At 39.6% G+C, this 72089-nt stretch overlaps 1 protein-coding gene across 2 annotated transcripts; it reads right to left on the bottom strand.

Annotated features, from left to right (window-relative positions):
• Positions 1-27348: 27348 nt before the first annotated feature.
• On the bottom strand, positions 27349-53888 carry Ndp (norrin cystine knot growth factor NDP). Of its 2 annotated transcripts, XM_008831074.3 has the most exons (4): positions 53542-53888; positions 37566-37679; positions 36480-36860; positions 27349-28573 (listed from the first exon to the last, which is right to left on the bottom strand). In XM_008831074.3, the coding sequence occupies exons 3-4, from the start codon at positions 36651-36653 to the stop codon at positions 28346-28348; spliced, it is 402 nt and encodes a 133-aa protein (XP_008829296.1). In that variant the 5' UTR covers positions 36654-36860; positions 37566-37679; positions 53542-53888; the 3' UTR covers positions 27349-28345. The 2 variants fall into 2 exon arrangements, with proteins under 2 accessions (XP_008829296.1, XP_008829231.1); XM_008831009.3 differs by lacking the exon at positions 37566-37679.
• Positions 53889-72089: the final 18201 nt, after the last annotated feature.

Genomic DNA, 72089 nt, shown 5'->3' with positions numbered 1-72089 from the left:
TGATATGAAGTAGAAAAAAACATTTTTATTGATCCAATAGTTTTGTTTACAAAACTGCAATAAAATGCTTTGTTGAGCACTGCTTAGGAATTTTATTTACACTATTAAGAAAAGAAACAGGGGCTGGAGAGATGGCTCTTGCAAAAGACTTGGATTTGATTACCAGCACCCACGTGCCAGCTAACAGTCTATTCTTTCAGTCCCAGAAAAATCCATTGCCCTCTTCTGATCTCCACAGGCATTGAATGACACGGGTGCACCTACACACATGCAGTCAATACCCTCATACAATAATAAATAAATAAATAAATAAATAAATAAATAGGTAAATAAATAAATAAAAATTTTAAATAAGCAAAGTTTGCCTTGATTGTTGGTGAACGCATTCTGTCTCTCAATGGCTGCGACAGCCTTAGGCACATCTCAGACTACCCCTCCGCTATCTTACAGTAGAGTTTGACATTTTCATCACACACTTTCTTCCCTGGTTTTCAGAAATTATATTTCTTCCATTTTGGAAAGTGAGAACATTTTTCTAAATGCAACCTAGGTTCATTTTGTTTTATATTTTGTCCCTACAGTGTCTGAGAAAAATTCATTGCCCAAGTAACTTTTATGGTTTGGTTAATTTGGTGTGGAATTCTTCTGTGTCTTTGGACTTGAGTAGATTATATTTAGAATCTTAGTATTCAAATGATCCATTTGCCTAATAATATGATAACTAATATGTATTGCATGCCAAGGAATGGGCTAGGTCCTTTACAAGCATCATTCACTTTAAGTTTTACAAGATAACTTTGAGTTGCTCAATATTCTTGTTTCATTTACCCCTGGATAAATTGAGATTTAGAGATTATGTACATTTTGTTTCATGGTGACCAAAATAATCAGAAAAAGCAATTGACAAAGAGGAAGTAGAGGAGTTACAGAATGAGAAGCAAGAAGTTATCTGGACCCATGGAAGATTCAGTTAGCTTGTTTGTTCTTATTCGCAATCCCTTTCGGACACATTTTTTTTTAGTTCCCCAATTAATCTAGCTCCAAATGACATCTGTTAAATCCTGAACTGGTCATGGAGACACATCTTTAATCCCAGCACTCAGGAAGCAGAGGCAGGGGGATCTCTGAGTTCAAAGCCAGTCTAGTCTACATAATGAGTTCTAGATCAACCAGGGATGCATAGTGAGACCTTGTTTTAAAAAAAAAATTGAGTCCCAGCAGTTGAGCATGCATTCATGAGCATGCATTTGTTATTCTTACATCTTATTTCATTCCACTTATTCAAGAGGCTGAGGTAGGAGGTTTCCTTGTGCCCAAATGTGCAAGGTTAGCTTAGACAACATAGCAAGACTGTATTTTTTTTTTTTTTTGAAGAGGAGAGTTAAGATAGAATCTAATGTATTTCAAGCTGGCCTTGAACATGTTAGGTAACTAAGGATGATCTTTTGTTGTAATCTTTTTTCGCCTACCAAGTGCTGGGGTTACAGACATGGACCACTATGTTCAGCAAGACAATATCTTGAAAAACGATAAAGAACTGAGATGTAGCTCAATTGTAGACTGCTTACCTAGCGTGCACAAGCCCCTGGATTCAATCTCTAGCACTTGCCAAAAAGTAATTAAAGTCACAAAAAAATACACGTTCTGGAACGTGTTATGGGTAAAAATTTTAAAGAAGTAGGAGTTGACCACATGAAGAAAGAACATTAGCAGAAGACTCAGCATCCTGTGAGAAGGGTATAGTGGCTCAACACAGTTCAACATCCAGGATATCACAATGGTCCCAATAGGAAAGGAGCCTGAGAAATGTGATGCATGGCAATATGGAGTGAAACATAATCATAATGAACTATGCACATTAAGATGAAAATATTTAAAATGTATCCTGAGCATCAAGGAAATAATTCTAATATTAGAAATAAATACATATTGATAGTTAATGGCTGCTGAGAAAGAAGGGGTCATTGTCTTCAGTGGTGTAGCTACTGGTAAGTTGCTCATGCTCCAGTAAATAACTCCCCACTCAAGTTCATGCATGCAGCCCTAATTAAAATCATTTTGGTCAAAACAAAGACATGAAAGTAGGAGGGAGACTTTTAAAAGAACAGATTCAGAGAGTGGGAGGTGAAGAAGGTAACGGATCGTGAATATGCACAAAGAAAAATACACAGGTATGTAATTATCAAAGAATAAAGATAAACTATTTAAAAATAAATATAGGAAAATATGTAATCAAGAAAATAATTTAAATATTTGATAATAATTACATTAAATAAGTTTAAGGTATAGAAAGTATTTGTATTTCAGACTGATTGACAAGGAACCAATGAGATCTGAAGGCTCTAGACTATCAAAAGACAGTATATTCCAATCTTAGGACATGCAGCAGAGGGAGTTTGAACTGAGGTACATGTAGTCATGCCATTAGCTTACTAACAAGGGGGAACGTTTTCTTTGTAAGACTTAATAGTTTTTGGAAAATTTTGTATTCACAGCAAAATGGATCAAAAGATGTGGAGATTTCCCCCACACTGCCTCCCTCTGCACAAGCCAGAGCTACCCATCAACTTACCAGATCTCAGCAGAACATGAAGCACTTCTTGCTGACATTCAAATATTGTATGCTAGTTTCAAACAGCCACATGGTTCCATCACTGTTAGATTTTTTTAAAAAACTGAGCCTGAATTATATATTTATCTGTCCTGGTCACATTTTCCTTTCATTTCAATGTGAGAATAATAGCAAAGAATCCCTCTTTTTTTCTTAGACACTCCAGAGAGCCTTGGTTACCCTAAATAATTCCAATTTTAGTTGTTTATTCACTTGAGTTATGATAGCAATAGAGCCACACATAATTACACTGCCCTGTTTGCTTAAGACATAAATACCTTGGATGGTGTTAATTCAAATTGCTACCTTTCATTTGATGGGGGCTATGCCCTGTAAGTCATTCTGAATGTTGTCAGTGTCCAAGGTACTTGGTATCTTGGACCTCTTTATAACAAATATGGTAGGACAGGGCTTGATCAACAACTCTGATAAAAACAGGTGTTCTTTTCCTTCTAAAGGTAGAACAGAGCTTGTTTATTTGGATTTTCAAGGTATTTGCTCAGACTCAGAACCATCCAAAGGAATAACAAAAAAAATTATCTTAAACAAATTTCATTATATTATTTTCCACTTGCTTCAGTAGTAACCATAGAGTATCTAATTCTGATCACAACAACAGCAAATATATTCTAAGTTGGCCAGATGTCTATGCCTGACACAGGCAGCAGAGGGTGTGCATGTATGTGAACATAAAACAAAGGAAGGATTTCATAGATTCAAGTTCTCATATTTTCTTGGCAGTAAGATCAGAAGCTGTGAACTACATGAAATCCTTCCTAGAAGAGAACAATAAGTCTTTTATTTAGTTTGAGTCTCTCAAAACAAAAGACATCTGTAAGCACCAACTTCAAATTCCAAAGGTACTTTAAAGTATGGCTATGAACCATAGATGATTTTATTTATAAAATTATTTTAAAATGTATTTTAACTCATACACACACACACATATATATATATATTTACATATCTTTAATAGACAAGTATTTTTACTATTTTTCATTTTTGAGGAAGGATCTCTCACTGAATGTATCTCAGGATGACCTGTAATTCACTATGTTGCTCAGGCTAACCTCAAATTCATGCCAATTCTCCTGCCTCATACTTCAGAGTGCTGGGATTACAGGCATGAACCACTGAGTCTAGCTTATATATCTTTATTTTTAAAATTTTTTGTTGAATTTTTGTGACTTTTCATACAATATATTGTGATGGTATTTAGGTCCCCTCCCCTATCCATAGCTTACCTCCATTGCCCTGACCCAATTTAATGTATATATATAAAACTGAAGCCTGGTTAACCTACCAAGGGTCTTATCTTTTCCCTCCCCCAACGGCCATTAGTTGTCAAAAGTTCCTTAGATTGGGCTTTCTTACCCACTTCCCCATGTCTATGCTGGGATTTTTTTTTTTCTGGTTTGAGCTTCCATGGGACTTGTGCATGCTGTCACCATTGCTGCGAATTCACATGAGTAACTGAGCACGTGTCTGGAAAACTCTTGTTTCCTTGTGGTCATCCACCACCTCTGGCTCTTACAATCTTTCTGCCCCCTCTTTCACAACGATCCCTGAGTCTTTTGAGGAAGAAGTTTTAAATAGGTGTACTATTCAGAGATAAATGCCATGTAGCTTCTTGTTCTCTGAACATGCCCAGTTGTGGGTTCCTCTGTTAATCACTATCTGCTGCATAAGGAAACTTCTCCGGTGATACTTGAGAGATGCATTCATCTTATGTGTAGAAGTTTCATTGAAGATGTGTCACTTAGGGCTAAGCATCTCACAGATACTTATTCTCTGCACTTTACCAGTTGTAGAACTTTGTATTAGTCTCTAACTGCTGCAAACAGAAACTTCTTTGATGAGTGGTGTGAGGTACTCTTGTCTGTAAATATAAGGATGCACATTTAGAATACAGTAAGAAATTATATTGACCTGAGGATGTGACAGACGTCAGTCCCCACCTCCACCCCAGGATCAATGATCTCTCCAGCCACGTGTATTTGGCTATGTTTACAGTACCACAAATGAGTTTCCTCCCATTGAGGAGGCCTTAATTCCAATTCGGCAGCTGCTGTTGATTATGCCCAAGAGAATAGTGCCACTACTACACCCATATTGATAGTTTGCTGGGTCATTGTTGTGTTTATTAAGCTTTACCTCTGAATACGGCCATTGATTGGTTTACTCCCTTGGCAATTTGCATAGTATCCTCTGTTACGAAGAGAGGTAAACATTTTGTTCTGCTTTTTATGTCATCCACAATCACTCCTCCAACACACACACACACACACACACACACACACGAAGGTGTCATGTTGACTTCTTAGTGTATATACCCTTGCATATATGTTACAATACTATGGAGTTTCTATATGCATATGAATATATATGGGTATTTATCACTTCATGAAAGCACATAACCATTGTGCATGTGCTGTTTCCTCCACTTACTTATAAAAGTCCTTTCAAATTAAGTGGTGTTTTTTCTCTTTCTATTTTTTTTTCTCTTTTTGTGGTGCTGGACATAGAATCTAGAGCACCTACACACATGCTTAGCAGATGCTCTACCACTGAGTCTCATTCGTAGCCTGACACTTTCATAATAATTAACATTTGATAAACATAATATATTCAACTATTCCTCTTTTTCTTACAGTTCCAGAGTTTTTCCTTGACAATTGACAGCTTAAACAATATCACTATAGCCCAGACAAAAAGCATATACACTTATTAATTTAAATGACACTGTCAAGGTTGTTTTCTCAAATAACTTTATTATATTTTAAGGTATATTTTATTTTTATTTTATGAGGGTTTTGCCTGCATGTGTGTAGGTGCAACACTTCCATGTAATGCCTGAAGAAGACACAAGAGGGCATCGAATCCCCTGGAACTGGAGTTACAGACAGTTCTGTGGGTGCTGGGGACCAAACCCAGGTCTTCTGTAAGAGCAGCCAGTGCTCTTAACCACTGAGCCATCTCTGCAGCTCCTAACTTTAATATTTTGAACAACACATGTATGAGAGAGTTTCATTCTTGAATTCTTGCCAAAAATACTGATTTTTTTTAAACTTTTGATAATTTGATAGGTCTGAAGTAAAATCTTTTTGCATTTGCATCTTTATGTGTATGTACTGGATCTTTTAATTTGATCTTCTGTCAATTATTTATTTATGACTTTTGAAAACTCTTCTTGTCCAATTGTAGCAAGTCCTTGTAATAGATATTGACTGTTTGCCACTGCATTGCATATATTCACTGATTTTAAATTTCACTTGTTAAACATTGTTTATTGTAACATTTATAGTAATAAAATAAACTCAAAATATCTCTATTGCGCTTTGTCTTTTCTGAGTTTTAAGATTTTGTTAACAATGTCACTTCATTCTTAAGATTTGCTTTATCCAATATGTTAACCACTAGTAGGTATTAAATACCTGAAATGTGTTAAAAGTCTAAAATACACACCAGATTTTAAAGACTTGGTATTAAGAACACAGAATTTATTAGTAATAACTGTTCACATTGATTATATGTTGAAGTGATGATATTTCAAACACAGAATTAAGCCAAATATATCATGAATTGTACCTATTTCTTTTTGTTTTCTATGTGGATAACAGAAAACACATATTTTAAAAAATGTGGTTCACATTATGCTTCCATTGGACAGCACTGTCAGATTACCTGCATAGGATTCTAATATCACAGTACTAGAATGAAGCTTTTAGCAAAGTGTGGTGCTCACCTTTGATTCCAGCACTTGAGAGGCAGTGTTAAATAAATCATAGGTAGTGGAAATTGTGGAATCAGTTCAATTCTTCAGGATAATAGTTGCATATTATTATTATTTACACACTTGCTCCTCCCACAAGCAGTATTCTCATCTTGCTTTCTCATCTTGCTATTATGCAGAGACTAGCCTAGAAGTCCTCAACTGCCAGAGCTAAGAATAAATTTCTAATAACACAATTTACTGGTGTAACATGGTATCTAAAAAATGAATCTGGAATGGCTAGAATCTACCTGGAATAACCTCTAATATTGGCCATAAACGCAATAATATTTTTCAGGCTTTGATGAGATTTTAGATATCAACACCAATCAGGTACTTCAGTGACAGGATAAACCAGACGTCATCATCTAAAAGGAGGTCCCCAGGTTAGCAGTATTAAAAACAAAACTTTTAACAGCAAGATCGGGCATCTTGGTTCCCAGTTTAACAGTCCTGCTGGTAGATCTTACAGTATAGAGAAAGGAGAACAGTAGGTGGAATGGAAGAAAGAGGAGAGGGTAGTAGAAGAGGAGAAAGCAGCCGTGGTGGTACTGCTGCTGAGAAGTAGAAAGGCCACACATATGAGGTCTGCTGTGCAGCTCATTCTAGAGAGGGACATACAGATATTCTAACTTTCAGTACCTCAAATGTTACAGTACTTGGAGGGAAAGTCTTTTCACTTTCTGTATTAGTTTACAGATAATTAAGTTTTGTTATGGCATTTTTCAAACAAAATTTTTGTTCTTTCTCTGCATTTTCCCTCTCCCCTCCCTTGCCCTTTCACCCTCAGTAGCCTCCTTTCTATTTTCATGTCACGTGTAACCTTTTGCCCTTCCCTCCATTTCAACACTCCTTGCCCTTTTCTCATAGCCACTTACGTAGTTCCATAGTCTATGCCTACTCTCACAATCCCAAGTCTCATGTAGCCCAGACTGGCCTTGAACTCCTGATTCTCCAGTCTCAGGATCCCAAGTACTGGAATTACAAGAATGCACCACAATGCATGACCCTGTAGGTAGGTTCTTTGAAGGGACAAAATAAATGATGTCATGAAGGTGGACCCTAATCCACTATGACTAGTGTTCTATTAGAAAGAGGAGATTAGGACACAGACACACACAGGGGAAAGATTATTTGGGAACACAGTAAGAAGACGGTGATATACAAAGCCATGGACAGGAAAGCCTCAGAAAGAAACAGCTGCTCAAACCTTGTGAGAAAATAAATTGCTCTTGTTTAAGCCACCCAGTCTGTGGTCCTATTTTATCATGGCAGCTCTAACAGATTAATACACAAGAGATTTGAATTATTTTATGAATTTTTCACTGATTTGGTCAGCTATTATGCTGATCTTTCTTTTTTAAAAAATATTTTATTTATTATTTTTATTTTACATGTATGGGTGTATTGCCTGCATGTATGTGAGTGCGTCCATGTTGTGCAATGCCTCAGAGTTCAGAAGAGGGCTTCAGATTTCCCTGGAACTGGAGTTAAGGACAGTTCATAGCTGCCATGTGGGTGCTAGGAATCAGACTTGGATCCTCTGCAAGAGCATTAACCACTGAGCCATCTCTCCAGCCCCTATGCTGATCCTTCTTACTGATCAAAATAGATCCTGCATACTTCTATACTTCTTTGAAAAACATTTTTTTAATTAATGAAGGGCTAGAAGGAAGAAAAGAAGTGGAAAGATGATTCATTCCGAGGATGAATGAGATCAGACAGCTGTTTTAAGAATAGAAAGCATAAAGGAACACATCACAATTGTGCATGAACTTTTTCTTGGGTTAAGAAAGGCTTCTTTTTGTTCACAAAGATTTCAGTGATGAGCTAAATGTTTTCCCTATGCTTAAGACTTTCCATCAACTTATCTTTTTAAATTGATTTTTAAAATTATTTATGTAACAACCATATAATTAGAAGAAGCATTTCATTACAACAGCATTGACATAGTCAATAACAATTTCCAGAGCTAAGATGCATCTCTTTCAAAACTGGCTGTAAAATTTTAGGTATATTTCAGTGATGAGCTAAATGTTTTCCCTATGCTTAAGACTTTCCATCAACTTATCTTTTTAAATTGATTTTTAAAATTATTTATGTAACAACCATATAATTAGAAGAAGCATTTCATTACAACAGCATTGACATAGTCAATAACAATTTCCAGAGCTAAGATGCATCTCTTTCAAAACTGGCTGTAAAATTTTAGGTATATAGTTGAATTAACAGTTGAATTAATACAGTTACACAATATTGAACTCAGTATAAACCCTATAAGACATAAAATTAAATGCGGTTTTAACCTTTAAAAAAGATCTCTGTTTCATTATTAAAATACAGAGTTTCATGCAGAAAACTTCATTTTTAATGCAGTTGACATTAAGATGTTTGCGCATGCGTTTCTAATCTCTACATATCAGATTAATACTAGTCACAGTCGGTTGCTTTCTGAGCTCCTTGGCATCTGAGCATGGATATAAAGTCATCAGGTAGATTTCAATGATAATGTTTTTCACATCTACTAATTATTAAGGAGCAAATTTTTATGCTTTGAAGAATTATTTTTTTATAATCATACTTTTTAAAATTTTTAATAACTACATGATTAGAAGCATTTCACTACAGCTTTAACATATTCAGTAACACACTCCAGAGCAACAGTACATCTCTTTCACAAGTGGGTGCAAGTTTCTAGGTTCACAGTTGAATTAATATAGTTACATATTATTGAACTCAGTATAAGCCCCGTAAGACATAAAATTGGATGAGTTTTTAACCTTTAAAAAAGATCTCCATTTCATTTTAGAATATATTGTTCCTTGCAGACAGACTCATTGTTTTTGCTACTAACACTGAGATGTTGGCACATGCATCTCTAATCTGTATGTATCTCATTATTACTAGTCACAATCGGTTGCACTTGGATCCTTGGTGCCTGTGTATGTCTATAAAGTCATCGGGTAGATTTCAATGGTAATGTTTATCACCTCTACTAATTAACACTGGGAGGTCTATCACCTTATCATTTAATCCCTATATTTAGTTACATAATGACAATGCATTTTATGCTGACTTTGCAAATGGAATGAAAGGACTGTTATGGTTCCATAAGCATGGAATTACAAAAAATCAAAATCCTTATCAAGCTTTATACATAATAAATCACATCAAATGCAATATAGAAGTCTATTTCTTTTGATCTATGATGGCTTGTTGTATGAAGAGCAAATGTATGCCACCTTTGTACACTCAGCACCACCTGCCATTGTGAAGCAGATGACCACCTGGCAGTTCCTTATACTTCTGGCAGTCTTCCAACCACCTAGATTTCTACCCACTTCATATTTACCTCAAGGAAAAGATTGCTACCTTGGAATCAAATCATAGATATTGATGTCTATTTTAACTTATTTTTGCTTTATTATTAACCTTTATCACAAAGACAATAATGAGCTATGAAATTTGAATAACTATGTACCAAAATGGATACTTATTTTACCTTGAAAGCAATTTATATATGGGGTGTTCTTTTATTGCTTGAGAATTTTATACATGTGTAATATGTCTTTTAATCAAATCCATTCCCTTCTCTCCTCCTTCAACTCTTTCCACAGCCCTTAACATGCATCCCTCCCAATTTCATGTCCTCTTTTTTTTAATCTACTGAGTCCATTTAGTACTGCCAGAATGTTTGTGGGTTAGGGGCCATCCACTGGGGCATGGACAGTCTACCAAGTGCTACTTCCCTAAAGAAAACTAGCTCTCCCTCTGCCATCAACTGCCAAGAACTCCTTGGGTTTGTGTGGGACTTTGTGGGGTCCTCCCACATTCATGCTGAAAATGTGGCTGACTCAACCTTATTTTGGTTTTCTGCATGCAGCCATAAGTCCTGTGAGTTCGTCTGTGCGATGCCAGGAAAACACTGCTTCATCCCATTCTTCCCTGATTTCTGTCTCTTAAAATCTTTCTGTCCCCTCTTCCTTGATGATCTCTGAGTCTTGGGAGGAAGAGGTGTGATATAGATGGCACTTTTAGGACTGAGAACGTCACAGACTTTATGCTCTGTACTCTGCACTGGCGTGTTCTTCTTTAAAATAATCTATCGTCATTGAAACATATCCAAGTCTCTGTCAATCTATCTATAGGTATTCTTTCCTATTTGCCAATATTCTAGGAAGTAATGTCATGGGCCTACAGAAGCAAGGTTCTTTAGACTATTTTTTGAGTTTTAAATTAGCATTCATACTTTGTCATCAAATAATTTCTTCCTAACTTGAGTGCAATGTATATCTCCTTGTAACTCTTCCAGGACTGGTTATACAAGACCCAATGGCAAATTTATAATTATGAAGATTCTTCTTTTTCTCTTCAGATAGGAAAAAGGCTTCTGGGATAAGTCTCTTAAGGCCAAAATATTATATTTCTGGGGTTTTCTTAGAGATCTTTTAAATTAAAATTGCAGCTGAAAAAAACAGTATGTGAAATATCGTCTTGTGATTTCAAATACCCTGAGTTCATTAGAACAGCAAAACACTGGCTGATAATTTATCAGAAACTGAACAAGGTGATATCTAGCAGATGAAGAAAAGCAAATTTAATCTGCAGTTTAATTAAAGAGCAAAAGGTTGTGATGATCATATGAGTCATATATTTTCATGGGAAAAGAGTCCATAGAAATCTAGGGCATAATAATTGGTGATATAATTTCACAATTTTTAAGTTTGGGAATTATGAGAGAGTAAGGAGGTATCATTTGAGCAAGTCCTGAGTGCCAGAAAATTCTGTGCCCCATATTGCATTTTGGGGGATGGATTTACTTTATTCACACAATGGAGGTCATCATAAATCTTTATTTTCACACATAAACCTTGAAAAGTATTATTCTAACAAATCAATTTACCAATCACAAACATTTAGTTATCTATGGCTTTCTTTTGCCATGTTGGAGACTGAACCTTGGGCCTTGCACATGCTAGCTAGGCAAGTCTTCTGCCACTGAGCTACAACCACAGCCTAGCTTTCTGGGTCTGTAAGATCACATGAGTTTATTTCAAAATAAACACAAGGAATGATGGATACTAAGCAGTTTGTATCCATACCCAGTGAAGTGATCTTATCTCCAAAAAACTACTACATATTCTAGAATTTATGAACCTGGATTCATGGGGCTGAAAAACAATGGGTTTTTTTTAGAACAATAGTAGTTCTAACTGCCAAAACAGGAATAATGCAATTGTCCTTTGGGAGTTAAAGTAAAAAAAATCTTTTCTTTTCTCACTTCATACTTAAAAACCTACAAATTAGCATTGAGATTTAGATCAGTATTTGCCTAACATGTGTAAGGCCTGAGATTGATGCACAGCGCTGCTAAGGTCTTTATTTAATTATGGACTGGGTGCATTTTGATGGGAGAGAGACAATTTAATGGTACTATGTCAGTCTTCTTAGTTATCACGGAAAGCCAAGTTTCGATTATTTTAATAGAAGTTTTGTCAAGATTTAATATCCAAGGGTCTTTATTTGTAAATTCTTTGCTATCTCTTATGGATGTACCATCCAGTTATTTAATATGTTCACAATCTCTTCCAATGTAGAAGATAGGGATGAACTGATATATGTTGACAGATTGATAACTGTGGAGCTGTATATATGACTCTTCTGACAAATTGTTTTGTTCAGTTCATAGATGTGTGCAAAGATATATGAAAATAAATCAATTCTTCCTGTCAAAACAGTGTCAAGGGCTCAAGCCAAAAATATTGTGTTTTTGCTATCTTCATCTGACTTCTTACAGACTACAATGTGGCTTCCCTCCACTACGGGGTCTTCTAAGAATCCTTTGTGAGACTGTCCAAGTTAGCTTTTGCTACACAACAAATGACTCCAAAATTTAGTTGCTGAAAACAGCCTTGTGTTAGCTTATGAGTGTTTGGATTACGCGTTGAGAGTGGAACCAGCCAGAGAGGCTCTTCTCCTAGGCTCAGGTGGGCTTACTCATGCATCTAGTATGAGTGTCAGCAAGTTGCTCTGCGAAGGGCAATAGGAAATAGTCTGGGCTTTGTGGGCTTCACAGTCTCTGTCACATCTACTCAGCTTGCCTAGGAGCAATCCATGGTAATAAATGAATGAGCCTGTCTATCGCTCAATAAAATTTACTTACGAAAACTGGCAGCTGCTTAGAGAAATGCATCAACACATAGAATATGGTCTGAAGCAAAATTTTCTATAAAGGACACACACACGCCCGCACCCACCCACACATGCACACACACAAACTACCCAAAAAAGTTTTGATTACCGAGATTTTTTATTCAAATTTTTTGGTTTTAGAGCTTGACCTACGGCCTTATACATACTGATCACATGCTTTTCTACTGAACTGTACTCCTAACCTTTGGTTATTTAATTTTGTTCAATCATTTATTCTGCGACACAACCCATACCGGTATTCTTTACATGCAGTATTTACCAAGCTGGTATTTGAAATTAGATATTTGATGTAGCCTACTTAATTTTGGAAAATCCTAAATTTAAAAACACTTTACATTTATTAACAATAAATCCAAGTAAATCCTAGATCAGAGGAAAAACGTTGATTAAAGAGTGCTATCAAGATAAATGATAAAATTGGATTGCTTTGAGTATGAAGTGTGTAATTTTATCCTGATTATGTAAGAAGAGTTCCTCATCCTCGGGAAATGCATGTTGAAACATTTAGGACATTATAATGCCATTTGCTCTCAAATGGTTCAGTAATTAATATATATGTATACATATTTCTACAGATATAAGTAAATGTAGCAAAAATTTAAAATTGGGTCCTCTAGATGAATAGCATTTGAACACTGTGCACTTCTCTTGAAATTCTTCTGTATTTAGAAGTTATTTAACATTTTTAAAACTAAAAATGTTAAATTTGATTGAAGTCTATCTTTTTTTCACTTTTTTAAATTGAGCTTTTTAAATTTCACACATTTCCCACTCAAATCCAGACCCCCTCCCCGATCCATGCCTCCCTGCATACCCCCACTGAACCCTATGAACTCTGCCATACATGCTGAGGCCTATTCATTCAGGTGTTTGTACCCAAATGTCTTTCAGTGTAAATACGTCCACTGGAGTTGAGTCAGCCCATCCAGTGGTTGTATGTAAGTCATACTCTTCCTCACCCAGCAGCAATCAGTCTCACATAGTTCTCAATCTAGTGCTGGCTGCCACCTATTTTTCACCTCACCTTTGGACCCTTGTTCAGTTGAGCTGACATAGGGCCCATGCTTGATGCCATGCTGCCACAGGCTCACATGAGCAAACTTCCAGTGGCCTGGAGGCCTCCTTCTCCCTGTGTTCATGAACCGGCCCTGGCTCTTACAACCTTTCTGCCTCCTCTTCCACAGTGGTTCCTAAGCCATGGGTGGGTGAGGTTCCATATAGGAGTCCTGTCCTACACTCTACAGTCTCTTATTCTCCAAAACTTGGCTAGTTGTGGTCTTCTGTGCACATCGCACTCTGATGTACATGGAAGCCTCACTGGTGAGAGTTGAGGGGCATATTAGCCCTCTCTCTACCCCTTATTATACCAGTTAATAAGTTGGTTAGAGCGTGGTGCTGATGAAATCCATCTTTTAAAGATTTCTATCTCTTTGGATCTAATTCTGTCTCTCACATGGTCTTCTTCATGGACATTTTCCCCTGTAAAAGAAATTCAGACATGGTACCATGACTCTCTCAATCTTTTTTCTCATCATCTCCCCAGGAACCTGGCCTGGCAGTTGATTTCCTTCTTCCCAAGACCTGGCCTTTCAAAAACCAGTTATAAATACACACGAGCATATGGCCCCCACAACACCATGTATTTGTTCTAAGTGTGACATCTGGAGTGAGGAACCCTTACCAGCTCCCACATGGACAGAGCATCTGTGGGAATGGACGTAGCGTTATTTTCTTTCCCTCATAGAAAACTTTTACAATGTTCAGGCTTCTCAAAGCCATTGTGACAGAGCATGTCACTCACTGCACTGGCAAAGAAAAAATGAATGACAAAGCATTGTCTCTTTTGGCAGGACTGTGTGACTGATGGAGCATCAGAAAGTTACTTACATGTATAGAAAAAAGAAGAAATAAGACATAAAAGTCTGTTGTAGAAAGCGTATTACGGTGTGATGTGTTCTCCACGCCACCCCCTTTTCAGAGCCAGAAAAAAATTGAACAATGATTCATTTTATCAGTTGTTTCTTATGTGAATGAATGGGGATTTCCTAAAGGGAGCTGTCTCACATGGTGAATAGCTCCAGTACACAATCCAGTAACACAATTTGACATGATGAATCAAGTTCTCTACCCACATGAGCCACAGCACAGAGACAAAGTGCAAATCTGAATGTCAAGGATTCACTTTGAAAGTATTGACCAATAGCATGGACTGCATGACCCCTGCCTAGAACAGTCTGGTACATGGAGCATTATCCAGATTTAGCTATAGTAACTAAAGCCTCAGAAATTTATTTTCATTAAGATACCACTAGATCATTTGTGAATGTGTTCCTCAGGCCTAGCACAAGGAATTGAAATATAGCTAGTCTCTTGAAGTCTCGGCTACCTCCTTGATTCTGCACACCAGACGCTTGTAGAGTCTGTGTTATAGTAGACCATTAGCACCATCTAAAGGCTGCATACCAAATGTCTTGTAAGAGTGCGTGTTGCTCAAAAACATACTTTGCTTGATATGATTCTTTGGGGGAACATCACTCTGAAAACTGTTGCTTACCTGAATACAGGAGTAGGCCATTATGACATGCTCTGTGCCTCTGATGACTCTTGCATGTTGTCTGTAGTGCTAACCTATAGTGGTTACCTGTTTGAAACACATGCTGTGTGTATCAGAAACTGTGTCGGCCTGCTTTCTTTTCTATTTTTTTCTTCAGTCTTTTATTTATTGTTTTTATTTATGTGTAAGTATTTTATCTCCATGTATGTAAGTGCACCATGTGTGTGTAACACCCTGCAGAGGCCAGAAGAGGGCGTTGGATCCCCTGGAACTGGAGTTACAGACATTGTTAGCTGTCATATAGGTGATGAGAATCAAACCCGGGTCCTCTGGAAGAAGAATAAGTGTTCTTAATCACTGAGCCATCTCTCCGGCTCCTGGACTGCTTTCTTCTGAACGTCCCTTGTTATTTTTTTTCAGATTAGTAAATTCATTCTGTTAGCAGGCCTAGTATGAACTTGACATAGTGGGGTAACAGTAGTGATGGGAACAATGTGGCAGGCATCCAATAGCCATTACCCTGGGCCTAAGAGATTGGCACACTAGTCTTGCTTTGCTGTGTGCTAGGTTTGTGACCTGAACCTCTCTGAGCCTCTCATCCATAGCACAAGGTCATGTAACTGGAACGTCTCCAGGGCTTCCTCCTGCCCTGACATCAATGTGGTCTGGGACAGTGATAGAGATTGCCTATCTCTTACCTCTATTTCATGTCATTGCAGGGAATGACGTCAAACACTCCAGGCTGATCTCTTGTGAAATTTCTAAGCCAGGCCAAGTTTCACCCAAATTCTTTGGAGTCAAAGCCAAGAAAAGCTGGACTTAAAATTTCCCGGGGAAGTCTACAAGGGACCCAGTGGTTCTCTTTGGTCTCTAGAGATCATAAAAGCTGGAATACTCCCAAGGGCCTTTGAGAAATATGGCTGGTCTTATGAAAGACTTGCATGTTCAGAGGTTTTGGAACAAAATTGATCTTGACTCAAACCCCCTAACGCAGTCATCTGTGGGAATGTTCCCTGCTTGGGGGTCAAATCAAAGCAGGTACGGAAAGGGTGGGGGGTAGATGGAGTAGAAAGAAAAATATAATAATCTTCCGCTTAAGAGACAACGAGATTTGAGGTCAAAGCTTAGTCCTGCCCTTTACAAATGGTGAGCCTAGGGACAAATGATGCCACATCTCTAAACCCTGCATTCTGTGTCTATAATATGTGGTTAGTAGCAGAGTTGTTGAGAGGATTGAATCCAATTTCTTCTTCTTTTTCTTCTCCTCCTCCTCCTTCTTTTTTTTTTTGGTCTTTTTGAAACAGGGTCTCCCTTGTAGCCCCAGCTGGCCTGGAACACACTAAGTAGAACAAGCTAGCTAGCCTAAAACTCACAAGAGATCTGCCTGACTCTGCCTCCCAAGTGCTGGGATTAAAGGTGTGCACCACCACGCCGAGCCCCTCACTATCATCTTCATTGCGTGTAGCACCATACTAGATCAGAACTAAAGATGTCATGAGTGAAGTCATGGGCTTCTTATGAGAATATCAGATTCTTCTGCTTGAGGTTAAAGATTCTTGTTTATGAGCATAGGCCATGGAGACAGATTCCAAGTTTCAGACACGACTAACATATTGGCCAGGTTCCTTTGACACATAGCACAGGGCTTGGCCTCTGTCTTTTCAAATGTATTCCCTACCCACTGCTTCCTAGGCATCTACCATGGGCCCTACAAGATCTTGCCTCTACTTTCAGCCCCAGAGGGCTTTTTCTATCAGGGACATTGTCATTTTCCTTTAATGGCTCTGTAACTGAGCAACTCAGCTATGGAAGAACACTCAGTCTAAAAGCATGTATCTCTTTTTACTCCTCAAATACCCTTGGCATATTCCAGGCCTTCAGTAGGGAAAAACAAAGGGGTGGCTGACCCACCCCCTACTGAGCCACCTCCAAACCCCTCTAATCCTTCTGCTGCTTAGGCCTTGTTAGAAGGGAAGAGACAGGAAGACTAAACTAGGAGGAAAAGAAAACAGAAACGAGAAATGAAGCACATTTTCTATTTTAAAGATTCTCAAGGGCCTGATGATGCATGAGGCCCCATATCCCATTGTCAGCACTGAAAATTTTTTCATTGCCAACAATTTTACCCGATGTAATATAATAAAGGTACTTAAGTTTAACCTTGATTGAAGTCTCACTAAACTGCCCAGGTAAACCTTGTACACAAGATTGTCCTGCTTCAGTCTCCCAAACAGCTGGGATTTCAGGCTTGCACCACCAGGCCCAGCTTGAAAGCATTATTGTAATGAAATTCCTAGATTACTCTCATTTGTTCAAAATTGTGTAGCATATGCAGAGATAAGAGACTGTGAAGTGCTTAGCCCTAGGTAAGATACCTATGTCACATCCTCTCTTACCAAGGTGCAGGGATCATTATAGAAGAGGTGATGGAAAGAATATAAGAGCCAGAGGTGGCAGATGAAGGCAAGGTGTTGTTTAGACACCACAGAGTATTTGCCAATGTGAACCCATATCACTTGGGACAGCTTTCACAAGACCTGTGCAAACAAAAGCCAGATGAAAGCATAGATGATTGAAGTAGGCAAGAGCTCCAGCCCCAGCTGAGAAACTACTGGCAATTGAGAGCTTCTAGGAAAGTCAGTTTTCTTTAGGGATGGACCCACACCCAAGAGTACTTGAGGAACGCAAATTAGACTTGACAGGCCTTAAGAAAAGAACAGTAATAATAGAAGATGGGAAGTCAGCAGGTGGGGGGTGGGAGTGAAGATAAGAGAGGGAGTCTGAATATGATCAAAAACCATTGTATGGAATTCTCAAAGAATCAATACAATATTTTTTAAATTGTATAGTGCTGTATTTTCTGTTAAAAAATAATAGACCAGTGGGGGAGTTCGGAGGATGGAGGAGGTTTCATTTATTAATTACACAGTTAGGGTTCACCTTATTGAGAAGATGACACATAACTCAGGACTCAAGGGTGGTGAGGTAGCTACTTCTTTTGAGGATGGCTGACTTCTTGTGGTTTCTTCATTTGGGATGTAAATTCATTGCAACAGTGCCCAATCCTTCTACTTGGGATGCAAGCAATATTCATTGGGCTGGTGGGAAGCTGAAGGGTGGTTGGTGTTGCCTAGCAACTGACACTTCCAGTCCCCCTGCCTCAGAGAGAGGGAATAACAGGCTGGCATAATGATGTTCAGGATGATAACTTGATTACTCCCATTTTAAACCATGCATATAATACATCATTTATGCAACCCTTCACCTTGTTTTGTTTCATTTCATTACAATGCTGGGGCGGGGGCAATCCAGGCCCTCACACACATATAGTAAGCATGTGCTCTCAAATTGAGCTACAGATCTGACTTTATGCGCAACACTTGAAATGAAGAAAAAGAAAACTTGAGAAAACCAATAGATAAAAATATAAGCCTTTTTAGGGGCTGGAGAGATGGCTCAGTGCTTAAGAGCACTAGCTGTTTTTGCAAAAGAGCCAGGTTCGAATCCCAGCACCCACATGGCAGGTGGCTAACAATCATCCATAACTCCAGTCCCAGGGAATTTGATGCCTTCTGTCCTCCATGGGCACTGAATGACATGGGTGCATTACACACATGCAGGCAATAGACTCATACATATAAAATATAAATAAATTAAAAAATAAAAGTGCTATTGATATGGGAACGATGTTAAGGGAAGTGTGTGTGTGTGTCTGTGTGTGTGTGTGTGTGTGTGTGTGTCTGTGTCTGTGTGTGTGTGTCTGTGTACACAGGAAAAATGTCACCATCTGATCTAAGACACCGTCAATAGAAAGTAGAAGTGATTAGCTTGGGCATCACATATTTGTTTAATGGCAGGGTCAGAAGTTCACTCAGGTTTCCGGACACTGAGGAAATTTGTAGACATTGGCAACAGTCCCTGAAATTCTAAGAAACTGTTTCTCACCAAGGACTCTTCCATAGTTTGCAGGCCCATGCTCTCTGCTCTTGATCTTCAACTTGTCTACCTTATCTTCTCTTTTATTCTGATGATTACAATGCATCCATGGAATCTTCAAATCAATGTATAATTTCAACTGATATGCCCTCTGAGGATAAAATACATGCCAGAGTTCAAACACTTTATATAAAAAAGTACAATGTCTTGTTAATATTTTTCATATTGATTACCTATTGAATATATTAGACCAACTAAAATATGTTGTTAAAATTAATATTAATTGTGTTTACTTATTTTTGTTTTAGTTTTTGGAAACAGAACCCAGGCTTACCAAGAACTCACGATGTATCTCAACTTTGTCTCAAATTCAGCATGCTCTGTGCTAAAATGACAGCCTTGTATCACCACACCTATCCTTGTTTTTATTATTTAAAATATGGCAACTAAGGGGCTAGAGAAATGGCTCAGTGGTTAAGAGCAACTTACTGCTCAGTTCCCAGCACCAACATCAGGCAGCTTACAACAGTTCTATGACTCCAGTTCCAGGGGATCTGACATCCTCCTCTGACTTCCACAGGCAGTGTCACACACATGCAGATAAGCAGGCACACACATAAATAAAATAAACAGAAAAATTTAAAATACAGCAATAAGAAATTTAAATATTATATGCAGCACATACTGCATTATATTAAGCATGACTGACTTTTATCAAATTGTAATTTTTCTATTTTAATTTTATATTCTACACTTCAAATTTAAGACTTGCTACAAAGGTTTCTGGCACTGGACAAATGAGTGCAATTTTGTGGAAAGTAGAAATTAATGTAAGAGACATATGACTAGGACTTACTGTTCTGTGCCAATCGATATTTGTGTCAAAAATAGAAACCAATGTAAAGAATTATATGTACGAAGTGTACTATTTACTGTAATCCTCCCTGCCTTAGGATGGAACAAAGCTTCTCTGTTTCTCTGTATTTTTAAACCTAAAATTGAGGCTAGGGATGTGGTTCGGTAACGGTACTTTCCTGGAATGTGAAAGGTCCTGTATTCCAACCCAACACCGCAAATAATAATAATAATAATAATAATAATAATAATAATAATAAAATGAAATAAAAAGAAAGATAGTTCCTTTCATGAGGTTCGTCCATTATATCATTAGCATAGCACATTTCTGAATAGGTTCACTAACGCACATCTTTAGGAGGACTTCCTAAGGAACGAAGGCAGTGCTTTTGAAAATAGTTGGATAATGGGAAGAAGTGAAGGCTATGCATTTACTTAAGAATAAGATAATTTCCCAGAAGAGGTATTGAGAGATTTTTACATTTCATTGGTTGAGTTGTGATTCCCCATGTAGGTGGGCACGTAAAATGACCTCATAGGCATTTTCTGTCACTGGCATGAATTTCATTTGAAAGCAGAGTATACAAGACAAAAATTAAGCTACTGTAGAACAATGAACTCTAATTTTTCCTAACAATTTAGTGCTGCATTCTTTAAAATAAAAACTTTTTATTACAGAGTAACATAACAAGAAATGTAGCAAGTAATATAATAAGAAATTTTGCTGGAAAAATTGAGGTAAGGATAACATTCAAATCAACCAAAGCTGTATTTGAGATGCAAGTGTTTATTCAAAATGAGACTGCATAAATAGAAATAACTGCTGATAGTCACTCAGAAATGCTTAAAGGTCTGTAGACATCATGTATTAACTTCTCTAACTCTTAAAAGTGTCAGGAAGCATATTCATATTATTCTCAGCTCTATCTGACAGATATGGCAGCCAAGGCACACAGAGGACAAGTAACTTGTTCAAAGTCACATGGTTAACAGGAGAGCAGGGACAATCAGGCCCCAGAGTTCATTTTCTTAACACGCAATGAGGAGCACTGTGAATTGACAGGTAAGAGTAAACAAAGAGCCAGAGAAGTTCACACCATGCTGGCTTCAGTAACATCAGTAAGCACTCGTTTCATTGTCCATTGGAAATTATCCTACAAGAAGAATCAAGAGTGTAGCATGGACCAGTGCGGTGAGTACAGGTTGGAGGGTCTGAAGACAGAAAATCGAAAGTCTTCTTCAAGACACTAAGCGGGTTGGACTGCACGTCTTCCATGTTTTGCTCAAGCCAGGCCCTATATTAGCGTGCTCTCTCGTAGTTTCTTCCAACAATGGTTACCAAAAGAATCATGAAATGCACTTGTAAAACCTAATAAGGGAAAGAGAAGCAAATATTCCAACACAAAAGAGAGAAAAATCTCATATAATAAGATTAAGGGGGGGGGAGCAAACTGCTAGAGTACATGGAAGATTGAAAACAATACATTTCTAAAATTAGTTGTTTGAAACCACAAGCAGTGTTTAGAATATGAGGTCTCATAAGGATAGAGCTTCTCACTTTAAATTTATTTCCAGACTACATATGCATGCACAGTTCCTTTATCTACACTTGGAGGTAATGAAAGCAGCAATAGTTCGGGTGCTCATCTTGAAGATAATGAAAAATTGTGGAATCCAAAAAAAATTTAAAGCCACAGTTATTAGGAAGCATAAACATGTGTTCAACTCCCTGTAAAATGGGGGTGATAGTAACCTCAAGGGCTATTGGGAACATTAAATGAGATAAAACAAGAAAGATGTTAATACAATATATGTTTCATTCTATACTTTTAATCGAGCTTAGCAGTGATGGAAATGATGATGATGATGATGATGATGATGATGATGATGCCACTCAAGTTAAATTCCTTCCAGGTACTCTGACTAATTCTCAATTTTTATCTAAAATATTCATATTATGCATACATTGTTCCTTTATTTGGTTTATATTGGAGATTGAAACACTTAAACAAAGTGTACATATTCTCTGCACAGTTTTTCTGAGTCCCAAGGCAAATTTCTAACCCAAAATAGTCATATATGCAAAATATCCATATATAATGAAATGTGTGCACAGTTGGCTGCTTACCAGCATGCCTGGCACATTATACATAACATGAGGACATTGAAGCTATTCAAAAGAGTACAGCCAAGTATGAGTCTGGAACTCACAAGCACAGCTTTACTTTCATAGATGATTTAGAGTGTGTTTATATTCTCCAGACATTTGTATATTCTACAAATAGTGTATTCTACAAAATTCTATTGGGACAAGATACTGTATTCTGTTTGTGTCAACAAGTTCCGTGCATTTTGGGATCATAGTTTGCTGATAAAAACTGACAGATACCAACACAAGATGGTTCCGTGAGCTGTTCCCTCTTTAACTAACGCTTTAGAAAAAATTAGAAGGGGTTGAAAAGATGGCTCAGTTGGTAAAGTTGCACAAGCATGAGGACCTGATCTTAGATCCCCAGCACCCACATAATAGTTGAGCACACTACTGTGCTTCTATAACCTCAGCACTGGGGTACAAAGATGGGTAGATCCCTGAAGCTCAATGACCAGATACCTTAGATAAATTAATGAGTCCAAGTTCATGGAGAGACTCTGTCTCAAAAATTAAGATGAAGAATGAGCAAAGAAGACATCCTGTATCAGCCTCTGGCCTTCACATGTGCCCACATCTACACAAACACATACATAACCCACACACAGAGACAAAAAAAATTTAAGAAAATAAATAGAAAAATGAAAAGAATCATAGCTGAAATCTAAAAATGATTGTTCATAGTCGGCATAGTGGTACATGCCTATATTCCCGGTACTCAGAAGACGACAGTAGGAGGATCACAAGTTGGAGGCCAACTTGAGCTACAAAGATCCTATTATAATAAAACTAAGAAATTATTTTTATAGAAATAGAGAGTAGAAAGGCAATGGGGATGGTCAGTCAATTGTACAAAGTTATAAGCATATAGGAGGAGTAAATTCTGGTGGTCTATTCCACTACTGGGAGGCTATTCTTTTTAAATATTTTGTTTATTATTTTTATGTGTATGAGTATATTTCTTGTATGTATGTAAGTCACCTGTGTCATACAATGCCTGTGGAGGTGAAAAGAGAGTGTCAGATTCCCCTGGAACTGGAGTTACAGATGGTTGTTAGCCATCACGTGGGTGCTGGGAATCAAATGCAAATCCTCTGTAAGAGCAGCCAGTGCTCATAACCACTGAGTCATCTCTCCAGCCCTAGGAGGCTATTCTTAACAAGAATGTATCACGGATTTCTAAATAGCTAAACGAGCAATGTTTGAATAGTCTCACCAGAAAGAAAAGGTAAATTCATGAGGTGATGGGTGGATCCTGATTTGATCATTACACAACATAAACATATATATGAAACATCAACTCATCACCCATAAATAAGTACAATTCAAGATGTCAATTAAAGATGAAATTCAAATAAAGTCCTCTGAGAATAAGAGTTATTTTATTTTTTAAATATTTTATTTATTATTTTTGTCTTATGTATGCATGCATGTAAGAAAAATCCCACTTCACCCTCTCAAGTTCTGAAATTACAGGTGTGTGCAATCACACCCAACTTGAAACATTGATTTGAACCCTTAAATATTATGAGTCTCCCACTGAGACTAGGTTGTTTAGATATAATTTGCAGGCTAAAGCAGTGATAGAGTTTGTGGTGCTGGCTATTTATCAGGAATAAAGACTTCTATAGGGAGAAGAACATGTAGGTAGAAAGGGAACCTTGTGGAAAGATCTGGAACCAGGAGTATTCATAAAAGTTGTCCTTCACTGGGCCAAGAGAACCAGGCCTCTACTGGGCACTGGATATTAGTTTTCCTGAGAAGAGCACATCCTTGAGTATATCTTTGGGCAAGTTGACTCTGAAGATGAGGCAGCCCCTGAGAGATTAACAAATGATGCAATGAGCCCTTCCTTGAAGGTTAAACTGGTTGGTACATTTCCATGTTTGCCGTAACTGTCCATTTTAAAATGGTCTGTCTACCATGAGAAGATAGCATTGACATTTGAGTATACAGAATGATTTTAGCAAGACCTTTCAAATCATATTCCATATAACATAAGAGAAAAGATGTATGCTCACATTTACTTAGAATAGACTCGAACACTTTATTCACATAGTGAAGACTTAGAGGAAGACAGAGCATCTAACACAGACATATTAACATAGACTTGTTAGCGTATGATGTTATTTTCTCATGAAACACTGTCCTTCAGAAATTGTGGCTGCTACTTGCTTCAGTGGAATCAGGCATTGTTAAGCAAAGACCTCTCTCTTCCTATAGTGTTACTATACAATTATGAACAAAACTCTTTCCAACCCCAAGATTTTCCATTGTCCTTGCTGCTGAAGGGAGCAGGTATAAAACTGTCCATCAGGATGCATCTGTACCCTACAGTCATGAAGGGGAAACTATCAGCAGGATATGGCTTCCCTTTCCAAACTAATGCTTCCAATGTACCTTCACCACCTCTTCTAGCCCTAAGATTAGGGCTTCCATTGTGGTTAACTCGCTTGCTCAAGGGTACATATTTCAGTGAGGCCTGAAGCGATAACCAAAAGTAAATTCGTATTTTAATTCCTGCAAGATCACAATAAAGAAATATACTTACTGAAACAATTTGTCTTTTAACCTGAATGCACATGTAGCCTGCTCTGTCTAACAACAAATAATGTACTGAGTAGCTTGGCAAGCACCGAGTTTAAAAGAAATTGGACCATCATTTCCTCAAGACCAACAAAGGTTGGCTTGTCTTTTCTTCTAAGCTTTGGGAGAAAGTTCAAGAACTTACTGTATGTATAAGACTTAAGGAATAGGTCTGGGAAGCCAGGATGTCAAGAAAATCAATGAAGCTCAGAACCCGTGTCTTCCACTGCAATAACATCCCATTATTATCAAGTGCTAATAAAGGATGAGGTTCAGATTAGTTTATAGGAGGATTTTCCTCCACCATTAGGAATTAACATACAGATTTCTAAGTTGTAAGATACAAAACAACACATTTTCATTTCCTTTTCTCACGCATAGTAAATGGGAAAGGCAAGTGAACATTCTTCAGGCATTCCAAGAATAGTGTTCATAACTGATCAGTGTTTTCATTTGGCTCTTTCCCTATCCTTAGGGGTAAACACTAAAATAAGACTAAATATGTTTAACTTTTTAAAGATTTAATACAAATTCCATAGTAACTTAATAGCCAATAATATTTTAATTCTCTGTGTTCCCAGGGGAACTTGAAGGGTATTTAAGGGGAAATGTAACTCTTTCATGTCTTTTTGAGGTTTGGTATGTCCTCACTAAACTTCACTCTCTACACTCTTTTCCAGTCCAGTCATTGTATCCAGCACCCAAGATCCTAAAAGATACATGGTATCATTGATGGATGGAAAAAGGGTAGCAGTCATGGCTACGGCCAGAAGGAAGCTTGGCTTCTAGTTCCAAATCCAAGACTAAGTGAGTGACTTTGAGTAGGTTTTTGGACTTCTTTGGGCAACTTTTTGTTCATTTATTTAAAGGAGATGATGCTGGATTCTTTCTAAAGACACTCTAATGTTCCAAGTATTTTTTTTTTCTTATTTCTTATGTAGGAAGATTTCATGGTAGACCATGTTGTGAAACTTGAAGGAACCATTTTCCATGACTTCTGGAGATGTTAGAAATATGAGTCATATAACGTCCTCCCCTACAGTCACAAATACTTAAGAAGTAAGGAAAGACTGCAGTTTAGGTGGTATATGGTATAGATTCTTAAAGCCAAATGAGATTTCAAAGCCAAGAAGAGACATTTTAAGGTTAGAAATATTGTTTCTACTTTAAAAAAAAAATGATATGGTTTAGCCGGGCATGGTGGTGCATGCCTTTAATCCCAGCACTTGGGAGGCAGAGGCAGGTGGATCTCTGTGAATTCAATTCCGGCCTGGTCTACATAGCATGTTCCAGGCCAGCTGGGACTATAGGGAGACCCTGTCTCAAAAAGACCAAAAAAAGAAAAAGATATAGTTATTTTGTTTGTGTGTATGTCTCTTTCCCTGTTTGTGTATATGCTTCCGTGTCTGTGTATCTATGTCTGTGTGTACATGAATGGGTTCCCATATAGGCCAGAAGGAGGTGTAGGATCCCTTGGAGCTAGAGTTGTAGGCATTTGTCAGCAGCCTGATGTGAGTGCTGCCGTCCAAACTCCAGTCTTCTGAAAGTGCAGTAAGCACTGAGCTATCTCCAACATCATTTCTACTTCCTGATTGGTAGCATGAAAGAACAGCCATAAATGTGGCCAGCAATGAAACTTTCATCATCTGGCAAGACATATAAACATTTGGCCGGGTGTGGTGGTATACTATGGAGGCTGCTACAAAAGAGTTCAGAGCTCAAGGCCAGCCTGTGCAACAACATGTAAGATCTTATCTCAAAAGCTGGTTGTGTAACCATTTACCTTTCAGTATTAGATTTAGTTCTATGAAAAATTTTCTCTTCATATAGTGCTCTAAATGGTTATTTTTAATTTGTTTTCAGGACAAGGAACTCTTTCAATTCAATGGACTGTGTGGCTCTATCACCATGAAGATTAAAATCAAGTTCAAAATTTTTATTTTGTTTCAAAGTCATGAATACAAATTTAACCCTGATGGCTTTCTTAAAACTGTGAGAAAATGGTGTCAAAGAGTGTAGAAAATCATCATCTCTGAAGGAAAAGTAATTCACAGGTTAGCTGTGATAACAGTGAGGGCATTGTCATTTTTGGTTAGTCGGGACAGCACAGTGTCAAGGTTTCCCTGGAAACTGAATTGCCTGTTGGGGTTCATATTGACATGCTTATAGTGGACATAACACTACACCAGTGCCACAAGTAGTCCTGTCATGCTCAGGAATATCATAAAACTATCATTAGGTCTGGAGCACAAGACCATCAATGGCACAAAAAACTGTTACTTGTGAATTCTGTCCTCCTGTTGGTTTTGTAGACTTCACTTATGTATACTTAATCTTTTCTGAGAAAAATGACGAGATCGAAAAAAGGAGTTGACATCTCTGTTTCACACCACAGTAACTAAGGAAGCCAGAATGTATCAGATTTTGTACTGAAATTTGAGATCAACAGCCAAGCTTCATGAACCCCTACCACCACAGTACATTAATTCAAAAAAGTCTCCATCATGTATTCTGGAACTCAATATCCTTCTTATTTTCAACCCCTTTACCATATCATTGGAGCTATCCAAGCAGTAGCTACATGGATCTTGTATCCATATCATAGAAGGCTATTGAAGAAGAGAAAGAGGAAGAGGAGGAAGAGGAGGAGAGGAAAACAATAGTACTTACACAATCAAAATTTTGAAGATACTCTTTATTTCAAAACGTGGGATCAACTCAAAATATGAGCCTCAAGGACCAAGGTATATTGGAACCAAATATTTAGAAGGCAAGCAAGGTCACCATTATGGCAACAAGCCTCACATGGACAGGTAGATGTTAGAGAATGATGGCCAAGACACAGCTAAAGCTATGGCACATTCACAAATAGATTCATCCTTGCTTGTCTAATTCTCATGCATGAGTAAGGTGCATTCTCCATACCTCTAGTGATGCATGCCTTCTCCAGAGTCAGTGCAGGATCTGTCTGTGTGCATGCAAGTCTTTGAAAGCCTGCTTCCTGGCAAAATTTTACCATAGCTTACCCGCAAAAGCCTTCAGATGACAAATTCCTTATGCTACCTGTACATCCCGAAAGTCATTTCTGAATAATAATTATAACTGCCAAGATTTCTATAATCACATAAAAGAATTCGCTTGTTCATTATTTTAATGTCAGTTAGCTGTCTGTGAGTAAACCTCGCTGAACATAGCTGCATAGCTGGTGTCCAAAATGTGAAATTGGTAACCTTTAGAGGCAGGGGTAACCTTAGACCAAAATTAGAACATGAAACAACAACGGAAGATGTCCTAGGAAGAGTTGAGCAAATTCTTCCCTAATATGCACCAAATAGGGATAGCCTGACACACTCTTGCACAGGAGCCCACATTTTCCCACTATTGCAGAATTGTCAGAAACCCAAACCACATTCAGAGCTAACATGGGAAATGCCTGAATCTGAAAAGTAACCAAAAGAAATTCTATCAGGGAAAGGAGATGGGAACTGAAAACAAATTTGACAGAGTCTTTCTGTCAAAAAGCGCATTGAGTCTTCATTACTAGAATGTGCACAATCCTGTGGGAATTGCTGCATATTTATATGCCTTAACTCTTTTCTTGCCAGTCCTTCTTTGGCTGGTTGAACTGCTTCTGTTGTTGTCCCAGCAGAAGCCACTGAGCAGCAAGCCTCAAGAGCTGCATTCATCACAGTGACAGGAGAGGATATACCGGTAGGTGGCAGTGAGTCGCATGCCCCCTGAGCAGCGCAGACGCAGAGCCTTCAGCTTGGAGGTTTGGGGCCGACAGCAGTGACAGGAGGAACGGAAAGGTTGCTTTAGGACAGAGCTGAAGGACACCAATGGCTCCGAGCGCGATGCCTGGCTGCAGTGCCCCTCGCATCTAGCCAGGAGCACCATCTGAAGAAACAAGAGGAGAAACAAGACGAGGTGGTTACTCTGCAGATGTCAAAATCTCAGCCAGGTACCACTGCATCCTTTGGAAAACCCTAATATTGGCCAATTTCAGCTAGGTTGGCCTAGTGGTTACACATTGGAATCAACTGGTAAACCTAAAAGAGTATGTATGAAGAGATGTATCTCAGTGGTAGGACACTTTTCTAGTATGTCGAAGGCCAGGGGTTCAATCCCCACTACAGGAGGTAGCCAGTCAACACCAGCCCCAGCTCAAACCATTTTGAATTAAAACACTTGGGGTAGGGCCCAAGTTTTCATGATCTCCAAGACTCTTTAGGTGACTGTGAAGTACATCGAGGGCTTAGAACCACTGAACAAGATCCAACACCATGCTGTGCAGAAAAAAAATCCAGAAACAGGCCTGGTAATGTAGCTCAGGTGGGAGAGTGCTTGCCTAGTGCACATGAAGCCCTGGGCTCAGTCCCTAACATTATACAAACCATGTGTGGTGGTGCACACATGTAATCATAGAACTTAAGAGGTAGAGGCAGGAGGATCAGGAGTTTAAGGTCATCGTCAAATACATAGTGAGTTCAAGGCCATCGTGGACTGGCACCTTGTCTCAAAAAATAGAAAACAAAACAAATATCCAAGAACAAAGTAAATTTCTACTGAAATTTATTGACCCAATGTATTGCAGTTATACCAACAACAACATGCATAAAGCCACTGCAAATTGAAATCTAGGAGTAAACAGAGAGTGACTGGAAAAAAAATTGTTCTATGGGGAATAGATAAACAAAAGGAATGTGGTCTCTTGAGGAAGAAAAAGGAGTAAGCTAATCGATGCCTAGGAAGAAATATTCTAGGTGCTGCAGCTTAGAACAAGAGGATGAAGTAGAGACAGGGTATGTTTGGGGGGTCTGGAGTACACACCTATGGTTATACCTTTAAAAACAGCCTATGATTTGTTCAATTTAATGAGAATCTTCAGAGTCATTTAGATCAAATTCAGTTTGATCCTCTTTATTTCTAAACTTTTGGGACAATCTAGTAGAGGTTGCATGTTCTTAATAGTAGGTAGACTTTGATAATAGTAAGCAAATTAAGATTTTGATTCAAAAGGACCGAATTTATCCTCAGAAACATGCTCATACAGAACATTTTCCACACAGCTTAAAAAGATGGACAAAAGGCTCTTTTTTTAAGAGTGAAGAAATGTTTGTCACCTGCAGCAGGTAGAAAGAGCACAGGAAATATTTCCAAAGTAATGTCCTTCCCAGACAAAGGAAGCCTATGTATAGTCATATTGGAAAGCATGTTAGGGGCGGGCACATTCCTGAACAGGCGGAGTATATGAAGAATATTCCTCAGCACACTCAGTTTAAGGTCATAGTTCAAGAAGGAGAGACATTAGACAAATTGCTGGACATGATCAGCTCAAATTCATCTATCAAGTGTATATTCAAAGGGTTAACATGGTGGCCAAGAACACTTCTTGGCATGTTTAGTTTGAATTGTGAGGGTGGTGTATTAAGTATACTTGTTCAGATTTTTCAAAACTTTTGCCTGAAATGAAAGGAAAAGGTGTATTAAATGTGTTGATATGGAAATTTGCCCCTTCAAGGTCAAAAGGCATCTCATTTTTATGTCCCGTACAAAGATCCTGCTATCCTAGGGATGGAAGGCATAGTGGGGTAGAGCAGGGCAGCTTGATTCATGAAGCTCTATAACCTTATAGTTTGGGAGTTAGCAGTTAAAATTAAAGAGTACCTAACAATGATCTGATATCATCTTATAGGGCAAAATTAAATACCTAAAGATTAAAAACGATAATGGCAAGCACATCTTTCCAAAAGAGGGAAAGGATGACTTTTGAAAGCTATAGTCTATTAATATTTTCCGAAAAGATGCTGGGGGTAAATTCAACAATCAGTTAGCAAGTAGGAAGGGAATATGGGATCCTGGGGGTGGGGACAGCAGGACTAAGGGAAGAAAAAGTTCGACTTCTACTAGACTCACATTATTTTCTGTGAAAGATCACAAAGGGAGAGAGAAAGTGGCAACTGGGAGTTGTTTTATGCTTATTAAAGCTTTAGGTTGTTTGCTCTTCAAAATGACAAGCAAGATAAACATCATCTCAAATGGATTTGAGAGGTTTGACTGTAGGTCTGTAACACATGGGCAGGGCCCAGTGTCTACTCCCATCTTTCTGCCAGTACATAGGAGGGGCTACTCAATACCTCACCTTGAAACAGTGTAAAATTTGTTGCTCTAATCCAGCTCTGTTAGAGATTTAAGCAATAATTTAGTCACGTTCTAAAATGCAGTCTTTAGCAAGCAGGTTTGGTCCAAGTGGCTTAGCAAAAGTGTTCCACCAGAGAAAATTAAGAAGGGTCAAAGACAGTGAGGCGCATCACACCCCAACTAGACACATACATGTAAGTCAAAAACAACCCTAACTAACAAGGCTATTAGCTGTCCATAAAATGTCCAAGCCTGCAATATAGGGCAACTTCCACACAAGCAGATCTAATTGTGATTTCAATTTCGTTGAACATTTTCTGGGATGTCAAGCTCCTTGTCCAGCCCACTGTGAAGTACAAGATCTCTAACACTGAAGATTCTTGGTCTAACTCTAGTGGGCTTAGCCCCTTTTCTTTAGGAAGTAGACCTTCTGCACAAGAACACGTATCATGGCTGCCCCTAGCCTTCAAAATAAAACCCAAACTCCTGAACAGGAGTCAAGGTATTCTATGCCCCAGGTGTCAAGTATCTTCTCAGTCTGACTGCTGTTCTCATCACCCACTCCCGGCTCCAGTAAAGCTTAACTACATAGGAGTCCATGAGACTGCCCCCAAGTTCCCCTGCCTCTGTCTTTGTACATGTCTTCACTCACCCAGAAATGTCCTTTGCACTTGGCTCTGCCTCATGAAATCCCCCCTATATCCCTTGGTAGCTTACTCAAACACACCAGAGTAATTAATGGACCTTGGTGCTCTTAACATCCACACACATCCACAACGACACAACAAAGCCATCTTTATAATGTGAACTAGACATGCCCAGAAGCATCCGTTTCTACTATTTTAACCCTTAAAACATATGCTCCATGACTTTGTGCTGAGCATGCCCAGAAATGTGTCTACTATCTTTCTTTCTTTGACTTGAAAGATCTCAGGATACACATCAGGAGCAAGATTCATCCATGCCATTTTTCCCATTCCTTCTCTCACCATCAATCTCAATATATAACTATTCAGCACATGTCCAAGAATCCAGTTCAACCTTGAAACAGTCTGTGCCAGGCTGAGGTCAACAACAAAATGACAACCGGGGGAACAAAGTGGCATGGGAGTGGTGGGAGACTTGAACAGTTGGGTGGGGAATCAATTCATTCCAACTGGAGTCTGGTACTGTCACATGGGCCACAGATCAAGCTGACATGAAGAAACATGTGCACACAGAACACTTAGCTTCCCTGGATCCTGTTTACCTGCAAGCATTATGAGGGCCAAAACATTCTCTTCTTTTTTTCCTTTCTAATTTTTCTGTCTCTACACGGTGCCTGCATGTAATGGGCATTCAGTATATATTTGTTCTTATTTTAAAAATTAAGTCACCTCTCTCAAGTGATGAATTATGTTATACACTCAGTGTCCCTAATTCCCCTCATTCTTTCTGTGAGCTTCTTGGGCATCAGTACAGGATGGCTCAGAGATTGTAAGAGCTCCCTCCCAATACCAAGGCTCAGTCCTCGCCATAACAAATCACTTCTCTGGGAATTTTGGCAGGCTTTATCACCTGAATTCATCTCTTTCTTCTGTTTCTACCTATTGTCAAACCCTAATCCCCGTACCTCTTCACCTCTTGCTGCTCCTCTGGTCCTTAAGGGTTCAGGCTATTGCAACCTGATTATGCTCCCTTGCCTGGGGCCACCATCTCCTACTTCTCACCCAATTCGAACTTTACATATCTGCCCTGCCGATTCACTTTTCCACCTTGGGTCCCTGGTAAGGGTGTGGAACTCACCCCTGCATCTCTTCCATCCACCTGGTGAGGGAAGCCAGCCAGCAGAGTCTGTTCCAGTTTTATCCTCCCTCCCTCTTAGCAGACAGCACTGTGGCTTACATTTACTTTGCTCTTCTGCCTTTTCCATAGCCCATTCCCACCCCCATATCCAACAGAACCATGAGAGTTCATTTTCCTAATCCTTTAAGGCTGTGAGGATCTAAACAGTTATTGAAGTTTCAATAGTGACTGAAATAGAAAAGTGAGTTGAAACACCTGTCTAGTTTATAACTTCATCATCAGGATCATAAGAGCATTTATTAAATGTCTATTGTATGCCAGGTACTGTGCTGGCTGCTTTACAAATATTACCACCTCAGGCAAGAAGCTCCATTTGCATGGGAAGAAACTGAGGCACCAAACAATGACGTAGCTTTCCTGAAGTCACCATTTAGAAAGCTATGGAGCTAGAATGGAAAACAGATCTCTGCTACCTCGGAGTCTTTAACGTGCTCAGCCCATTTCCTCTAACTACAGACCTTCAGCCTGTTTGCTCTATGGCCTTTACTCAAAATTTCTGGGAAATTTGGTCTTTTGGGAAGATTAGAAATGAATGTGCCACTCCGAGGACCTTTTGGAATCAGTCTCTTGAGGTAACACCATTAATAATCAAAGCGATGGCCACTCTGTTCTCCTTGGTGAATGTGTCTTTTCTGCCTGACTCTTAGTTAGTCCCTGAATTTCTAGGAGAGGGGTGACAGGACCAGAAACTGGCCAACTGTGATTTCAGAGCCTCAGTAGACAAGAGTCCCACTGAAGGTGTCCAGAAAAGAATTTCTATTACCTCCTTTTTTCCAAAAAAAAAAATTACAGAGTAGAAATCATTATTGCAGGCAACTCAAAAGCTTGGCTTGGAGTCTGCACAATGCTTCCTCCATTCTTCTTCCATTTCTTAAATATGAGAAGCCAGGTACTGGAAAGATCATCCCTCCAAGGCAGACATTGCCAGTCCTGGCTCTATGGCATCAAGCAACCTACTTAATCCTTTTTTTCTAGGTTTAGGTTTTCCTTACTTGTAAAATGAGAATGAAAACGCCTGCATGACAGGTTTGTTGGCAACCATCAGTGCATATGTTGTAAAGTGTCTGACACAGATTAGGTGTTCAAGTCAGTGTGCTCCTTTCCCTGGGTCACATGGACCTTCCATCTGTCTTCACAAGGCCAGACACTGGATACATGTAAGTCTGGAGCATTAACTGATAGGCAAACAGTAGACACGTATCTAGTAAATAATGGCCTTGACCATGATGCTGAAGAACAATGTTTCTGGAGATGAAAAATCTACCCCAATATCTTCTTTCTAAGCATAGGCTAATATTTTATCTCAATATTTTGAAGGAAAACAAGTTCATTTGATGTGATCCATCGGAAAGATTATCAGCCTTAGCCTCTGAAAGTTAAGAACTATAGAGTATTCTCAAAAGAAAATACTTTTCTTCCGGATACAAAAGGAAAATTTAACCCAGAAAGGGTCTGGGTAGTTAAAATTCTTCCAGGCATATTTAATGGCCAAAAAAGGAAGGTTTATAATTACAAGCACCATTTACATAAAACCATTGCTATATTTGGGATAGTTTGGGATGTTTGAAAACAGATTGTTCCCATGAAATTACAAACATTTCTTGTGTTATCACAATTTTACACTGCTATTTGCTGTGGCATTCTGAGAGAAGCAAAGGTGAACAACAATAGGCTAGAATTTGTTCCTAAAAGTCATGTTCAAATCTTGTGAGTCTGAGTTAAATGGCATCTCTTCCTTGAGCTTCCTTCTGTAAGACAACATGCTAGTTGCTTATTTTCCCAATTTTTCCAGATTATTTTCGGTGTGTGTGTGTGTGTGTGTGTGTGTGTGTGTGTGTGTTGCTGAGGATGAAATCCAAGACCTCACACATGCTCCGCAAGTGCTCTACCATTGAGTTACTTTCAAGTTTTTATCTAGACTCCTTTTTCTTATATAGTTCTTCCTCTCCTCACAACGACACTTTCTTTACATTTTAAATTGAAATCCCTTTTTTTTCTTTAAGAGAAACATGATTATACAGGACAGGTCAACAAAGGGATAAATCATCCATGGACTAACAAACACTATTAGCAGACAGTATTAGTACTGTCTGCTTCTTAAGTGGAAAAAGCTAATAATTGCTCTCGCCAACCTTACTTGAGCCTACAATTTCTAAGCAATCATGGTTATAAAAATGCTTCTCTTATTTTTTCCACAATTTGTTTTGGTTGCTGTTGTTTCTGCTGTTTGTGTTTCTGTGGTGGTGGAATGGAACCCAAGATCCTATACATGTGAGACAACTACCCCACCACTAAGCTGCACCAGCTCCTGCTTTCGTTTTCCTAAGAAGGAATTTTAGCCTTGCAAAATTTATATTCATCTAATTTTTTCTTTTTGGTTTTGTTCTTCAAGTACAAATAAGATCCAAGACATTTCTTAAGTAGAAAATCTCTAGTTATTTTCCCATAGTCGTAGATCTTATTAATACCGTGGTTAAAGTGATTAACTCAAATTTGATCCTCTCAAACTAAAACAGCAATCTTCCTTGGGCTATAATCACAGAAGTTATGGAAATTTTAAAAGCAGACTGAAATCATAACGTTTTGAAATAGAGGGTGGAGAGATTGATTTCTATGGCCTTAAATTCTCCTGGTTCATTATTTTAAAATTTTTAATTATACTGACAATTTAAAAAATACTTGCCATATGAGAATGTTTAAATATATTTTTTTGTTTGTTTCTTTTTTAGTCTGAGGACTAAAGAGAAAATCTTTGAGGTTGAGCTAAACAAATTGTTATTTACCAAGTGTAGACAAATTTCATGCATGTGACTGGAGCAGTGACAGTCGTGAGAACGCTCATTTGGAATCTACTCCTCTTCCATCGTGTCTTCCTTCTGGGTGGTCTATGTGGCTGGCAACTCTTGGTGGTCTTTTATTCGTGTTATTACTTTGCACACCTTGTCTCAGCACTGAGTCATGGGTGACCAGCACAAGAAGCAGTCCACCTACACCCAGCAAGAATGAACTGCTAACCAACGTCAAGTGGTAAATGATCAAATTGCCATCCTTAGTTCTGAAACCATTTTAACATAAATGGTTAAAGTGGCACATGGATGAAAGCTCAGACCACACAGCCGGTTCCCAAGTATTTCATCAGCAAACTGTCTGAAGAACACTCCAAGAAATGCGATCACTGCTCAATCATATTCCCTGCCTGCCCCTTCTCTTTGTTGCTGGTGGAGGTAGAAGGAATTATGATAGCTTGAAGGTTTTATTTTCTTTCCTCTTTCTGCATATGTGTATGTGATATGTATGTGTGCGCAAGTGTATATGTGCACATGTGCACAGGTACATGTGGAGGTCAGAGGTTAATGTAGGGTTTGTTTTTCAATTGCTCTCTACCTTACGTTTTGAGACAGAATCTCTTACTGAGCCTGGAGCTCACCATCTGGGCTAGCAAGCCCCATGGATCCTCCTGTCTCTGCCTCCTCAGCCTTAGGATTATAGACATGTGCCACCATGCCTGGGTTTTTTACATGAGTTCTGGGTATCCAAACTGAGGTCCCCACTTTACCCACTGAGCCATCTCCTCAGCCCCTATTTTTATTTTTCTTTCTTGAAAATGAACATTACTGCTCATGAATTTCCAAGTCAGGGACAGAAGACACCCTTACAACAGACAAGCTGTACATGTTCTCCATTAGGATGACTAGAGCTGCAGTTTGGGCTCTGATCATGGTTCTCCATTTCCTGACAAAGAAATAGGGCTGCTCTTCTGTTAACAAAGAAGGAAGGAAGTATCCTCCCAAAGACCTTGGAGGGACCTCCATCTTACCTTTGAGCTACACTTGTACAATGGGTGACTGATCGAATCGACATAGTGGTGCCTCATGCAGCGTTGAGGGTTCGAGTCCATCAGGAACGAGGTATCTGTTTTGCTGTCTGTATCTCCCATTATGGCCAGCAGGGAGAGCATAGAAATGGATGCAGCTAGTACATGATTTCTCATTGTTGTAAAGGGAAACGTCTCCAGAAGAACAGCAGAGGGAGACACAGGACCAAAAATTGGAAATGCCTTCACCTCCTAGGATCCAGTTCCTTGCAAGGCAAGGACAGGATCTGCCTGAAGCGTTCTGGTTGTCATTGTCCTTTGTATGCCGGAGTTTTGTCTTACTCTTTACACTTGCAATCCACCATCAGATTATCTGCTGCACAGCTGGAATGAAAACAGAAATTATTTTCCCCAGAAATATTTACCCAGAAACACCTATGGAACACAGGAGATAGGAAATCAAATATTTTAATGTAATTTTGAGTGAGAAGATTGGTTTCTAGAATGTTATTAACATGAGCTAGCATCCATTTCACTTCCCCTCATTCTAGTGCTTAGGCCATATATTTTTAACCATTTGGAGATGGATGCAATAGTTCAGTGGAACCATATGTTGATTTTAATTGCTAGAGCCCATGGAGGAAGCCCATGTTTCTGGCCACAGCATAACTAAGTTGGGTGGTCTCATCGTTGTCTTTGGTTGGCAGGGTAAGGGGAGTTTATTCAGATTCTCTGGAAGCATTGGTATCAACAGCAGCTTACAGGGCTGGAGAAGAGGCAGGTCAGCACTAATGAACAGAGGCCATAGTTCAAGGGAGCAGATTTTCCATTTCCAAGTCCATGCCCACCCACCCACCTAATTTTCCACTTTTGTGTTCTGGACTCATCCTGTTTTTGTTTTAAGTCCCATGCCACCCAGCATCAATGGCCAACTACATCTGAAATCCACATTATGCTAACTGGCCTCCAGCATGGTTAAGGAAGCACATGTGTATTTCCCAATAGAGTTACAGATTTCTGCCCAGCCTTTGTAACCAAAGCCCACAGTGTAATTTGAACAAGAAAGTGGTCGTTGGAGCAGATACTTACCATTAAAGTGGGATTATGCTGGACTGAAGTTCCTGAAATTTGCTTTGTTCTTTTAACCATACGTCTTGGTCTTTGACTGGAGTCCAGATATCTACTCAAATCACCTCACTGATGCTTTTCATTATACCAAAAGACACAGAGTACCAAAAATATTTTTGAAACATTTAGGAAAATTGAGAGAACCTGACCTTACATCCCAAACCAAAATAATGGGATAATTAAAGCTTCAGAAAAACTTTCAAAGGTATTTCAGACCAAAGTTTGATTGTTTTGTTCATAGTACAACTATTTTTTAAACTTCCTATTCATGAACAGTCTGGATAAACAGGGTAAAGTGTAGAGATGATCAAGATAAGAAGTTCAAGGTGGTATAAGTCAATTTTGTTTTGCTGTATCAGAGTGTGGCCTCAGATTCACTTAGCTGTAATTAACCATCTTGTAAATATGGGAAAGGGGGTCCTGCATGGAAGAAGGTGTGTGCAATAACACTTTTTCTGAGCAGAGCATCCCTGGTAATAGCCAAGGCTGAGAGTCTGTGTTTTCGGAAAGTACTATAAATTGTAGAAAGAGCAGGGACCAATAATGAGAGGGCCCACCTGCACTAAGTCATGGGACCACCATTAATCAACTGTGGCACCTTGCACAGCTCACTTAAATTCTTCCAGCCCTTTTCCTCATCTACGGGGTAGAGGAATTGATAGAGATAGCGCCTGCTGTCCCCTCCTGCTCTAAAATGCCAGCACTGAATAGCAATGGATTCAGCTAGCTCCATCTCCCACCTCCATATGCAGAAGATAATCTTAAAGTCGAGAAGACTCTGCTCTCACTTTTCTTTATGTACATGTTAATGGCAACATCTTATTAAAATGGATCAAGCCTATATCCAAAGATCTCAATGGGCAAAGGCTGCATAAAAATATTTATTTGAAGGGTGATTGGATTTGATCAGTGCATGCAGTATAGCAATATCACACTGACGCCCATTAATATATCCAATTACTATGTATTAGCAACAAAAACGAGTATATGGAAAAATATTTTAAATTATCTTTATAATTTATGTTTTTCATATACACCAGACTCTGAAATTCACCAAGACTTCAGCTCAAAGTGCCAGAACTTTCTTGGGGTCCATGTTCAGAGAATACACTGTTACTAACCATTTCCTGCATTTCAATATGACTCAATTATCCCAAGTGGTTATCTGTCTCTTTGAAGCCTTAATTAGTTTCAGAAAAAGAATTGATTTGATTTCTCTTTCCACCACTCTAGTCTACAGATATTTCCCTTAGGAGTCAATGGCAAAAGGATGAAGGGAAAAGCAAATATTGCAATCCTGGCCCTCCTTCCCCAATGCCAGTAACTTCCCTTCAGAGCCATGGCCAGGAGGGACTGTTAGAGATACAAAGAAAATTAAAGAAAAACAAGTATGGCATGAAGGAAAAATCAAGCGACACCAGTAACAAATCTCTGCAGATATGTAGGTATGGTTTATTTGTTGACATTTCTATTAGCGTCCCAAGAAAGAGAATTCAAAGAGCCCTTAAATGTAGAAGATGAGCTCTGAGCCTCATTTAGGAGAATTTAAGTAAGCTGCAATACTTTGTTCAATCAGATTTACAGCTTCCAAAGTCTGATGAATAAGTCTATAGGAAGACAGGCTCATTTTGGAAATGGTACAGTATAAATTGATACAAACTTGGCGATATCATTTTTTAATTTTTTTGAGACAGAGTCTCACTGCATATGTGTGGCTGCCTTAGAACTTGCTATGTAGACCAGGCTGGTATCAAGCTCATAGAGATCCACCTGCTTCTGCCTCCTGAGCATTGAGATTAAAGGCATGTATCCGCACACCTGACACCAATATGTTTTAAAAACGTAAATGCAACAGTTTAGATGCAACAATTCTACTTCTTCAAAATATACTGGATATGAAACCATATAAGCACATGGCTATAGCAGTTTAACAGTGGAAGTGGCACAAAATATCCACTGATAGGGGATAGGTTAATCATAGCGTGCTATATTCATAGACTGGAATGCTAACTAACTGAAGAAAGGTACAGAAACTTGGTAGAAATTTGCATTAAAACAGCGAGGGATGGGAATATATATTTACATTTGCAGAGGGAGATTTTGGGAGGAATTTCTAGAAGCATCCTGTTTCAAGGAATTCCTTGGTCGTTGTCTCCAAGGAACTAATGATGCCAAGCATGGTGTCATGCACCTGTAATCCCAGCACTGAATAACATTAGGTGGGACAATCATGAGTTTGAGGCCTGCGTAGGCTACATAAGAGGACCCTGTCTCAAAATGCCAAGCAAACAAACAAAACAAAACAAAACAAAACAGAATCAAAGCCAACCAAACCAACTCTTGAGAGAAAATCTTTTCACTAAATACCTTTTGGGTTTTGAGATTTTTGAATTTGTAAACATAGCATCTATTCAAAATTTCATTAAAATAAATAATGCTTTCTCCTTTGTAAACATCAGCTTACAACTGGTAAGCCAATGACTGTTCAACTGTGCCATCGTGTTCTAATAATATTCTATTTTTATTTTTTACGAACATGAGGAGATGGCCTATTCTCTTTTCTTAGTCAAATATTCTCTGGGGTGGACTATTCAGTTCTTCCACACTACTTCTATCTGGTCACCATCCTGAATTTAAGCCTTTCCCCTGAGAAGATATTTTTTGCAAAGCAAATACTATGAAGTTTATACTGATAAATAAATATTAATATTACATTCAGTGTAGCTCTGTGAACTGGTTTTCTTGTGTATGGATATGTGTTACACATACCTGTTCATGTAGGTGTGTGCACATGTGGACAGGTGTGCATGAAGGTCAGAGGTCAATGTTGGGTATCGTCCTCTATTGTGCTCCACCTTACTTTTTGAGAAGGAACCTCTCAGTGAACCTGGAAGTCATCAGTTTGGCTAGGCTGGCTAGCCAAGAAGCTCCAGGGATGCTCCTATCTCCATAGCCCTCCCCACCCAGTGCTGGGGTAATAGACCAAGCCACCATGCTTGGTCTTCCGGTGGGTGATGGAGATCCTTATTCACTCCAGTCCTTACGCTTCAGCAGCAGGGTCTTTGCCGACTGAGCCATTTCTCCCGCCCTGTGAACTCGCTTCCTTTTTTGAGGTGAGAAGCTAAACTCAGAAGTAGTAACTAACGATAAAAGAGTGACAGAAAAAAAAAATGTCACTTCACTTCTAGTTCCAAGCTATTAACTTTCACAAGGTGTAATATTTGTATTCATTTTCTACTAAACACCAAAACAATAATGTAAGCAATGTTAAAATGCTATAGAATTCACCAAACATTCAAAATGAAAACTAAGATCTTTGCAACATAACTGTGGAATTTGATTTTTTTTTTGAGATGGGGTCTCACTTGGGACCCACTCGAGGTCCCAAGGAGTGTTAGAAATTACAGGACTGGGGCTGGAGAAATGGCTCAGTAGTTAGGAACACTGGTTGTTCTTGCAGAAGACCTGAGTTCAAATCACAACACCCACATGGCAGCTAACAACTGTCCGTAATTCCAATTCCAGGGGATCTGACAACCTCTTCTGTCATCCTCAGGCATTGCATGACACAGGTTCACTTACATACATGCAGGCAATACATGCATACACATAAAATAAAAAATAAATAAATAAAATATTTTAAAAAGTAATTACAGGACTATACCAAAACATCTGACAACACCTGAGATTAGTGTTCTGTTTTGCTTTTGCCTTAAGTATTCAAAGTGAATGAGCCAATACTGCTGAGTTGAAGAAGAAATAAAAAAATAAAGGCTATGAAAGGAACAATATTGAGTCAAGTTGTGGGGACATTGTGTTGGTCATGCATGCCTAGGTGAGAATCTGCAGCAGGGGCACAGACTTACATGGGGGAAAATGAAGAACTAAGGAAATGTACACTAGTGGAATCCTTGCTTTCTGACAGCTTAGGAGTACCTCTGCATTATGGGGACTTCTGTCATTTTCTTGAAACTGAATTAATTCATTTGTCTTTTTTTAAGCCATGTGTAACAACCCCAAATGCTGGCTATCAGGATTTAAGACCTCAACTAGCCAGCTGAGTAAGTTAAATAAGAAAGTTCTCTTGCTGAACTCAGTACACCTGTGGCCTCTGTGTTTCAATACAGTCTCCAAGATCTGAACTTGGCCACAGTACAGAGACGACGTTCTCATATCTCCAGTGCAGAGTCTTTGTAGCAGGAGAGGCACGCAGTCCAGTGTGCCCAACTTTGGAGCTACCCTCCAAACACTACCAGTGGAAAAGAACAACTGCTGCCCAGAGTTCCCCACCTGTCATTCTCATCGAAATAATATAGCAGCCTCCTGGGTGAGAGATGGTGTTGTGCCTACAGATCAGCTCACTCTTGGGTTGACATTCTGCCTGGCAGAGAGTAAAACACTGGCTTCACCCAAGTGATTCCAGAAACAAAGACAACTGGCATGTACTAAGAACAGCCTTATGCTTGCCCTATGTGCCAGGCAAAGGAGGGCAGTGCTTTATTATCCATAGTTCTCCCTGGGCTGTTTTCAGTACTGAACTAGGTTGGTGTTCCCGCCCATGGCTTCTTTCAATAAATATTCATTCAACACATATTCATGCATTGTGCACCTACTATGTGACTCCTTTTGTTCTGGCAGATAAAACATATAGGATCGGGGTGTTAGGGAGCACAGATCACATCCCAAGGCCCTGGGTTCAATCCCTAACACCAAAAAATGTAAAAAAGGGTGGGGGGAAAAACAAGTCCTGCCAAATAGCTCTACTGCAAAGAATCTTGGCTTGTTACTTTGCTGTGTCATCACAGCACTGACACACTCCCATTTACCACCTAATTCATATCTAACATGCACTGCCTCGTTTCTCAGATCTACTGCAGCAGATAAAATACAATGATTTTGGAATGGACTCCATGTATCAAACAGAATGATTTGTTGTTTATTACAATTTTTAAATTCTCATGAGCCAGAAATAAGGTAAAGATGGTTGAACACAGAGTCAAAGGAATTGCAAAGAGAGAAAAAAATTAAAAGAGTGTCAGTGTGGAAGAAGACTTGCTACTAGATAACACTTCATACAAGAATTGGGAAAACAAGAAATGTTGGGTCTTATTTAGAGAGTGCAAAGTATTAAGTAGCCCCTTCCCAGGAACTCAAAGAATTCCAGTGGGATCTAGTCAACGAGAAGCTTTGGAGAATAAGTCAGATGCCTCTTTCCAAGGCACTTAATTTATAAACTGTAAACAGCATGTTGGGTTGTGTAAAGGATCCCCTGCAATCAATGAATGACTTAAGATGATTCCTATCTGACACTACATGAGTAGCAGCCAAGAAGCGAAGACTGTACTGACTCTAAAGCAGTGGTACTTGATTAAAAAAAAAAAGCTGTCAGGCCCACAGGAATCTCCAAGGAGGGGCAGCCACAAGGTCAGTCAGGACAGTATGGCTCTTGCCTCTTTCATCTCATTGTGTCTGTTCTACAGTAGGAGGCAGTGACTGTTTCCACAGTGCAACCTTAAGAGAGAGGACAGCATCCTTGCATTTAAAACAATGGTCCTCATGTTTATGATAGGTCACTGTGTTCCTACAGCTGCAGGGCTAGACAACTGTGGCAGAACTCCACGGGGGTGGGAGGGAGGTGATGGAGGAAGAAAAGAGAGGGGAAAGTGAAAGAGGAGGAGGAAGATAGCCAGGGAAAGAGGCTGTGGATCACAACCCTAGGGCAGGTAAGGGTTCTCAGACAAAGGGAATACAAATAACTTGGTTGGGGGTGATAAACCAATGTAAGCACACCCCACCTGTGTGTGTAAGTCCTTGGGAGGAACTTCAGTGGGAGGACTTGACCTTGAGCCTAACTAAAACTAAAATACCTGACCTTCGGGCATTTGTTGGGAATCCGAAGAACCTCTCATCATTATCTAGTCTCCCACTTACCTTACTGGAACCTTCATGTTTCCTTCCCAAGACCCATTACTATCTGTTAGTGTCCTGTAACCTCAAATTATGCACTTACTTGTCAGAAACCTACAGAACATTCTCTGCTATGGCTTGATCTGATAAAAGAAGGGTAATCTGATGGTCCTCAGGCTAAGTCATGCCCTCCCATCATTGCCTATGTGAGCTTTAACAAGTCATATATTTTCTCTGTGACTCAAGAGTCCTTATCTATAAATCAATGAATTGGCCAAGGTATGTCCACAGCTTTGTCCATTTTCAATAGTGTCTGACTCTTCCGAAGCTTCTCAGGCTTAGCATCTGCTCTGAGAATACATAGTCCCTCAAGCAATCCTACAGCTTTGTTCTTCAAGGAGTTAATGATTACAGATGTGTCCAAGCACATCCTAATGAGGTGCCTGAGCCAACACTGAAGGCCAAGCTATAAGAATTCCTCTTCCATGAAGCCATTTGGGTGGCCTGAAATAAAAACAGTCTCTGATAACTAATAGATTTGGAGCTTGCAACTTACTAAATGTAGTTCATAAATTAATAATATTCTGGGTTTGTTTTTCTTCTTTTATTTCTTTGTTTTTGTTATGGTTCTTTTGAGACAGGCTCTCCCTGCCTGGCCTAGAATTCACTGTGTGGACCAAGCTGGCTTTGAATCTGTGGGTGATCCTCTCATTCCTGCCTCCTCAACGCTAAGATTATAGGTTTGTGCCACCATACCCACTTCATGCTCCGTTAGTAATGGAAATCACTGAGTGTTTAACCAGTTTCTATTTCTCTTAAAGCTGTCTTAAAGTTTGTGCTTTTTTTTTCCAGTCTCAACCAAAGCACAAATCAGGAGAGGAGAAAAGTCAAGGACGATCAATCATACTAGAATTAGACAAGACTTCCATTTAACAATGGAGATGATATAGGCTGTGTTCTACCTGCTTGTTCATTTCTTTTAAAAATATTTACTTCTTATTTTTATTTTCTTGTGTATGAGTATATTGAATGCATGGGTGTAAGTGCACCCATGCAGTGCAATGCCCACAGAGGTCAGAAAAGGGCATCAGATTTCCCTGGAACTAGATTCAAACCTGGCTCTTCAGCAAGAGCAGCCAGTACTCTTAACCACTAAGCCATCTTTCCAGCCCTTGTTGCTTTCTTTTGAATGACCTTTAGTACCACACTGAGTTGTAGCAGCAACTACTCAGAGCTTAATGGACCATCTCCAGGGCTCTGGCACAGGAGAGGAAAGGGCATTTGATCAGCAGACTCATCTTCTCTGCAGGAATAAATGAGTAAGATCCCAAGGGTCAAGAACAAGTCCCTTTTTTTGGTAAAATGTATGCTGATACTCTACGCTAAGAGATGGACAATCCTGAAATCCTGGGCTAGAACTTGAGTCTAAGAGTCAACCAATGTGTATGGCTGTAGGATCCTCTACTGGGCATCTTTCAGCTTCTGTAATTTCCATGGAAAGACTCATTCTGAGTTCTTCATGGTTAATGTCACTAATTGACTTTTAGAACATACATCTTCCACAAATTGGAAATGAACAGGTCTGAGTACCAGAGTATTGGGAAGCACTTTTTTGTTGAAATCTTTTTCTCTGGAGGTTTGGATTATTTCTCTAAATCTAGTCTCTGGACTATGAGCTGTGACTCGTATGGTGATGAACTGTCAGAAAATGCTTAAGGGGGGACTTCCTCTGGTACTACAAATCACCAGTAGCTCTGAACACAGAGCTCCAGTCCAATCTTTCACGCAAAGGGAATAAAAATAAGCAAAATGAGGCTGGATATGCACCTCAGTTGGTAGCATGCATAAAGCCCTGGGTTCAATCTCTAGCACAACACAGAGCATGCATGGTGACGTATGCCTGTGATTCCAACACTAGGAAGGTGGAGGCAGGAGGGTCAGAAGTTTGAGGTCATCCTCAGCTACATAGTAAGTTCAAGACCAGCCTGGCTTTATGAAAATACTTCCAAGCCAGCCCCGGTTGAGCAGGACTTTTGACTTATCTTTGCATAGATGGAACTGGTAAAAGAAAGGAGCCAGGGGCTCCTCCCAAGCCCATGTGACCCCTGAGGAACACATCCTCAAATGACCTAAAGAGTAAAAATAAATTGGTTTGTCTGGGCCAACTGTAGGGTCTTAAACACCCAAAAGGAAAGTATAACCAAAGATTCAAGGGATCAATATAATTCTTTAAGAGTCCATATGTATAGCTAAAGGCTACATAACAAGAAACAATGGCAGACAGGAGATACCTTCCTTTGAGTTATTGGCCAGGGTGGCCCAAGAGACTCCCAGACAGTAACCCAGCATAGAACTGGGAAAATGAACAGCAGACCCCAATCTTATCTAAAGGAATATTGACAACTGATTGCTGCTAGATGAGGAACAGCTGATCTCCCTAAAACAAGGCTCTCTAGATTGGCTGATTAGATTCAGCAGATGGACAAGCACTGGGGAATGGCTGGGGGCACCGACAACACAGTGGGCAGTAACAGGGATTACAGAGTATATGGGCTCTGGGGGCAGGGGGCAGAGCTATGGGAGGGTACCATTTGGGATGTGGGTATATAGATGAATAAGATTGGGATGTTCTGTGTGAAATACACACAAAATATCAACAAATTTTTAAAAAAAGTTATATTTGAGGAAGAAGCATAAAAATTTGCTTCATGTTAACTAGTAGAGGTGAAAAACATTACCATTGAAATCTACCTAATGACTTTATATACATGCTCAGGTGCCAAGGATCTCGGAAAGTAACAGACTGTGAGTAGTAATAATCAGATACATAGAAATTAGAGACACGTGTGCAAACATCTAAGTGTAAGTTGCATTAAAAATGAGTTTTTTTCTGTATGAAACTGTATATTTTAAAATGAAATGGAGATCTTTTTTAAGGGTTAAACCCTCATTCAATTTTATATCTTATAGGGTTTATACTGAGTTCAATATCGTATAACTGTATTAATTCAACTGTGAACCTCAAAATTTACAACCAATTTTGAAAGAGATGCAGCTTTGCTCTGGAAACTGTTATTGAATATGTTAATGCTGTAATGAAATGCTTCTTCTAAACATGTGGTTATTAAATAAATAATTTTTAAAAATTTAATTGAAAAAAATGAGAATGTGTCTTTGAAATGCAAACAACAAACAAGCAGAGCAGAAGCCTCAGAACTAACAAAAGAGAAGAATGTTTCTGGATGCCTCAAGGCTGCCACAGCTTTTTCATTTATTTTCAAATAACAGTATTTCCAGAAGGGAAGCTACCCTTTATTTTACTCACTCCCTCCTAGGAAGGGAAGTTGCATGTGAATAGCAAGATACAAGCTACCATTCATTCATCTTGTTATGTTATGATCTTTCAGAAATAAAGCAAGAGAGTTTTGAGAAAGCCACCCAGAGAGCACAGTCTTGTCAAAGCACATTTTAAAGATCCGCCCTCCCTGTGGAAAAGATGGCCAGGTGTTCTGGGGCCGCTTGCACTGAAATAATTCCATATTTGCTCTGCCCCTGACTGCTGGCTATGGCATGGCTTTAGAAGAGAGATGACCAGTGTTAGCTTGGGTCCCAGCTCCCTTTCACTCTGAAGTCAAATGAGTGTGTTGGCTTTTCTTCAAAGTGTCTAGCAAAAGCGTTCCCAAAGCTGCACTGGGATCTCCTCACCCAAACCACACTCTGGAATGGTCGGGAATGATCTCACCCAACAGCTGGAGGGCCCTCAGTTAGGAATGGGGCCTAAACAATAGGAGCAGTTCAATCTTCCCATTTGCCATTCAATTTGCCTTTTCTGTCCAATGGTGGGATTTAAATACTGAATTCAAATCAGAACACTCCTAGATGCAGGCCTGTGTGAAAGGGGACAAGGGGTAAGAAACATGTTTCCCTGTATTGCTAATCACCATGAACCTGTTGGTATTCTTCTTGCCCTTTGTTTTGTCTCAGCGTTGTGCTAGGGATAGCTATGCTTTTAGATTGCCCGCCCGCCTGTCACAGTCCTAGTCTGCAGCCTTTGGACTCCAAACCGCAAAATAAAAATGTATGTTCTGCAAAGGAGTCATTTTCCATAATTGAGGAGGGCAAGAGGGGATCACCAAAATGCATCAGGTAGCCCCTTGAATTTTAAAGAAATGTGAGACTTTGACTAAGGGTCGAGCTTCTTTGATTCTTTACATCTGTGTTAGGAACGTGTGTACCTATGTTTTATCTGGTGATGAGCAAGAGGGATTTTTTCACTTGGGAGGTTGACCTCTTTTCAAGTAAAGGCGGCAACTTTAAACCCATTCCTGGGAGAGAGTGAGTGAAATGAAGGGAACCTTTCCCTTTCTGAAATTGAGCTATTTTAAAAAATTGAAAGGGCTGTGGCTGATTTTAACATCAAAAATAATCTTTTCTCCTTTTCTTTTGTTACTTCTTCTATGACCTCTCTCTCTATTTTTATTTTTTATTCCCTGTGGATGAAAGGATGGAGGGGACTCCAGGTTTGGGGCTATTGTTGCTTTGCTGTACTCAAGAAAGTTTACCCCTGAGCATCTTCTGACAGTTTGTCTGCTTCCTTGAATGTCTTAACCTGTTGCCCTTCCATTTTTAAAAGATACTGCAATTACTTGGATCAAGGCTTAAAAGAAAAAGTCAGGATAGAGCCAAGCCTTGGAAGAGAGCAAATTCTCTGAATAAGTCTTAGCTTTTGTGGAAAAACAAAAACTCTTACAGTAAGCTACCAGTCAGCATTCGTGTCCAGATTTTGACACGAGAATGAAATGGACTCCAATTGGATGAAATCCTGATTATAATCGCTCAGGATCTCATGCCAACTGAACTTACCCATTCTTTGAATCTTGTGAGTCAGCACTCTTTCTAACAAGAAAGTAATTGCTCCAAATTGTAAACCTCTTCTAGCCTGTTAGGTTCAGACAGCTGAAAATGGGCCTAGGAAATGTGACACTTAGTAATATATACCTAACCATCAGGTTCACAGATGCTCTGATGAAGAGCACAGTCAGCATGAATGGTATGAAGGAAACTATTGCCAAAGACCCAAGAAAGCAACTTTGCAGATGTGAGGGGAGCTGGCCTCAGAAACAATGATATTGGCACAATCCTTCTCAAAAACTCAAACGTGTGGGCGTGTGAATTTGCACAAGGCAAACCTGCAGAGCCCAGCTAGTGTGCATTCATTTCAGTCCTAGCCTCCTGTGTGCTGCCCACACATTGGGTCTCTGAAGGAGTCCTCAGCCTTTGCCTTCTCCTGGCATCATAGAAGTTCCTGATTATTGACCGGTTGTGTGAGGAGTGGGTACTCCTGACTGGAAAGCTGCCACTGGCCGGGGCAGACAAGGAAACAGGAATGCTCTTAATGTCCTCCCAAAGCAAACCTTTGATGGACAAAAGAATGGTTGTATTTTTACTCTCTCTCTCTCTCTTCATGCTGCCAGGCATCTTTAAATAGATCCTCTAGCCTAGGGACTTGTATGGAATAATTCATATCAAAACCCAAGAAGTGGCAGTGAAAGGGAGGTGGTTTATTCTCTCTCTATCTCTAATCTCTCTCTCTCTCTCTCTCTCTCTCTCTCTCTCTCCTTGTCAAGATTACAGGAAAAGTCTCATTTTAATCCAACTATCTTACATTTTTCCTTTTGGGTCTTTTAATGAACTTTAGCTAATTTGGAAAAGACACTCAAAGCCCCCAGGAAAAGAAAAGGAATAGGAAACTGCCTTGTAGATTGTTCTTTAATACCTTTTGCTCCCAGGAACATTAGCAGCATCTTTTCAGGATGCTGCCCAATGCGGGTCTTTTATGAACTTTTCTAATTGAAAAGTTCAATACTTTCTCTTTGAAACTGGTGAACCAAATTGCTGTTCTTAGCTAAAGAGAAATGAAAGAAAGGAAGGGAGGGAGGGATCAAAGGAGGGAGGGAAGAAGGGGAGAAAGATGAGAGGGAGGGACGGAGGGACGGAAAAGACAGCTCCAAGCCCCATATATTTTCAGTGCACTCAACCCAGGAGGGATTTCTCAGTTCTTCCTTTCATGAAACAGTTCCACAAAGACATTCAGGTCTAGGCTGGCCAAATTAGAAGCCCTGCCTCCTCTTTCTGTTTGGGTAGGAGAGACATGGTGAGGATACAGAACGGGGCCAGGGCAAGGCCCAGAGATCCAGAGATCTTTGTTCCAAGTCACTTGTTTCTCCCCTTGAAACAGAATAACCACATTTCTCTTAATGTGGGCCGAAGTGCATCCAGGCATTCCCATAGCGCCCCCACCCCCAGGCCTTTGCTGGAGATGTCCGGGTCACTGTGATGGTATGCTTGTCCCTGCCAGCCCTGCTCTCCACGAGCCACGTGGCTGCTCCTCTCTGTGAGTGGGTTCAGGCTCAGGGCTACAAAAAGCCCCCATATCCTATCAGCAGGGCAGAACTGGTGCCAAGAATGACATCCTGGGAATACTATGGAGATGAGGAGACCTCATGGGCTGTTCTCCCCGGATGGAACAGGACCCAGGCTGTCTGGAAAACAGACAGAGCAAAGATCAGCTCACAATGGAAGGAGCTCAGGGGAAGGGAAAAGGGGCTGAACTGGGAACAGTAGTGAGGGAAAAAAAAAAAAAAAAAAAGAACAAAAAATGAAAAGCCACATGCCGCCCAGGAAGATTCCAGGGAGCGCAGGAGGAGGTGGCAGGAATCAAGTACCCAGACATGGCACTGCCAGCCTAGCTGGATTCTTTTCTGTATTAGATTATGGGAAAGAAAGAGGGGAAATATATAGCCAGCCAGCTGTTCAATGGCTTACAACCTTGCTTTTATTGTCTGGGTAAGTTGGTGAGGTGGGGCATCAGAAGAATTCCAAACATACCACCCCAGAGAAATTTTAATATGTTCCACAGTGTCGTACACGAAGAGGAAATGACAGCTGATCACAGCCAGGACAGGCCACAGCCACTCGCACCCTGGAGCTCACCCACCCTGCCAAGGCCCTGCTTCCCCTCTCACTGTTCAGTCCTCACAGTTAGTCCTTCCACCTGCCTCCCCATCCTCACTGCTCCTGCTGGCCTGACAGGATAAAGTGGCATTAACTGACAGTCATGGAAAAAGGTGAGCATGAGCAGAAAAGCCAGGGCCAAGAAGTTGAGGGCTGCCGGCAGGCACCCTAGAGAGTTAGGCATTTTAATTCTACCAGGAGGATTTTCTGCTGATAAGCAGCAAATCAAGGTCCCTGTTGATGCTGTCTTCAGTGGTTTTCCCCAGCAACCTAAACGTGTAACCAAAGGCCTGGATGGATTATTTGAAAGCAACACTGTGTGTGGTTGAGACAGAGACCTGGGTTTAGGGACCAACATCCGGCCACTTATCCCAGGGCCAATTTAGGCCAAGCCCAGAGGTCATTGGTTTCCTCAGTGTACGGAATGGGACAAGTAAGTGGTGGGAGACAGTGACTACATCTTCCTCTGTGCATGTTTCTAATTCAATGATTCATCAAATGGCCCTGATGTCAGCTGCTGAGGAGGTGACTCACACCCATCCCCTGATAGAGACGGCACGTGGTCCCTCCCAGAGCATGCTCAAGAAAACGGAAGAAGGATAGTTGCTCTTTTCCCAGACTGCTTCTACCCTATGCAACAAGATCCAGGCCATATTAGCTGTGTAAGTGAGATACACCCAGGGTCTGGTGTAAAAGGCTGAAGAGGAGAGCCCTTGATTCTAAATAGAGAGGAAAAAATCCATTTATAAGTGAGAAGCATTTCAAGTAAATCTAGAACACCAGCAGCTACTTTAAATCGTTCTTAATAAGCAGAAAGTTCTTGCCCAGTTACCCATTGGCAAAGCCCATTTCACTTCCTAAATCCAACTGGAGAAAGAATACGAACTGAAAATAAAGGTGTGGGACAATGTCCCAGTCACCTTTGTATCCATTAGGACAAGCATAGTGCCAGGCACACTGCAAATGCATAATAAATATTTATTAAAAGAATGTTGGAATGAATTATTAATCAGGAAGAATAACAGTATTGGAATTGTGAATTCTTGAAACAGTAAAAATCTCTAGGCACCATTGGTGGCTATAATTCTGAAAAAGTCACATTTTTCAAGGGCCCAGGAAAATAAATGAGTTGGAGATTGTTAAATGTATTGAAAAATGATTTATTTTTCCCCTGACAGTGTCATTGGAACTCAAATTAAGATTGAAAACTCTGCAGGCATGTTTCCATCTGTGGGTGTCAGCTGCTTATGCACAGTCATAATAAGAAGGCCTCAGCCAGTTCCTACACTACCTGCACTAAATGTATTTTAAAAGAAATGATGCAATATATTGCATCTTTTGTGTTCATTCTCATGTAATGGCCTGAATAATAGTTTAAGAAAATTGCTTTGAGTCATCTAAATGTTTTCCTGAAACTTATAGTTTAAAAAAAAAACATCATAGAGTATTACAATACAATTCATAGTAGTTTTTGCAGTTTTTCCTGATTAGTGAATCAGTTGCAAATTAGCTCCTTCAAATGTCTGATTTTTATTCAACTATGCTCCTTAGGCTAGTTATTTATGAAAATCAGAAAACTTCCCCATAAATCATATCCCCGCTCCACAAAGAACGCTGGGCAATAGAATCCTAAATTTCACTTCCAGAAGGAGGATTCGTGAGAAGAAGATGAGCAGATACTTGCACAAAATCTAAATGCTCATTCGAGAAGCAGTTCTGCTGTTCAGGCTGTATTGGGTTGACACCCACCCTCAACACTGTCTTTGACATCTCTGTGCTTCCGCATGCACCTGGTATAGCTAATGTGTTGAAGCAATTTGCCATGCCACTCCTTTTAATTAAAATACACTAATATTAGAACTGGAAAGAAGCAAGCTCTGCAGCAGCCATATCTTCTGCTAGCAATGACAGTTACAAAGTACACGGGGTTCCCATCTTGCCAAATAGATTGCTTTACTGCACCTGAATTTCAGTGTGTGTGTGGGGGGGTGCTCCTTTTTCATGGAGGCTTATCTGGGCTTGTCCATTACAATGAGCCTCAGTTACTGCGCTTTCTGAGTCATTAACATTCCGTACACAATCAAACTTCCCGTCCCTCAAAAAACAGTTATGCCCAGGCCTCCTACAGCTCATTTGTTCAATTGCTTTCAGGAATTGGAAAGAACCCTCTGAATATTCCTCAGGTGTCTGTAGGAGTCTTTTCTCCAGATCCTGGTCCTTGTGCCGTTGGGAGCATCCTTTCCCTGTTACTTCTTGGATATTGGAGCATTGGTCGTGCTGTAGGGACAAGCCGACTACTAAAAATAATCCCTTGCAATAAAGCCAAGGCAAACAGCATGCATTTCCTCGGACCTTTTGCCCAATCAAAATCATACAGCAAACCCATCCTCATCACTCCCGGATGCTGCCGAATGCATCTATGGAAGCGAAGTTCCAGTGCGCGAGAGAAGAGTGCAAAGGATCAGCATGACACAGAAAGCTAGGCATAAATGTTGCCTATTGTTTGAAGTCTTTCTGAGCACTCCGGCACAGCCCTGGCAGGAGATCAGCCTCATACATAAGTAGTAATAAAAGTAAACAGTGCACGATTAACCTCACAGGCTCGCCTGTGTTAATAGTGCCCCCATTGTAAGTGGGATGAAGGCGGTGGGGAAGATATGGGGCTTCACGAATCCAACTCCGCAACTACTGCGTCTCTGTCCCCTTTCATAGGGTCAGATATAAGAACCATTCCAAAGTTACAGCTAACTACGCAGAGAGTTTGAAAAGAAAATAGAAATCAACCCCAAAGATATTTTCGAGCTTCTCTGGGACGCTCCCTGCTCTGTCACAGACTTCAAAGACCCGTTCATTTAAAAAACACAAGGCTAGCATGCTACAGATTAATGCAAATTAAAGTAATGCAAATTTAAGTGGTATTTAAAGGTTGTCTCTTTGTCTGCAAGGAGGATGAAAGGCTCAGTTTGGAAAGAAGTAATTTCCTAGGCAAGCCGTCAGCGCTTGTTTTCCTGCTTACCTTGGGGGAAACGCAGGGCTCCTTTCTTCTCAGACTTTTCTGAGAGCTAGAAAGAGGTCCTGTTACTTCCAAATGCTTTTGTTCTTCTGTCCCTCTGTCACATGGCTTGCCTTTTATATTTGCAACACACAAAAGTTAGGACTGTTGTTTAAGCGACACAGGGAGAGAGAGGGAGAGAGAGAGGCAGAGAGAGGGAGAGAGAGAGAGAGGGAGAATGTCAAATGGAAAAGTGCCATTGCAGGCATATATCAATCAGGCGTATGGCCGCAGCAGCACAGGAGCAAACGGGAACGCCACGGAAATGCGAGGCGCTGGTTATAGGGGACTCGCAGCCTCTGCCCACTGCTCGGCTCCCTTCCACTGAGCATCTTACGATGGGAACAACGGACTAGAACACGGAAGTCCCCCCCCCAATACATTCTTTTTTGTGTGTGTTCTGACAATAAATAATAAGAGACTAAATGAATATTCTTGAGTTTAATTCTTTTGCAAGTATGTGGCTGCCATAAAGATGTGCAGTTGGCAGTAGAGACACATGGTTTGGGAAATACAAAGACACGGTGGCATTCTGTTAACGATTCAGCAGCTGACTGGGATGAAGTTGAAATGCTAAGCAAGAGGGGAAAGATGGACATCAGTAATCTTCCTCAGGCTATGCTGGCAAGCAAGTGCAAAACGCTGCCCTATTTTATCACGATGTGCGTGGGTAGTGAGAGTTCTTTTTTTCCAAGTTGTTCATCCATTAAATGATTTTTAGCAGCGTATACACGATTAAACCCACAGTGGCACTTTAATAAGCGCCTTCACCAGCATCAATTAGCAGGGAAACCCTGTCTCAAAAAAGAAAAAAAAAAAAAAAAAAAAAAAAAAAAAACAACAACTTTGTAATGGATTTAGAAACAATGTGAAAGGTTTGGTCTGTGACTCCTTGAGACATGGGAGGGTGTGACTAACAGGTAAGGCCAGCCCACCACATCACAATTAGTAGAAAGTGACAAAGGTGACTATGTGTGTGGGGTAAGCACCTGCAGCTGGGTAATGCTGTGTTATGAGCTGTGGGACCACAAAGGGAAACATTTCATAAATCTTGCCTTTAAAAAGTTTAAAATTAAGACAAAACCATCAGCAATTTTGGGAAAGTGGGGAAAATACAAAGAACCATTTGTAATTGTTTTAATGTCAGGTCGATTCAGACCCAGAATAATTTGTTTTTTTAATACTGATTAGGATTAAAACCAAAAAGGAAAAGGGAACTCTATGATGTTCATGAAAGAGTAAATAAACATAGCAGAAAACCAGAAGAAGGAATTTCCCTTGGGATCTGCAGATAACTAATTGCCCATGCGCAAACCATCATATTATACTGTATCTGATCATTTATTAGTCATTAATAAATTGATAACCACATTATTATTTTTCCACAGAACCATTACTCCAAACAGCCACTGATGTTTACAAGAGGCATTATAAGAAATTTCAGCTTTGCTTGCTTGTGCCTTTTAATAAGAACCCTTTACTTTCACTCTACTAGAAAAACCCGGTCTACCTTGGTCCAGTCAGAGAATGCACCTCAGAGAGTTCAGGATAAATGACAAGTTCAAGGCCTTGAAGGAAAACCTGGCATTTCACCGGTGATACTATAGGCTAAATGTCTTAAAAGCAGAAGATCAACAAGCAAATGGGAATTGGACCTCAAGTATGGAAATAATCTGCAAGGGGAAATGACTTGTCCCTGAGTAAGAGCCATGGAAACAGACATGAATACATTTTCTGGCTCAGTTGGGTTGGTCAGATTGGGAGGGAGAATAAAGTCTTAGTTCACCAACATTTTCAAATATCAGAGTTTGACATACACCCACCTTTGCATTTTCCTAAGATACAATTGGTGGCTTTTCCGGGATGCTTGCACTGCTCCATCCTGCCGTCTTTGGTCTTGAGGTTCTCAGGGTTACCCTATCTGCTGGGAAGCAACATGAAAAGGTGCGGTTCTTCCTGGATGGAATTTTCCAGCCTTCTACAATCTGCCCTTTGGAAAGAGCACCACAGAATGTGTAAAGACTGCAAACACATTGACTGCCTGGCTGCAGAAGACAGGCTCTCTCCCAGATGGAGCCCCCTGGCTTCCTCCTGCTTTACCCTGTCAGGGGTGGCAAAGACTACCATCTGCTGCTCCTTTCAAGAAGAGGTTTTGCCGATGCCCATTGGGCTGCAGGGGACCTGTCGCTAAGCTTGCCAATAGGTATCTGGCAACAGCAACTGTTTTCAGCACATCATCATGCTTTTCAGAAATGTTACTATGCCATGTGGTTGCTGGCCGTGATTAATGGTGCTGGGAAAGAAGGATTTCCTTTCTATTTCCACCTGTACAAAAAGAGGTGAGGATTCCCCTGTTGCTATTTCTTATACACATAAGGTAGGAAGAGTTTACAGAAGAAGATGTAAACTTCTGTAAACAGGTATCCCCACCCCAGTGCTAGAAATGGAGCCAACAACTCAGGCATGCTAGGAAAGTGCTCTGCCCAAGGAGCCCCAGTTCCAAGGGACCACTTCTGAACCTTTTGTCTCTGCTCTCGTTTTCTAGTTGCATTTCTTTTTCTCAGTGTCTTAATGGACAGTGAGAAGAGTCACCCAGCATCTAAACATCCTTAGCAGGATGACTAAGCCCAAGGCAAGTGGAAACAAGACCTACCTACTCACTGCAGAACCTGAAGGATCAGGTGGTTTCTTTCACTTCTTCAAAGAAGTTGGAGGAGCTGGGTGTGACTATGTCTGGTTAATTAGACAGGGTGAGGAAGAATGAGCAAAGCAGGTAGACATTCAGAAGTTATTTTCTGCCGTCACACTGGAATGGAAATCCTAGGGGATGCAGCAGGCCATAGAGCCTATCAATGTGACAATGGGTGTCCCTGCATGGGAGGGTAACATCAGCAGTCTAGCCTTTTGGGATACATCTGTGTTCACCATTATTTATGAACCTGAAAGCTGGAGAGTTTTGCTAGTCATTCTGTGAACTGTGCCCTAACCCCAATCCTCCCAGGATCTTGCCAATAAAGTCCTTTCTACTTTTACTAACTAGAGTCAGTTTTGGATGTTGGCAACCAGAAGTCCTGACCTGAGTGCTGATTTACCACATTTAGGAAAACTAACATAATTTCTTCTACCGCTTCTTCCTAGCAGCTGTAATTTCTGGCTTTCCTGTTTCCAAGGCCCCTATGTCGTGTTGCTCCCATGCAACAGATGTTCCCTGAGCAGCATTTGCTTTGAGTGGAAGAGAAACATGAAAAGAAGATGTGGATCCAGTTCTTAAGATGTTTATGAAACGATATGAAAGAGAGAAAGGGTCTCTTGTAAAGATACTGCCTAGTAAAAGGTGATCTGGACCATCAGAAAACTAGGCCCATGTGCAGATAAGAGGAAGTGGTACATCTAGAGGATGTGTTTCTTCCACTGAGTCTGAGCTTTGAAGGCACATAGTGGGAAGCAAACCAACAATGAGGGCACATAGACGTTTTGGCTGGGCCTAAATTTATACCACGGTGAGCCAGGAGGATGTGGGAAACAGAATAGAGCCACACTGGGAAGCTAGGGCCAGATAGGGTTCAAAAGGAGAGGGTAGAGGCTGAGGTAAAGCTAGGTCAAAGACTGCTTGCCATCCATGTGCAAGGTATTGTCAATCCCCCACACTACAAAACAAACAAAACAAACGAAGCCAATGGAGAAGGTAACGTGAAAAGCCAGTATGAATTGACCGAGAAGTTACACAAACAGAAGAGAAGGACTGAGGCAGAGAAATACAGATGAAGTAACCGACAGGGGTGCCGACAGATGCCTCCATTCATCCCTGCATTCATTTAACAACTTTTTATGGTATTGAGGATTAAACCTTGGGTCTTATGCATGCTAGGCCAGCACTCTACCACTTTGCTATATCTTTAGTCCTTACTTATGTTTTATTTTCAGACAGGGCCTCACTAGGTAACCCAAGCTTGCCTTGAATTTGCAGTTTGCCTGCCTCAGCCTCCCAAGAAGCTGGGATTACAGGCCTGTACCACCAAGCCCAGTTCAACTATTCTTTTTTGAAGATAACTGTCTTTCAAATAGCAATATTACTTAAAAACCATTGTCACAAAGCCACACTGAGTAGCTGGACATAAACTTCAAAATGCAGAAAAAAATTCTTTGAGTCCCTCCTAGCATCCTAACTCTGTTCTCACCCCAGGGTCCTAGCATTTGCTAAAACAAAATTTCCATGCTCACGGTGGAACAATATGTCCAAAGGACTCTCTAAATGTAAATGACAAATACCTGAAGTATTGGTAGATTAAAACAGAAGGATATTTATGCTGCTTGATCACGAAGTGGGCAGTTTAGCAAGGGTAGAGGGGCTTCTCAGAAACAAAGCCTTTTATGCTCCTACCATGCACAGCATTGGTGGCTTTTGTTTTCCTATGGCAGGTCAATTCATGTGCATAGGATGGCTTTTGGAACTCTAGAAGTCACATTGAAATCAGGAGTCAAAGGAGAAACAAGAAGAGTTTGTTCTATGAGTGTTTTAATCAGGAAGAAATTTCTAGAAACTTTAGCATTCCTTTTACATCCCATTGACTTGAACATGAGCCAGAGCAGCAAGAATCTCTGCAAAGGGAGAGGATGATGTTGTTGCCATCACTGGCCTGATGTTATCACAATCCATGTCTTGGGACTGGGTGTACAGTCAGATTCTCAGTCTGGTGAATGGCAGTTGGGTAGATGATTAGTTGCATCTGCCACTGTGGGAGTGAAAATATGCACACAAGGTGACTTCAGATTGTGGAAAATGCTAATTAGAAAAATAAAGCAGTAACGAGATAGAGACTAACAGGTGAGTTAATAGAGTGAACAGAGAGTGGGTCTCTGTAGGGCAGTGATATCTTTATTTGAATGCTAAGAGCAAGCTTGGTTAGCGGAAATGCCAGGGCAGCTGAACAGAATGAGAGGGGCAAATGGTAGGACATGTTGTCAAAGATGAAGGTGGGGCTATATACAACGAACCTTCAGTACCCACTGGACTCCTGAGGATACCAAAATCAATAGCTGCTCAAGTCCCTTGCATAAAATGACTTAGTATTGGCATAGAAGTCAAGAATATCCTCTTGTATACTCATAAATTTTAAATAATCTCTACTTTACTACAGTACCTCATACAATGCAATGCTATGTAAATCATTGTTATTCTGTATAGTTTCAGAAATAATGACAAGATAAAAATAGTCTGTACATGTTCAGTACAGATGTCAAGGTGTTTCCAAATATCTTCAGTCTATGGTGACTTGAATGCATGGATGTTGAGCCTGTGGATACAGAGGGCTAACATAAAACATGCAAGCCAAAATAGGGAATTTGAGGTGTTGCCATGGCTTGTACTTCTCTACATGAAGATATACTGAAGTCTTAACCTTTATACCTCAGGGTGTAATCTTATTTGAAAACAGAGACTTTATATAAAAATCGAGTTAAAATGAAATACTGGAGTAATCCTTGGCCAATTATGACTGATGTCTCTATTAAAAAGGAGAGACTTTTAGATGGAGAGACAAGCACAGAGGGAAGATGATGTGAGGATGTCTGAGGAACGGCTGACCATATGACTGGGGTGATGCAGCCACAAGCCAAGGAATTTCCAAGATTGCCAGCAGCCATCAGAAACTGGAATAGAGCAGGAAAGATTCTCCCCAAGAGCTGCAAAAGTCAACCTGGCTCTGGTAGCACAGTGAATTCAGACTTCCAGCTTCTAGAGCTGCTCAACAATACATTTTTATTGTTTTTAACCACCCACTTTGTGGTACTTTGACCTAGCAGCCCTAGGAAATAAATACAGTTTTGTTTACATTTAGACAGAAATTCATTTGTGCATTGAACCATTGAAAACAATTATTTGCTTCTCCAGAAGCTCCATCTGGGTCATAGGTAGAGGTAATCATGGTTAGAGGATAGGATAGTGAAGAGGGGGAATGAGCTACAGGTCATCGAAGTCTCTCAGGCAAAGAAGGCAGTATTAGAGATGAAGTGAAGTGAACAGATTTCAGACAGGTTTTGGAAGTAAAATGTGCAAAACTTACTTCTCATTTGGAGGTTGGAGGTGATTAAAAGCAAACGACACTTCAAGGGTGATTCCTGCCCTGTACTAGAGTGAGAGAAGCGCAGATTTGGTGAGCATAGAGCTGGAGTCGCTATTCAGTTTGGAATGGGTTCAGTGAGACATTCTTCTAAGGCACAAAAATTGAAATGTAGAGAAGACGGTTTGCTATTCAAATCTGATTTTCAGGAGCAACTTCAAATCATGAACTACACGTTTGGAGCTTGTCAACCTAGACAGGGCATCTAAATCAATGTGGCTTTTAGAGTTCACCTAGCAAAAGAAAGGACTTAGCCAAAGGAAGGATGGAGCTTTACGGTAGAGCTCTAGAGCTCCATTCTGTGAGACTGAAAAGAAGACATAAATAAAAAGAATAGAAATAAAGAAAGAATAGAAATAAATTGAGTACAATGAGTTGTCACCAGAAAAGTAAGTAGGAGTTTTGTTTTTGATTTTTAGATTTTTTTGTTTTAAGTAATTTTTTCTTAGGGTTCTGTGGGTTTAAACCCGTGCTTCTTAACTTTGGAGGTGGTAAGTTGTATGTCATTAAAATTGAAAAGTTCTGCTCCATGAAAGTCTATGTCAAGAGAATTGAGAAAAAAAGCCACAGAGTGGGAGGAAATATTTGTAAAAAACAGTTAATGAAGGATTGTGATTCAGTATATACAGAACTCTTAAAATTCAGCAACAAGAAAATGAACAACCTGATTTTAAAAATGAACAGACTACCTGAACAGATATCTCATCAAGTATATATACAGATGGCAGATAATCACATGAAAAGGTGGTTTCTCATATATTTATAACTCATATGTATGTATGCATGTTGTTAGAGAATTTGCCAACTCAAATGACAGTGAGAGGGCTGGGGAATGTAGCTCAGTGGTAGACCACTTACTTGCCTGGCAAGTTGAACATCCTGAGCTCTATGCATACCACCACACAAAAAGAAAGATAAAAAGAAAGACAGAGCAGTACTGGGATACCAGTATACAGATTATTAAATGGTCAAAATGTAAATCATCGACGACATGACACCAAATACTAAAGCAGATATGGAGCGACAGGAGCTCTCATTCACTGGCACAGGCACTTTGGAAGATACTTTGCAATTTCTTACAAATCTTAACATTGTCTTACTATATGGTCCAGCTGCCGTAGTCCTTGTATTCCCCCCAAATGACTTGAAAACTTAGAAAACAAAAACTTGTACACAGATGTTATAACAGTTTTATTTGTAATTCCCAAAATTTAGATGCAACCAAATGTCTGTCCTTCAGTGGTTAAATGGATAAACTATGGTATATCCTTATGATGTTACTGAACACTCAAAAGAAATGAGCAACTGTGGAGTCAATTTTTCCATGTTATGATTATTGTGAATCTAAGTAAATTGGTTCTTGAATTATAACTGTGACTCTTCTTTAATAGCACTGACTCCATTTCAAGCTTCCTTTTGGAAAACAAATTGTAAATGAGTCAAGTGGCTGGCTGATACTCACCTTGACAACTGGCTGACAGCCCATTGACAACTATGTACCAATGTGCAAATGAGATTGCCAGTGCCAAAATTGACATCTAGAAGCTGAGCTAATACATCTTTTGGGACTATAAATACCAGAGCCTTTTGAATCATTTCGCTGTGACTCCATTCTCTAAGCATTGGCTCTGAATTGGCATTGGCCACTGGGAGACTCTGTGGAGTGAACAAGTCCTTTACTCCATTGCTGACAACAATCAAGATACATTGGAGTGTTGCCTCGAAGGGGCTGATCTGCAGCATTTGGAAAATTGCTTCCATGCACGAATGAACCTGTGGATGTTTTTTATTTATTTTTTTAACTCAGCTTTTCCTGTGTTCACGTATTTCTTTTGGTTGTTCTTCTGCATGCCTTACAATAAACCAGTTAATTCGGGAGCTACTTTTGTTGCACTTGACATTTTGGTAAGAGAACTTGCCACTCATGGAGGAATTATAATGCTTGAGGTTAAAATTGTCACCAGGACTCACCCTTGGTAGTTCAGCATGACTACTTTCAAAGAACGAAAAGATGCGGGAATTCTTAAATGCATATTACTAAGTAAAAGATATCCGTCTGCAAAGGCTACATCCTGTGTGCTTCCAAATCACATGCCACTCTGGAAAAGGCAAAACTACAGAGACAATAAAAGGATCTGTGGTCAACAGGGGCTGGGGGAGGATGGATGAATAGTTGGCATGAAGAGGAGTTTGGGGGCAAAGACACGACTGTGTGTTATATTATAGTAGCAGATACCCATCATTCTACATTTTACTGTAATGGTAGATACATTTGTCCAGACCCATAGAACGACAACACCAAGAATGAACCCTAATATAAACTGTGGGCTCTAGGTGATGAGGTATCAATGATGGGTGCTCATTTGTAGCAAAGGTATCACAGTGGCACTGACTGTGGGTAGCATATAAGAACTCTCACTGCTTTCTACTCAATTTTGCTATAAACTTAAAAGTTCTCTTCAAAAACACCAATGCCTATAAAAGAATCCAACAACACAGCACAAAAGCATGACACATCGCCCTTTTCTCCTAAGGTTACTGGACTGTGAAGATTGCCTCAACAAAACAAAACAAAACAAAACAAAACAGAACAGAACAAAACAAAATTAAATTAAAAATAAAAACACCACAGGTGGTTCCAAAGAGCAGGTATTAGCCATTATAAATGTAGACAGTCCATCAATTCAGTAAACAACTTCATACCATGCATTTAAGATAAGAAAATACTAGGTATGCACTCATTTTAATGAATAATCTCTTTTGGCATCTTCTCTACCATTTTATGAGCTTCTTCAAAGCCCTGAGAAGACATTTTTTCTTACAACATACTGCACATCTCATCAAAGGCATAAATGAGTTTCTTAATAAAAAGATACTGAAAGGAAACAGACTCTCAGCTCTAAATTTCAGCACCTTTTGACCTTTGTAGAAATCACTTGAGGAACAACATTGTTGGTATAATAGAAGGATCAAGATTTTTATCTAGTCCTTTTGTTTCTAAGTAGATTCTCTGTGAATTATTCCAAAAAATAATAAATTATTTTCTGCACAAAATTAAAATGTGACGATTCAAGGCAGTCCAAAGAATGTTTGGGGCGGGGGGAGCTCATATTTAACAAGGAAGCAAGCCCTCTAGAAAAGTATGCCATCTTGCTTCATTGTGATTCTAAAATCAGCCCTGACTTATTTAGATGAGAAATAAGGTCACAGTTCAGAACTCTTCTGAACTGCTGGTGGGCTTCATGCTAGCAGTAAAAACCCCAAATATATATTTTATTTCAGTGGTTTTATTGATCATCCTAAAAGATTTGTCAATAGCACCAGCCATATATGAACCTCTCTTCCAGAAAATTCTTCTTTCTCTTAGTCTTCATTTTATGTTAGGATCCATTCTAACCCTGATGGTGGAGAGATGGTGATAGGCTCCATTCTAACCCTGATGATGGATAGATGGTGATAGGATCCATTCTAACCCTGGCATCTCTTTTCTTCAACACCTCAGTTCTCTTCCCTGCTAACACCCACAGCTAGTTAATGGTTCACAAGTCAGTCAGCCCAGTGTCAGCTTTTGTTCTTAGCCTACTTTCTGAGCTCCAAAACAAAAATTTCTACTTGCTCTCAAGAATTCTCCACTGAAATATCCCATTGGCACCTCTCACTGGAATAGCAAGTTGAACTGATTATCTGTTTCTTTCATAGGGTTCCAGGTATTGCATCCTTAAACTCAGCTGCATCGAAATTGCCCCAGACAAACAATTCTTATTGAACTCTGCAATTTTGGAAGAGATAATTCCTTCCAGCTTCAGTTTTATGGATATAGAAAATCGATTTAACAAGCCTGGTGTAGAGATTACTTGAGACATCAAACTGTCACTGCTTTAGATTTTGAGCAATATTGTTCTGTGCTTAACTCTCAATATTATGATTCTATAAAACTATTGACAAGGGGGCTGGAGAGATGGCTCAGCGATTAGGAGCACTGACTGTTCTTGTAGAGGACCCGGGTTCGATTCCCAGCACACACATGGAGGCTATGAACAGTCCTTAACTCCAGTTCCAGGGGAATCCAAAGCCTTCTTCTGACCTCTGTGGCATTGCACGACATGGGTGTACTCATATACATGCAGGCAATACACTCATACACTTAAAATAAAAATAATAAATAAAATATAAGAAAGCTGTGGGCAGGCTGGGAAGGAATGATTTCCTCTGTTGAATCAGGCAGAAGTATTCTAGTCAAATTTCAACTTTCATTTTGTATTGCCTTCTTTTTTTATTTGTTTGTATTTTTTTTTTTTTGAGACAGGGTTTCATGTAGTCCAGGCTGGCCTCAAACTGGCTATGTAAGCCAAGGTTGATCTTAAACTCCTGATCCTCCTGCCTCCATGTCTCAAGTTCTGAGATTTCAGGATATGTCATCACACTTAGCCTGTTTGTTATATTCTTGCTGCAAAATAATAAGGTCCACCTTCAAAGTTATTTCTCAAATTCTTAAACTTCATACTATTAAGAATTCACTTCCTTTAGTATACCAAGTGACATTCATTTAGAAATATATTTTTAATTAACTTTGCATGTCTCAAGATCACTACTACACTAGCAGCTCAACAAATTTATATAAGGTCAGTTTCAATCTTGTGATCAGTGTCACATAGAAAAATTATTCTTAGGGTTTATCCTGACAGCTTATAATTAATGTACACTTTTGAAATGATGACTAGTCATTGACTGACTGTTCAAAGAAACATTTTATTTCTTGATCCTCCTTCAGCAAAAATGAAAACGAGAACATGCATCACATTTGACACCTCTTTATTTCTCCCAAAAGAAATTTTCACATACTGAACACTTTCTCTACCCCAAATTTGTGACTTTTTCAATTAAAATATAGTCTTAAAAAAGTATTTGGTTGCTTCAGTATAGGAAAAAACAACAACAAGCTTGAAGATATTCCATAGTTATTTTCTGTGGTGAACAAAGTGACTTCTATTTTATGCACACATTTATTTATTTTATGTGTATTTATTAAGTACCTAGTAAGTGGAGAAACCCTAAGTTTCTTTGCTGAATTAATCAATAGCTATATTTTACTAAATTGCTCCTGATTTTCCCTGCTACCTGAAAAATGTCTGTTTTTACACTTTTTTGTTCATTTATTCAAGAAATAATTTTTGTGCAGTAGCCAACCCTGTTCTAGACCATAGAGATAGAGGAAGAAGTCAGACCGACAAGGCTTCCACTAGAGGAACAGATCCAAGCCCGCAAAGAAATATATACTGTGCTTTCACATGACAACAAGAGCAACAAAGAAAAATCGAAAGGGCCAAGAGCATACAAATAAAGGGCAGTCCTGTTTCAGAAGGGTTTGACCAGTAGATGGACCCACCCAGAAGGAAACAGTATTTGAATAGAGACATGGATGACATAAGAGAGGTTGTATAAAGGCTGGGAGACCATTTTAGGCAGAGCAAGTGATCTTGGGAGGCAAGTAAGCTTGGCAGATTCAAGATGGAGAAAGACTACTGTGGCTGAAGCAGAGTGAACAGGAAGAAGAGCGGACGAAAAAAATTGAGAGTCAGATAAGACTATGACTATGTGGGGCTTTAGGGAGTATTCTAATGTGACAGGAAGCCCCTCGGGAGAAATGATTTAGAGAACGACATGAAGTGACTGTTTATGCAGTCTAGTTAGGAAGTCAATGCAAAGAAACATGTTAAAATTCTGGTTATAGTTTGAAAGTGGAGTCCTTGTAGAAGTCACTGATGGATTGAATTTATACTTTGGGAGAATGGATATTGAAGATGGTAGTTAACTTTTTGGTATGAAGAAACAGTGTTTCCATTTAAGCAAAATAGGAAAGATGAGGGTGTAAGTACAGTGGATGTGGGGGCACAGTCAGGAGCTCTGACTCAGACACAATAGAACATCTATTGTGCAATAAAAACAGACGTTCTGATAGCTAATAGACCAAATCTGCTGAAACAATGCTCACAACATCTATGTGAATTCTCCATCCCTCTTTACACAGTCTGAAAAAGCTTTATACTGGATGTGAGATGTGCAAGAGAAAGAATTTTGGGATATGGGGCTCTTGTGCTAAATCATGAAGGAAAAACTAGGATCTTCTCTGATATGATAAAGGTCCAAGATGTAATAAGAACATGCATGATTCAGAGGGTTGGGGGTGAAACTTGATGGTAGAATGCTTACATAGCATGTCCTGAAGCACTGGGTTCCATCCCCAGCATCAGAGAATAAAAGAAAAAGGAGTATGATTCAGGGATTCAGTGACATCAGACTCCATTCCTATTCTGCCAGTGTCTCCTCTGGTCTAATTAAGAACTAGAAAACAACACTATGGTCTAGCAGAACCCTGTCCCATCCTAATCCTGACAGTTCCTCTCCAAATGCTGTGGAAGTGAAAGGAGCCAAGCTCATGTTGCAGCTATGTGATTTAGAAATCTAACAACAGGATTTACCACATCAGTGATTATAATTGGAGAAGCACCAATTCCTATCCCTGTCTTGTTTGGAGGGCTGAGATCCAAGCCTCATGGCTGACCAAGATTGATTTCCTTAAATACTGGTCTGGGCTAGTTTCTATGGAGATTAGCAGGAGGCCAATTTCCTCTCTGCATGGGATAATTCATGGACAAATTAACACTTACCTCTTAGTGAAAACTTGGATTGGGTCAGTAGTGGTGGAGTGGTGAAATATTGTTGGATTCTGGAAATACTCTGGGTGTAGACTCCTAAGAACTTGTTGATGGATTAGTTTTATGATATTTGAGGAAGGAAAAGGGAATCAAAGATGTACAGGCTTTTATCCTGATTGACTGATTAAATCACCTTTTCCCCAAGGAATAAAAGGTTAAGAAGTGTGCCTTAACCATGGAGGTGAAATTGAGAGTTTTCATGGGGCAAGCAATGTGGTGCACACCTGTAATCCAGCACTTGGGAAGCTGAGGCAACAGGATTACATATTCAAGGCCAACCTGGCCTATGCACCATAGGTAGTGGGTTCAACACATCCTGGGCTACATAGAAAGACCTAATTCAAATAGAAAGATGACTTATGGAAGATACCTCACACACACACACACACACACACACACACACACACACACACAGAGTCAAGTAGAGAAGTGGAGGAAACTAGAGGGTTCAGGGAAGAGATGTGGACTGCAGATATAAATCTAAGAGCCATCAGCATGAAATTGAAACATCTTTAGAACAACTATTAAAGAGAAAAGGGAAACAAACTGACCCATATGTGATGGTTTGAATGAGAATGTCCCCCATAGGCTCTAAGTATTTGGACGTTTTGTCCCCAGTTGGTGACGATGTTTTGGGAGGTCTTAGAAGGTGTGGCCATGCTGGAGGAAGCAGTCACTGAGGGTGGGCTTAGAAAGCTCTTAAGTCTTGCCTGATCTTGAGTTCCTGTGCCTGCTTGAAGATGTGAGAGCTTACCTTCCACTCCTCTTCCAGTCACCTCCTGCCACCATGCCTCCCGGCCATGAGGACTGTAATTCCCCTGGAACCATAAGCTCAACTAAACTCTTCCTCCTATAAGTTACTTTAGTGTTTCTATCACAGCAACAGAAAAGCAACTAATACACCTTACTCAGGTTGTGTAAATCAATATTTAAAAGTCTTAAGCAGTCCTAGGGTCTACTTCCATTCCAGTCAGAAAAGAAGAAACATGAAAGAACAATGTAATCTCAGAACGATACCTGTGACTTACTGCACAAAGTAGGCCTAAGAAAGACGGAAGGGTTAGGTGGCAGGACAATGGGAGAACATTTCTACAGACACAGGTATCAATGCTGATAAACACATAGATATTAAAAGCACAAGTTTTTCTCCCTCCGCTGAGGAGAATGGTGTGTCAACTAAACACAAAATTGACAAAGTCCATACTTTGCTTACTGTTTTAGATATTTCAACTACAGTCGCACAACTCTACCAAACTTTTTGAGAAAGACTTCTTACTTGATGCGATATTTTCATAGAGCTGTATTTTACTCTCCCAAAGCTGATAAACTCTTAAATTATTTAGGACTTTCTACCAAACTGTATATATATTTTCTGCTTCAAATCTGTTTCATGGAGCAGTATTTCAGTGAGGGAGCAAGGACTCTGAGAGAAAAGTCCTCAAGGAAATTTGAAAGTGCCATTGGCTTTTGGGTATAGGTCTAAGAATTGGTTATAGACTAAGCTAGATGAAGTAGACATTAAATCATGATTCCTAATACTTCATCGGGAACTAAAATGTCTTTCTTGGTAGAAATGATGACACAACAAATAAAAGTGTCTAACCATATAAAATATGAACTTGGAGGCTGGGAGAATAGCTCAGTGGTAGAGCTCATTCTTAGCATGTGCAAGGCCCAAGCTCCAAATAAATACATAGATTAATTAACTAATTTAATTAAGTTGGGAATCATTCAGGACGCTTCTTCCTTGTTTTAGGTTATTTCCTGCTCCTGACTCAATAAAAAACACTCTGATTTTGTTTTGTTTTTAGAAACACTCTCATTTATCCCAGGCTGTAGATGATCATGATCTTGAAATCCTAATCCTTCTGATGAGATTCCACTTCCCGTGTGCTGAGACAAACCCTAAATTTTAATATATATTAAATCCTAAAATCTGTCAGTATCACTATGTAGATGAGGATATCTATGTGATTTCTGGAAAAATAATGCTACTCATTCAACATTCATGTGCTCTTCCACATTGTTCAGTGACTTCATTGCTGACATGACAATTGAATAGTTCTTGTCATGGGCAGAAAAAGTGTCACTTCTAGGTCAAAATATTTAAGAGTCTAGGCCAACTCTCTGTGTCTTCTCATACTTGGGTAATCTGGAGGCCTCAGATGAGGATTATGACAATACAACACGGAAGCACCTAGCCCACTGAATCTCTGAGTAGAAGACAATTGTCTCAGAGATCTGCATGACCCACAGTGGAGTTCATGTGTATGTGTATTTGTATTGTACTACAGCATCAGCTATGTTTATACTATCACAGTTATGCAGTGCTTAACAATGGGAATATGTGTAGAGAGGTGTATCATTAGCTGACTTTGTAATTGTGAAAATATTATAGCCTGTACATACAACAAACTCAGATGACTACATTGTCACTTGGTGAAATTGTTTTATAGGACCACTGTCATATATGCTGTCCATCTTTCACTAGTTGTCATGGAGCTGCTTGTCTATGTACAGACTAAGTACAGGCTTAGTGTACTATACAATAATACGAAGAGATGCATTATTTTTTTCCACGAAGATACCAAACACATAACATACATTGGAGAAAAAGCCTCTGCCTTTTCAACAAATAATGCTCAATTGGTGCTGGATATTCCCATGTGAAAGACTAAATTTAGACTCTTACATTTCATCCTGCAGAAAAATAAATTTAAAACAAATCAAAGGCCTTAATGCAAGATTTGGCACTTTGAAACTACTAGAGGGAGCATAGGGGAAAATACCTCAAGATATCGGCATGGGCAATGATTTTCTGAATAGGACTCCAATAGCCCAGGAAATAATAGCAAGAATTGACAAATGGGATTGCATGAGATTAAAAAGCTTCTGCACAGCAAAGGAAACAGCAGAGTGAAAAGGCAGCCCATAGAATGGGAGAAATTCTTTGCCAGTTATTCATCTGACAGGGGATTTTGGCCCAGAAAGCATAAAGAACTCCAAAAAATGAAACACTAAATGAATGATCCAAGTAATACATGGACAGAGGAACGGAACACTTTTCAAAGGATGGAGTACAAATACCCAATAAATACATGAAAATTTGATCAACAGTTTGAGCCATCAGGAAAATGTAAATTGAAACTACATTGAAATTCCATCTCACCCTACTCAGAGAATGGCAGTCATTGAGAACGTAAATGACAAGTGCCAGGGATAAAGGATGTCTCATACACTGCTGTTGGGAATGTAACTTAGTATAGCGTCTTTGAAAATCACAAATTGAAAATACAACTACTATATGCCTGAAGAAATCTCAGTAGACACATTACTGAGGTACTAGCTTATAACTCTCATTTAAAAAATATTTACAGTATCTAAGATTTTAACAATATTTGCAATATCTAAGTTATAGAATGAACCTAGGTGTTCAACAACATGAGAATGGAAGAAGAAAATGTGGTATTCATATACAGCAGAATTTTATTCAGCCATAAAGAAAAATGCAAACATATCATTTTAAGGAAAATGGATGGAATTGGAGATCACTATAGCAAACAAAATATTGCCAGACTGAGGGCTGGAGAGATAGCTTAGTGAACAAAAGTACTTGTTGGACAAACCTGATGACCTGAATGTGATCCCTGGAACCCAAGTGTATTAATAAAACTTCTCTAAAGAAACAGAACTGATAAAAGTGAATATATATATGTATATACATATATATATATATATATATGAAATTTGTTATATTGGCTTACATGATATGATCTGGATAATCCAAAAATGGCTGTCTGACACTGGAGAGGCTGTTAATGTAGTTGTTGCTCAGTCTACGAGTTGGATGATGTCTCAGCAGTCCCAATCTGGTGCTGAAGGCCTGGAGGATTTCTGGAGAGCTGCTGGTCTTCACTCTACCATGGAAGCCTGAAGATGCTGGTTCTAGTATCAGTGAAGAGGTGCAGAAGCAACGGGAAAGATGAACTTGCCAGCAAGAGAGAAGGCAAGCAGGCAAGAAGCAAAGTTTCTTTCTTCCATGTCCTTTTATTGGGCTGCCACAAGAAGGTGCAGCCCACATTAGGGTGAGTCTTCCCACTTCAAGTAATCTGATCAAGAAAGTCCCTTAGGGCTAGAGAGATGGCTCAGCAGTTAAGATCCTGCTTCAAAAACATCTGATAAAGTCCTTCAGGGCTAGGGAGATGGCTCATACTGCTCTTTCAGAGGACCTGAGTTCAATTCTTAGCGTCTACAACTCAAAACTACCTGTAAGTCCAGCTTCAGGGGGATCCAATACCTCTGGCCTTTGTGGGCACCTGCAGTTATGTATACAGAAACCCATACATCCATACAATTAAATAAATATAAATGCAAGGCGTGGTGGCACACAGCTTTAATCCCAGGACATAGGTAGCAGAGGCAAGTAGATCTCTGTGAATTTGAGTCTGGCTTGGCCTACACAGCCAGTTCCAGGCCAGCCAGGGCTACATACTGAGACTGTCTCAGAAACAAAAGGAAAAAAGAAAAAGTCCCTCAAGGGACTGCCCAGCAGCTTGCAATTTAGTTCATGCCAGAGCCAGTCAAGTTAATAGCCAAGATTATCAATCATACCATGCAAAGGTGGAAGGGGGGAATTTATTTCATAAAGATATTCTTTGATCTCCATGTGTGTGCACAGCACAAATACACATGTGTACACAGGCATGTGCACATATAGACTGTTTGTAAGACAGACACACACAGACACACACAGACACACACACAGACACAGACACACACACAAACACTATTTGAAAATATAAGCCAGAATCAGAAGAACAACTATTGCAAGTTTTTCCTCACATGCAGAATCTAGGAAAACACAAACATGAAAGTAGAAGGGAGATTGTTAGAGAAGAGAAGGGAATGGCAGATGTGGGGCACAGAATAGAAATGAGGAGTGAATATGATCAAAGTACTTTATATGCATGTATGTAAATATCACAATGAATCTCATTATTTTACACAATTAATACACACTCAAATTAAACATTATTTCAATCACAAAATGAACAAAAAGATTCAATTTACCAATGATTTTTTTTAACTTTTCAAAAAGCTTTATTGAGAATGTCATACATGTATATACAGTGTTTTGATCAAATCCATGCCTACTCCCTCCCTTTACTAATGATTTTAAGAAATGGGCAGGGCATGGTGGTACACGCCTTTAGTTCCAGCACTCCGGAGGCAGAAGCCTGAGGATCTCTATGCGTTCAAGGCCAGCCTGGTCTACAAAGTGAGTTCCAGGCCAGCTGGGGCCAGAAGGAGACCCTGTCTCAAAAAGACCAGAAAAAAAAAAAAGAAAGAAAGAAATGGGCACCACTGTACAAAGAAAATCAAACAGCAATACTAAAATAAAACAATGTTTGTGATAGATGCACTATATCTTGATAGGAAAACACATCACTGCTAATGTATTAATTCTTCTTAGTTTGCCTTATAAATGTAGCACATTTTATTCATTTCTTTTTTTAATATGTATGGGTGTTTTGCTTGCGTGTATGTGACTATCATATATATGCATTGTCAAGGGAGGCCAGAAGAGGGTGACAGATCCCCTGGAACTGGATAGTTAGCCACCATGTGGGTGCTGAGAACTGAACCTCAGTCCTCTGCAAGTCCCTAGTCCCTGAGC

This window comes from Nannospalax galili, unplaced genomic scaffold (genome assembly GCF_000622305.1).
Source record: "Nannospalax galili isolate Female #2095 unplaced genomic scaffold, S.galili_v1.0 scaffold2350, whole genome shotgun sequence".
In the NCBI taxonomy this organism is placed as follows: domain Eukaryota; kingdom Metazoa; phylum Chordata; class Mammalia; order Rodentia; family Spalacidae; genus Nannospalax; species Nannospalax galili.
The sequence above is the reverse complement of the archived record's forward strand: the minus strand, read 5'-3'. Positions and strand labels throughout refer to the sequence as shown.

Bases quoted from the DNA above. Each gene is read 5' to 3' on its own strand.
- Ndp (XM_008831074.3), bottom strand. From the start codon at position 36,653: ATGAGAAATCATGTACTAGCTGCATCCATTTCTATGCTCTCCCTGCTG. The intron at 28,574-36,479 runs GTAAGATGGAGG...TTGTTTCTTCAG, and splicing joins TGTACAAGTGTAGCTCAAAG to ATGGTGCTCCTGGCTAGATG.